General features: G+C 49.1%; 1 long non-coding RNA gene across 1 annotated transcript; it reads right to left on the bottom strand.

Moving 5' to 3' along the window:
* Positions 1 to 23,717: 23,717 nt before the first annotated feature.
* LOC121045401 (uncharacterized) lies at positions 23,718 to 41,616 on the bottom strand. Its single transcript, XR_005797740.1, has 3 exons — positions 41,277 to 41,616; positions 34,720 to 34,933; positions 23,718 to 25,810 (listed from the first exon to the last, which is right to left on the bottom strand). It is a non-coding gene; the product is annotated as an uncharacterized LOC121045401 (long non-coding RNA).
* Between the last annotated feature and the right edge of the window lie 29,759 nt (positions 41,617 to 71,375).

The raw sequence follows: 71,375 nt of genomic DNA, 5'->3' as shown, positions 1-71,375 counted from the left end.
GACACAGAGAGAGAGCTTTTGAGCAGCGATGAATTGATGGAGGCAGAAAGAATCAAAATGCAACACAGATTCTGAGCTCTGCTTCCTTAGGAACCAGAGATGGGCCAGCTCTCTGGGGTGAAGGATTTATCCTGCAATCTACCAGAGTCAGAAAAACTGGCCAGCCTCTCCATTGGTTCCACACCTGCAGCTCCAGTTCTGGCCTCTAGAGGGTGTGGGACCCAAACTCCAGGGCCCCTGGACCAGAATCCTGCAGATTTGTGGGGAGTTCTGGAATTCTTGAAAGTACCTGTAGAAGAGGGCCCCAGGAGGCATCATTAGGTCTCTTGCCCTGAGGTCACAGCTGGGGAAATTGAGGCTTAGAGAAGGGAACTGACTAAGGTCACATGGAGACTTAGAAAGCAGGGATGCCAGGGATGGAGCCCAAGTCAGAAGGCCCCCAGTTCAGGCCTTTTGCAAACCCTGGGTGATGGGGAGACGCGGCTCGGGGGAGGAGGTCTCCCCCACCTGTCTACCCTTTTGGCTCATCCACCTTGTTTATCATGAAGTGTTCTAGCCTTTTGAGTCATTCTAAGTAACTAAGTAAATTCCCTCGGAATGCAAGCTCCCAAGACGGAGACACAGGCTCTTAGGCCTGCAGGAAACATAGGAGGTCTTTCAGCCCAAGCTCTCTTGATTTTGAAAAGCTTGGGGAGCCTGGGGGAGACAAGGCCTTCTACTGCAGATGGGTTCTGCCTGGAAGGGGACTGGTTCGAGGAGGGCTCCCCAGACAGTGCGTGAGCCTGAATCAAGAGATGAGAACAGGGGGGTGCCTGGGTGGCTCAGTCAGTTAAGCGTCCGACTTAGGCTCAGGTTATGATCTCATAGCTCATGAGTTCGAGCCCCGCGTCAGGCTCTGTGCTGACAGGTCAGAGCCTGGAGCCTGCTTTGGATTCTGTGTCTCCTTCTCTCTCTGCCCCTCCCCTGCTCGCTCTCTCTCTCTCTCTCTCTCTCTCTCTCTCTCAAAAATAAACATACATTAAAAGAGAGAGAGAGAGAGATAAAGAGATGAGAACAGAAGAGCATTTGGGGCAGAGGGAGGGCTTGAGGGAGGGGCGGTTTTGTGCAACTGGTGACAGAGTGCTGGGGGGTGGTGAGGGAACAGTTATGAGAAGGTGGCCCTGCCATTGTGGGTACGGTGCCCCATACCAAAGATGGGGTGTTTTTCCTTATGGCCACCAGGAGCCACAGAACAGCAGGGCTTAGACAGATGAACTCCCTCTGTGCCTGCCCCCGCGGGAATGTCCCCACTGGCATTTGGAAAGCAACTGGTTAACAGCATGAGCACTGCCTCCCCACCCTCACAAACTTCTTCACGACACGTTGGGCCATAATTCTCCCTAATAAAATAATATGAAGCTCAATTATGCTCCTGTTCCCATGTTCCTGGACTTCATTAAGCACAGAGGGATTAAAAACTTGTATAAATTAATCAATGTACCATAATCCTAAAAATTAGAGGATGAGCCCTTGAGGAAGTAATGTAATACGGGCTTTTTAATTAGCAGGGCCCCCGAGATTCATTGCCCTCCCCTGCAAGTCTTGTGTTTATGAATTGCTTTATCATTTCACGGGAAGGCCGGGAAGACTCCCGCCTGTCGCAACGAAGGGCCAAGCGCTGCCCTCACTCCCCGGGCTCATACCCTCCTCAGCGCCAGAGCAAAATGACAAAGCCAGCCTTGCTCTCTTTTCTTCTTCTTCTCCCCCAGCAAGAGGTAACTTTTAGAAGGAAACGCAGAAAAGGGACCCAGAGGGGAAATTAAGCTACTCTTATCCTCTCACTGGGCCTGTGGGATTAAGAGTGTAGATTTTGGAGACACCTGGATCTGAGTTTGAGTCCTGACTCTGTGGCTCACTAGCTCTGCGAATGTGGGCAGGTCACCTGCCCTCCTAAAGACCTTTCCTTCCAGTTGCTCCTCTGTCCTAGGTCTTCTGATAAATGCTTCCTGACCACAGGCGAGATCTGCCTGCACATCTGGAAGCTTTCCCAGCGGTCCCTCCCTTCCTCCTTTCCCGTATGGGCCAAACAGCATCTTTTCCTGCCATGGGCCAGCCTCCCTGGGCTCAACTTCGTGTTCCTGCCTGCCTGGGCTTCGTAATCATTTTCTTGCTAGACCCTCTTGCTTCTTAACTTGCTCTCTCCTTCTCAACAGCCTTGAACCGTGCTAAGTCCTTCCATCCTAACAGAACCAAATCATAAACCTTGCTTGACCCCACTTTCCCCTCCAGCCACTCTCTGTTGCCTCTCCTCACTGTTGTAGCTTACACGGTCTCCCCTACTCACAGCTCAGTCCACCAGAACATGGCCATGTCCCTGGCCTGACACTCACATTCTTCTCATTAGGATTTCCAGTGAATCTATCGTATTTGACCTCTTGGTACTGATGGACTCAGATGCCCCTTTCCTCCCCCTCTGAACCCTCTCTCGTTTCCTCTTGGCCTTTGGACGCTCCTTCTCAGACTCTTTTCTTCCCCTTTTATCCCGTGAGTGTTGGTGTTTACCTCTGTTCCCCCCAGGGATGTTCACCCACCTCAGAGACTCGCTCATGACTTCCATAGGCCTTGCTGGCTCAGTCCTTCCCACCCTGCTCCAGACCACAAATCCTAACGGTTTACTAGTCTTGACATCGTACAAGCCCTTCGAACTCAGTGTGTCCATGATGAGACCCAACCTCTCCCCTCCCAAGATGGCTTCTTCTTTAGAAGAATAATGGTACCAATATCCACCAAGGATCTAGACTCCTGCCCCTTCTCCCTAGGGGCAAGGACCCAGGCCTGGCACAGAACCTGGGGTAGAGCAGACCTTCAGTAAATGTATTTCATAGGTGGATGGATGACTCCCTTTACTTCCTTTCCCAAGAGGACCTGTTGTCTCACTTAATGAATGAGAGCGGGTTTGCTGGAGACCATTTTTCCTAATGATCTCAGCGAGGATTGAGGCTGACGCTGACCCACTGACCTCGATTCAGGTAGTAGCTCTTCAGGACTCCTGTTTGGGGAAGAGTCCACATTTCCAAGCAGGAACACTCCATTCCATGACTATTTCCATAGTCTCGGATTTAGCAAAGGGCTTCTGCTCTAGACTAGGAACCAAAAAGGCCACTTCACCAGTTCATGGAGGAAAAGGAGATGCCAGCCTGCACTGGGGAATTGCAGAATCCAGCCTATGCTGCCTGGTGTCAGGCCCCAGGTGGGGACAGATTTCTTGGTGACCAAGGGCATGGCCACTCTTGTCTTGCATCCACCCTGGCCCCGTTCCTCCACCTAGAGGGGCTTCCCTAGAGTCAGAGGCTGGGTGTGGCAGTGCTGTTCCCTCCTGGGAAGTGTTGTGTTCTGTTTTCTGAGAAGGAACCTGCACGATAGTCACTTGCACCTGTAAGCGAGGCTGCATCATTTCTGTTTCTTTGCTGCCATCTATTTTTATCCTGGCTCATTTACCCTGTGTGTTCTGGAAAACAACAGATATATATACACACACAACAACAGTGTTGCCAAAATTCACACCTCCTGTCTTTTGCAGGATTTTCCCTTGAAGGCTGATGCTCTTGGAGAGCCAGCGCCTGCCTCTGGATTGGACTTTGGGGCAGGGAGCCTGGGCCAAGGGATCTGTGCTGAGCAGTCTCATCAACACTGGGTTCAAGACAGCATGGGGGGAAGCTCTATCTGCTTGCATTCCCTTTGTTTCTTGGGGGAGGCTAGCCCCAGCTCTCTTGTCTGCAGGAGCCTGAGCTGGAGAGTCAGACCTCCCTATGCTCTGAAAAAGACACGAGTCCCCTCAAACCCATCCCTTCACTAAACTGTCAGCAGTGTGCCCTAAGCCCGGTCTCTGCCTCCAGCCAGGCACAGAGGATGGAGTAGAGCCCTGGGTCAACAGCAGAGAGTAATCGAGTCCTCTGACCTCTGCAAATGAACCTTGCTTGCCTTTGTTTCCCTAACAACTCCTGTCGTCACAGGGTCTTGCTTCCATTGACACTCAGTGGATCCCTTCATAAGCTTCTAGGTGGCCCTAGTTCTGTCTTGTGGGCCCTCAAGGACGGTGGACAGGGGACCCTCACCATACTTTCCCAAACCAGGACTGGCTCCGTGAATTGTGAAGGCAGATTTCCTGAAATGCAGAGAGCGGGAGCTCAGGAACAGCCCAGAGACGTGCAGGGGAGACATCCAAGTCGATGCCCCCACAGTACTGACTCCCTGCCTCCGCTGTGCACGTATGTGTGCCTGCATGCATGCACACACAGGTACACACACACACGTGGTTAGAGATGTCTCCCAGTCTGCACAGCCCTGGCATCTGGAGAGCTGAGCCACTACAGCTCAGTGCTGGTGTTCTGTTACAAGTAACCACGAGACCATAAATCAGCCTGTGGAGTCTAGTCCTGCGTTTGGAACAGTTTGCAGAGCCTGGCCCGATGGCCCAGCTTTCATAAAATCTTGTTTCATACTTAGAAAAATGACAGTGCGATTATAAAATGCGAATGCGCAAGGAACAGACAGAGCCAGCTCATTGTTTTGCTTTGAAAATCGAAGAGTGGTCTCCAAACTTTCTTTAAGGCAGTAGAACCCAGTTTTGAAACAAAAACCTTCTGTAGACACATTCATGTTTGTAATTGTGTAAAATGCAGAAAAGTGAGAAGACCAGTGGAAGGGGGATGGGGGCTGTCAGTTCTGCTCACCCAGCCCTTCTCCCCCCTTCAGCGTGTCTGGGTGAGGGGCACTTTAGGAAATCTTGGGAGCACAATCTGAAAACCGTTGACCTGAGAATAAAGCCAGCCTGCTTTCCCCAGGAGCCCACCTTGAGGCCCTGAATCCTCAACCCGGGCAACTTTTCAGTAGCACAGCAGTTGAAGTGACCCTAGGTCCCGTCTTGGATGGAAAGAGAAGAGATGACCTGGCCCCTGATCCCTGAGTAGTCCTCTGTGATGTTCTCTGTCACTGGTGCCTGAGGGAGCAGTGGCCTGCTGAGGCTCACTCTAGCAGAAACGCAGAGGCCGCACCGGGCACCTGCTCAAGAGTGGGGTCTGACCCCCCGGCCGATCTCATGACCCCCTGCCCTACCACCGGCCTTTGTTCTCCAGGTCAGGCACGGACCTGCTTCCTTGCTGCTGACAGCCACCATGGCCTGCCACAATCGCCTAAAGCCCAGTTTGTCTTAGAAATTTTGCAGCCATAGAACAGGCTTCCTGCAGTTTTTTCTAAATCTTCGAGGATACTTCCAGAATCTTGGTATTTGTCTTATCTACGGATGCCTGTCAAAGGACCCACTGTGGATCTTGCACATGTGCCAGGGCCCCTTTTATAGTGAGACAATGTCTTCTGTAGGCTTTGAGTGAAATGCAGAAGAAAGAGCCCTGGGAGGGGTGGTCTCACAGCGCCAGGAGAAAGGCTGTCTCAGGTTATAAAAGATCAGCTGTGGATGTCTTGCTTAAGTTTATCCCAGAAACCTCTTGAGCCACTGCAGTATATCCTGGACCTGGTCCTGTGTGGGTCCTTCACATCACCAGGGCAGCCCAGGGCAAACCCAGGTCGGTTTATCACTGGGACAGACTTGTCATCTTCTGATGCCGAGCCTCGGAACTTGCCTCCTGGTGTGAATTTGTCATTTGAGGGGCCCCTTGAAAGCATCCGGGTTTTTCCTAAAATCTCAGCAGAGGATTACTTGTAGGGAATTTCTCCGTGTCCAGGGTCAATAAGTCAGAGATATATATACTGGAACTATGCGGACGCTCCACGCCAACCAGGGAATGTGTGCTAAGATACCGTGGGAGAGTTGGTTATCATCTGGTCTCACTGCTTGATGAATCAGGGAGTACATTTGGCAGAGAAGTGAAGCCTTGATTTATGGGACAGGAGAGATGGAGGAGAAGTATTAATTAGAGAAAGTTTAATTCCAGATTTCTAGTACGTCTTTATGCAGGGGATCCTGAACAGCATACTATGGTCCAGTAAAATCACACTCAACAGATGATTTGCGGATAAGGAGTGGGGATGTTTTCTCAGTTCCTGGGGTGGCTGCTATGTGGTCCAAGGTGCCAAGAACTCACAGGGGATGTCCAGATCCCCAGGGGGGTCCTCTGAATGGACACGAGCGCTGCTTGTGGAGGCTACATGTTCTCCCCATCCCATCACCCCTACTTACACCCTTGAACCTTGTCAGGGAGGTGGGTTGCTCTGCTGATGGAAAGGGGCCCAATCTGGGAGAAAACCTAGGGAGTAAAGTTACAACAGGGATATAGAATTTTGACATAATGCAGCCATTGCCCCAGTTTCTCTTAGAGCTGGGCTTTAGGCAACACCCTGGTGATCCTGGTTTGACAGGTGGTCAGTGTGGGACTAAGAAAGGCTTCCCAGTGCTGGGAGCCTGACATGTCTTTGTTTCATTACATTACCCTGGTGACCTCAGGGACCACAGATGAAGGAGGGGATCCCCTATCATAGTGATATTGGGCCCTGGCTTCAAAGTCTTGGAGGTGGGACCTGCGTGAGTGTGGCGGACTTGTTTTGCTGAGAACAGAGGCAGCTGGGGGTGGCCTGTTCTGTCCAATGCCCCCCCCCCCCGCCTCCCCCTTGCTTTCTAAGGGGCAAGGGGAGCCTCCTCCAAGGGCTTAACTTCTCTCCTTGTACTCAGACAACCTCTCTGCCAACACTACAGAGATCTTGCCCTTCACCAGGGCCCATGCTCTTGGGAAGCAGCTGTCAGGGGAACCCTTGGGTGTCTATTAGATGCTGAAGAGTCAGGTCAGCAGTGATGGGGATATTACTTCCTATGAAATATTAACAAGGGGTCAAAGCTGCAGAACTCCTATTCTTCCTCATCCGCAAGCTCATGTGCCTTTCCTTTCCAAGTACAGATATTCATCATTTGAATGCATCTATCATCCCTCCCTCCCTGCTCCTGCCCCTCTCCACCTACCTACCTGCCTTTGTTTCCCTTCCTTTTCCTTCCTTCCTTCCTTCCTTCCTTCCTTCCTTCCTTCCTTCCTTCCCCCTTTCCCCAGATTTGCTGAGCACCTACTAAGAGCAAGATTCCCTGACAAATCTTCGGGATGCAACAGTGAGTGAGTCGAGTAAGTCTTAGGCCCTGTAGGAAGGAGTCTACAGCCTTGAGCACAGGGGGTGAAAGTCAGATACATGAATGATGTTGTCTCCTATAGAGGAGGCTGTGTGTGGGGTGTGAATGCAGAGGAGGGGACAGATAACTGGGTCTGGGGGAGTAAAGACAGCTTCTTAGAGGACCCATGAAGCTGCAACTTGATGGGAGAGGTTTTCAAGTAGAGAGCGTATAGAGTGCTGGGCAGAGGGTCTGGAATGTGCAAAGGGAGAGGACAGACTGGATGAATAAGACCATTTTCTGTGTTCCTCACCAAGGTTGGTCGTGGTGACAGAATTGGGGCATCCCCGTCATCCTTTTTTTCCTGTTCTGGTGCAACTTTAACCTTCCTCTAGGAGCCCTGCCTCTTCTGTGGCTCCCCCTCCATCCAGAAGACCCCCAAGCCCCGCAGTTCAGGCCCGGTGAGTGACTGACTTGTACATCAATAGTTCAAGCTTGTGTTCAAGGTCTGGAGCTGAACTGAATCCTGGAGCTTGGAGCGAATGATGCCAAGTAGGAGCAAACCTCAGACAAGGATCAGGCAGCTGGGGTATGGCGTGATTAATCTCAAGCAAGCATAGCGTTAAAAAGAACCTGGGCAGAAAGCTTCCAGATTTTTCTTCACTTTCCTTTTATCTCTCCAGGCGCTGCTGTTTTCTTAGGGTAGGTGGGATCTTCCTCTCCTAGCTAATTTTACAGCCTCCAAGAAAACAGGCCTCAGGCCTTGGAGATGTAAGTCTGGGAGCAGAAGTCAAGGTGGGGAAAGCAGGCAGAGAAGCCTGTTGGACTTCAGGTGTGGGAATTCAGTGCAGAATTCAGAATTCTTGAGGTTTGTGTCACGCACCAAATGTCTGGTGATGGTCAAGACGTGAAATAAGAATGGGCAGAATCAGAGATGAGGCTTCCAGCAACTTCTCTCCTCGTCCTCTCTGCCTTCCGTCCTGGAAGTGGGTGCTCACAGTGTTGGGTTGGGAGACACACGGACCCAGCGAGAAGCCCTTGAGAAGCCATGTCGGTGCTTCTGTTTTCTGAAGTTGTCTTTCTCAGGCTCAGGTTTGAACCAAGGAATCAGTTACCTGGCTCTTACATGGTGTGCCACACCACTTAGTGTCATCTCCTTACAGCCTCTAGCTGAGTCCACATCCCGCTAGGACTTAGGACTCCAGGGGCAGGGCTGAACAAGGCATGCATGGGTCTTGGTTACTGTCACTCTCCACCACCTATTTCCCCGGGCATCCAGTCTGTGATGATGCTTCTACCAAGCTTCCCGCCCACTATGGTCTCTTGCTCTGCTCCTGAGCGTTCACACCCTCTGCTGTGAGAACACGCTGTTCTGGGACACCGGGTTCGTCTGCCCTGCCGTGTCTGAGCACAAGCTGTTCCTTCTGCCAGGACTGCCCTGTCCTTGCTGCCCGCCACGTATACTCCCAGACCTGTCCACCCCAGCTCAGGTGCCGGCTCCGCGAGAAGCCTTACTCTCCCTCCTGGGCTGCCCTCCGCCGACCCCTATGCTCAGTGGTCCCGTGTGTCTCTGCTGCTGGGGACCTTAGGTCCCGGGAGGGCAGGAACCACGTCCCAGCGCCAGCCCACGCACACACGATGGGGGCTGAGTGGAAGGATAGATACGTGTGCGCGTGGCCGAGGGCCTGTGCGTACCATGGAGGCGCTGGGGCGCGCCTCCCCTGGAGAGCAGGCAGGTTTTTCCTGTGGCTCCTCCAGCTGGTCCACTAGACCATTCTTGGATTTGGGGACCCCAGGCCCTGTTGTAAGCTTTCATCTTGGTTTCCATTTTCCTTAGAAATGAGAGAGCTAATAGGTAAGCCTCCATTTCTTTTTCTTTTTTTCTTTTTTTTAATTTATGTCCAAGTTAGTTAACATATAATGTAACAGTGATTTCAGGAATAGAATTTAGTGATTCATCACTTACATACAACACCTGGTTGTAAACCTCCATTTCTGCCCTTTGCAAGCCTGGGTGGAGAGGCCTGGCTTGGACCCCCACCTTCTCAAGTAAAATGGGCAGGAGGGAAAACCTGGGGTGGGATTGCATCCCTAGTACCTCAGGCTTGTGTTGGCTGAAGACAAAACCTGGAGCCTGGAGCACACCTCAGGAGCGGACACAGGCCGCTGCTCCAGGAACAATGAGGGGCCTGTTGTAGGCGGAAGGAACAGCATTCCCCCAAATTCGTGTCCACCCAGAACCTCCAAATGTGACCTTATTTGGAAATAGGATCTTTGCAATTACAATTAGTTAAGGATCTTAAGATGAAGTCATCCTGGGTTTAGGGTGGGTGCCAACCCCAATGACTGGTGCCCTTCTAAGACCAAGAGCGGACCCACGGAAGCACAGGAGGAAGACCATGTGAAGACAGAGGTGGAGTGATGCGATTATAAGCCAAAGAGCGCCGAGGATTGCCAGGTGCCTCCAGAAGCTAGGAAGAGGCATGGAAGAGGTCCTCCTGCAAAGTCTCTAGAAGGAACCGCTCCCATAGACACCTTGATTTCGATGTCTGGCCTCAGAAGTGTGAGAGTGCATATTTATGTTTTAAGCCAGCAATCTTGTGGTAATTTGTTACAGTGGCTGCAGGATACACGTGCGGGGTGTTTGGGGTCACTGACCTTCCTTGTCCTCCTCCCTGTGCTCCCAAAGCTTCCTCACACAGCGTCTTCTCTCATACGCATATGCTACAAAAAGCCAATGTTTCACACATGAAAAAAACTGTTACACACAATGTGACATGTGTGGGTGTTACAGGGGTTGGGACACTCAACTCACTGAATCCGCTGATAGATCTTTGCCTCTGCTCTCTGCCTCCCAGTCTGCGATATTTTCTTTCCTTCACATTATATCCAGTAAGGGAGGAGGCAGCAAAGAAACAAACAACAGGCAAAGGGCAAACCTGGTTGTCCAGAAATATCCTTGCTTTAGCAGCCTGGATGGATTCTGGCAGGTCCTGGGGCACCAGGGCTGTTCCAGGCCATGACCACACTTCACGTGGCTTCTCAGCTAACACACGAGCAACATATCAGTTAGCATTTGCTGCATAACAAGCCACCCCCAGACCTGGTCCCTTAAACAGCAACATTTACGAACCTCATGATTCTGCAGTCAGCACTTTGGGGCCCGTCAGGCAGTTCCGGTGTTGTCTGGGCTCACTCACCCGTGTGTGGCCGTGTGCCAGCTTGCCTGGAGGTGGACTGATCTACCGTGGCCTCCTTGGGTGGTGGTTGGCTGGCTGTGGCTTAGGATCATTGGGCTGACTGAGAGACGTGATTAGATGTCTCTAATCCTATAGTAGGCCAGTGAAGGGGGGCTGTCACATGACGATGGTAGGGCTCCAAAGCCGAAGCCACAGGCCTTTTGAGGCCATCACTTCCTTTGCATTCTTTTGACCAGAGCAAGGCCCTAGAGTAGCCCGGAATCGAGGGATGGGCCAGTAGACAGTGTCAGGATGGGGAGCTGCAAGGTCACATTGCATGGGGCGTGGTCACAGGAGAGGCAGAGAACTGGGGCCACTTGTGCTGACAGCCTATCCACAGCTCACCAGTCTCTTGGCCTGGGCGGAGAAGTTCCCCACTGTTCTTTGCTGTCCTCTCTGTCCGGGGGTAGTCTTGCTGTGAGAGGTGAAGGCAGAACCCAGCTTTTAGTACTTATACGTTCAGGGTAGACCTGTAATCTGTCATTCCAGAAACATTACTTGCATCAAACATTTATTCTAGCACCCAGCCCAGGAGCCTGGATACGGTACCAGTTAACAGCTTGGACTTTGAAATCAATCGGGCCTGGCTTTGAATCTCTGCTCTTACAGGCTACGGGCTTTGGGGCGAGTCACTGTCCTTTCCTGAGCCCGCTTTATTATTGACAAAATGGGGACGATAATGTCTGTCTTACGGGGAAGCTGTGAGGCCTGAATCAGATACCAAAGGTAAAGTGCTTAGTGCAGCACCTGGCCCACAGTGGATGTCACTGAATGGTAGCTATTATTATTAATAATAAATGTAGGCTGAGGGGTTGCTTAGATGAGTGAGTGTCTGGGCAACTTTCAGCCAAACGTGCGTAATGAATGCTCACTCCCTCCGCATCCTGGCCCCAATAAAATATACAAAGGATCTAAGAAAACCCATTAACTGTGGCTAACTTTCATAACAAGAAACCTCCCAGCTACAGCCCCCTTGTGACTGGGGCATGTGGATGCATTAGTAACACCCCACCCTGCTTCTGGGCTCCGGGAAGCCGCACCCCTCACTGCGCCCACAAACAACTCCTCGGATTGATTGCTTCTTGCGCACCAGTGGCAGCCCAGAGGCATTTTCCCCCAGGTTGCCCGGACAATTTTGTCTCTACACCTGCACACAGTCTTCTTTTTTCCCTCCTTGCCAAATCAAAGCATGCCTTCGCTCTCTGCCGCCTGCCTCAGAGCAGAGTTGGCGGGGAGGGCAAGGAGAAAGCTGAGCGATTAGACAACTCACCGTCCCCTCCTGGAGGCTGTAGCTGTTTTTAGCTCTGCCTCTCCTGCAGGCAGGCCTGGCCTTGGGGTCTGGGCCCAGCCTGGTCAATTAGTAACAGCAGAAGACTGTCAGGGCCCCTCCAGCTCCAGGAGAGGGGAGGAGCCGCTGCCTCTGAGCGCTGAGCAGTTGGAGGTGCTGTCTTACTTTTTCCCTTTATTCTGTTGTAAATGACAGAGTTTCCCCCTTTAAGTGTGCACGCATTGCCTTTGTCCAGATGCTCTTTGTCAAATAGCCCAGTGTAATTACGAACAACAATAAACTCCCCCTTCTATATATTTTTAGTGGAAAATAAAAACACATTTTCTCATCCGGAACTGCACGCCGCAGGAGAATTCAGAGGACGCGGCTGATGCAGGGTTTTGGGGGCAGTGGAGGAATCCTGGAGCTTCCAGGAGGAGAGAAAAAGCTTCCAGGTTTTCTTAAATGACATTCAGAAGTTGAGGCCACTCCCAGGGGCCAGGGACGGGCAGGAATTGGGGTACCTGGGAGTGTAGGGGGGAAGCTGTAAGAGGGTCAGTTCCTGGAGGCATATGGGCCCCATCCAGGCTGATACAATCTGCTGGCGAGACTAACTCTGGACTTGGATCTAACAAAGACTATAAAAGAGAGGTTCAGAGACTTTTTTTTCGGCCTTTCAGGAGTCGGGTAGTTTTAAATGAAGGCAGATGTAGCCTGAGGCCTCAATTTGCCTCCCCCCAGTCCTGCTGTAACCTTATTAAAGGATAAAAAGAAAGGCAGGACTTTTATGGTAAGAAAGGACCGGCAAGGCGAGGTGCCTTCCTGGAGCCAAGAGGGGTTCTAGGAACATGCGCAGAAGGTGGGATCCCCCGCTTCCCACAAAAGGCCCCTGGGGGAGGGGGATGGGGAGGGGAGGCCAGGCCCTGGGCAGGGGCAGGGGGAGGGGCAGTAGGGAGAGCAGGAGGGGACTCCCAGCTGGTGCGGCACGTTAGGTCTTTGCTAGGTCAGCCCCCTGCGAGGGCAGCCCCTCACCCCACAACTCTGGGCGTCCACGCGAGATGCGTTGTGACTCCATGTAACAGGGCACGGAAGTGGGAGCCCTGACTTCCCAAGGTAGCACAGCACCTGGCTTCCTGGGAGGGGCGGTGCAGGGAGAGAGGGGCCGGGGAGGCCTTCCTTCAGGTTTGGAGGGTGGTCAGTAGGGGACACGTGCTGTCCCCTCTGGCTTCAAGTCTTCCAGTTCTCTCTTCTCTGCCCTACCTGGTCTCGTGTCTCTAGTCTTTTTGGCCGCAGTCTCTTTTCCAGAAGGCAGCCAGAGTGGCCCATGTAATCACAGATCGGATCGTGCCACTGACTCTCCCCTGAATCTCTCCCATGGTTCCCAGTTACTTCTGGGAAAGAGTTCTGTAAACTCTGTAAGGTGTTCTATAGACCTTCTGCAGCCCCTCTTGTACTCTCTGTTCCCTCAGCCCTTCCACCCTGGGGTGCGGGGTACGCAGCTTGCGGGCACACACTACCACACACTGCCTGTCTGCATGTTGTTGCAGCCACTGTCAATGCCCCGCCCTGATTGCCTCCATTTACCCCCACGATACCCCCATCTGTGATGGATGGTTCTGTGTCTCAGATGGCTTCAGACCTCAAGAACTTGCAAGTCTCTGCCTGAAGACTTGGTCTGGTCTCGGGAAGATGCCCTGCCTGCTTACCAAGTAGGATAGCCGTGGGAGGGTGCGGGGGGGGGGGGGGAGTGATTGGGATGACTCAGGAGCCACCCGCAATCAGTGAATGAGGAGCAGGAATTGGAGGCGAAATATCCAGCTTTCGAGGGCCTCGATGGGACGACTACGAGGCACGTCCTTCACAGCCTCTCAGAGCGTTCCCGGGGCGATTGGGCCCCAGTTGCCTTTACAGTGTCCCACTTGTTCATAAACGCATGCTTTCCTCTTCTCCCTGTTGGTTTGGGCTGAATGTTTGTGTCTCCCAGAATTCATATGGTGAACCTCTAACCTGCCACGCGATGGGACTGGGAGGCAGCGCGTTTAGGAGGTGATCGAGTGAGCAGGGTGGCCCCCTCATGATGAGATTGGTGCCCTTTTAAGGTTTCTGAAGGAGCTTGCTTCCCCTTTCTGTTCTCTGCAGCAGTGGGCCACCTGGAGGAGGCTCCCACCACCACCAGCTCTGTTGACCCCCATCTCGGGCCTCCAGCCCCCAGAGCTGTGAGGACTCCATTTCTGTTGTTTTTAAGTCACTCAGCCTATGCTATTTTGTTATAGCAGCCTGAGCTCACATCTGTAGAACATCCGTCTTACTGCCCCAACCGCCCACCAGCTTCCTGGGATCACCCCCTAAGTGCTCCTTCGCACCCACATTCTAATCTCGGGTCTGCTCTGGGGGGATCCCAAACCGTGCCACATCTGCTCCTTCCTTCTGTCTGGAGCGCTAACTTCTCCCACCTGGTTCTCAGCTCAGACTTTCCTGCCCAGCCTTCCCCGACAGAGGCTGCCTTGCTCTGTGCTCCCATGGTGTCTGGCTCTGTCCTCTGGCGGACTTGCTGCTTGGTATAATCTCTCAGCTTGTCAGTGTGGTTCCGGGGAGTGGGTCCCCTCGGCATCCGGGGACGGTTCGTTCACGTCTGCGTATCCAGTGGCTGGCACAGTGCCGGCCCATAGTAGGGGTTCAACAGACACTCGTTTAGGGTGCCGACACGATGGACCCTTGCAAACATTAGCGTTTGGGGCTTAGAAACGGCAGCAAATAGTGTTTTCTGTGTTTTACAGATTTTTCCTTCCTTGGCCAAACAAAATATATAAAAGAATTTCTCGAATAATATCTTGCCTTCGCATAGAGTGAGCACCTCCCAAAGCGCTTTTTTGTGGATCTGGGTCTCACCTAAACTCTGCAATGAGCAGATAGCACGGCCCCATTTTACAGACAAGATCACTGAGGCAAGTTGGCTGGCCTGAGACAATAACCATGAAGGTGGAGATTGTAGTACAGAGAAGTTAGGTAAATGGCCCAGAGGCCCATGGCACAGAGCCAGCAGGAGAGAGTCAGCCAGACCCCAGGCTTATCTTTCTGTTGAATCCATGTTCTCTCCCCTGGCCAACTACCTGGAGTGGGTGCCTGCTGTTGTCAGGCTCTGTGTGCAGTGGTGGTGGTGGTGGTAGTGGCAGTGGGGCATCCCTCCCCTCCCCTCCCCTCCCCTCCCCTCCCCTCTGCATTTTGTTCTCACAAAGATCCTCTAAGCTGGAGAATGCAGTTTCCCTTTTCAGATGAGGAGATTGAGGTTCTGAGAGGTTCCAGGGACAGATCCAAGCTCTGGCCCTAGGTCGCTGTGACTCTGTATCCAGTCTATCTGGATAGCCGGCGTATTCCCTTTTCCTAAACTTTCCTCTTTTATGTCCCAAAGCAGACAGCACAGGGAGAGGAGTATTTCAGGAATGTATTTTTAATGGCAGGCACTGATCGTAAACCTTGGGCGTTTGTGTCTGAGACTCAGGGTTTCCAGTGGAGACGCAAATGGTGGGGGTGGACCACAAGAGCTAAGGCAGCTGCGATATTTATCCTTCAGATGAGAGGGCTTTGTTAGCGGAGTAGGAGTAGGGAGGAAGTGGAGGAGGAGGGAGGAAAAGAGGAGATAGAGGGGGATTGCTTCCTTTTTCTTGCTAGCCCGCACGGGACCAGCCCCTCTGGGTTTTCTAGAACCCATTCTACATGTCTCCTTTCTTCTTTGGGTAGACGGGAGATCAGATAGAGGAGGTCAGACGTTTGCCAAGTTGAGAAAGGCTTTTTATCCTTTAAAAGCTCAAATAGCCTTTGCTCTTCCCTTTTCCCCTCCCCCACGCCCCTCCAGTCTCCAAGGCATCAATCCTCCTCCTTCAATAGAATCTATCCCTTGGCTCCTTTCCGCATCACTCGCCTGGATAACGGGAGGCGACTTCTGGCTGTTTCTCTGCTTCTCCTCCTGTCCCCAACTGTCCCTCCCACGCTGGCCCCGGAGTGACCCTTCCACAAATGCAAACCTGACCCGAGTCATCCTCCCACTTAAACCCTCTTGTGCTTCCCCATAATAATAGCGTACATCTGTCTATAAACTGTCATGTGCTGGCAAACCAGCGGAAAAAGAAAAGTCCCGATTTTATTGTATTTGCTGATTGCCGTGGTGTAAAGATTCCCACTGTTTCAGGCTGCAGCCTTCTGCTGGCGGCACTCAGAATACTCAGCAATGGCTGTCGATGAGTGGCAGCAGTGACTCTGGCCCATCGCTGCGTAGCTCTCACAGGGCGCCTGGCACCGCTTGAAGACTTCTGTCTTTGTCTGAGTCCTCCCCTGCCTGGCGTGCTCTCTCCTCTGGTCTGTGTTTATTCAAATCTTCCCTCTTCCCCAGTCTCACCTCCGGTCTCACTTGTTCCAGGATGCCTCCCCAGACTGCTCCAACAGTGGGAAGTTCTCCCATCAACCCCCGATTTGCTCTCTCTGTCTAGCAGCATCCCATGTCCCTTCCTTGGGGAGAGTGGTCCATTTCAGGGGCCCAGCCGCCATTTGTGAATTTGAGGTGTTAGTAACGCTTGCCAGGAACCGGGCTGTTCCAACGAATATTGATTGAGCGCCAACAGTGTGGTCCATCTCAGGGTAATGGCTCGTGGGGGCAACACACATGCCAGCCTTGAGCCTTGCCCTCAGGGACCCAGGAGCTGGCTTTGGGTGTCACGAGCCTCAGGAGGTGGGGCCCCCAGGTCAGCAGCTCCAGCACTTTGTGGTGAGGAGCCCCTGTCGTTTGTCTTGCACCTCAGCCTGATTCTCCTTCGTTATGCTTTCCTCATCATTGCGATGGATGGAGGCCATTAATCCTGATTAGCAGATGATGTGTCCCTTAATGGGAAAGCAGAAAGGGGGATTTGCAAGGTCAATGTTGCCCTTTCTATTAAGAGTTCAGTTCTGTAGGGAAGGAAAGAGAGAACCACAGCTGCTTTTCCTGCCTAGTACACAGAGGGGTAGGGTGTCCTCCAAATCCTGCCTGGAACCTGTCATCCTCACCACAAACCTTCACCACATCCTGCTTCTATGAAAGGACTGAGTTTGGTATTAAGGAACCCTTCACATTAAAACAAAAATGAGATTTGTTTTTTCCCCTAAATGATTGGCAAAATCCAAAAAATTAATAAAACCCAGTGCTGTCAAGGCTGCTACAAAATGACATTCTTGTCTACTATCTGTGGGAGAGTGCATTGGGCCACACTTCTTTTTGGAAAGGAGGTTGGCATTGTCTGGATAAAATAAAAATTTACATCTGAGGAATCTGTGAAATTTATGTAAATACTAGCACGTGTGCGTGAAAGATGCACTCTTTTTTGGTAAGAGCAAAAAATCAGAAATAACCATTCATCAGTAGGGGATTGGTCGAATCAAAGGCGATATACTTACAAAATGCAACAAAATTTTCCATTTTAGAAAAGCGTAGTGGATTTATCGGTGATGATTTGGGTGATAGTCCGTGATGTGTTCGTAGGTGGGGGGTGAAGTGAGTGGCACAGTGTTGCTGATGTCCCAGCAGAGCAGGGCCCATGCCCCTTGTTCACAGCTGTCCCCAGCACCTGGGATGGAACCTGGCCCCAGGAAGTGCTCTATAAATGTGGCTACTCTTACTGTTGTCAGCAGGCCATAAAGAAATGATGAGTGAATCCTAATTTGTAAGATATCACATAGAAGCATAGAGAATATTTGGAAGGAACTTCATGAAAATGTTAACAGAGTGACTGCCTGTTTGGGGCAGAAGTGGCTGAGAAGGGATGAGACACCCAGTGGTATCTTGTACGTTTCTGTATTGTTTGAATTTGTCATGGGTTTAAATTATTTTTGTGATCAGACTAAAAACCAAAATAATTGGAAAAAAATATCCCTTCATACTCTTCCCCTACAATCACACTTTTTTTTTTTAAGTGTATTTGTTTATTTTGAGAGAGACAGAGACAGCATGAGTGGTGGAGCATTAAAGAGAGAGGAGACAGAGAATTCCAAGCAGGCTTCTTTCTGCCAGCGCAGAGCTCGACACGGGGCTCAAACCCACAAAACCGTGAGATTATGACCTGAGCTGAAACCAAAAGCCAGACATTCAAACAACTGAGCCACCCAGGCGCCCCTGCAATCACACTCTCACACGCGCTGTTAATACCCCCAACACACACACTCTGGCCTTTGCAGGTCTGGGGACTCGTCCTGCTTTTAGTGATTCCTGCCTGGCACGCTGGATCACAAGAGCTCTTCTCACAGGGTGGTAGAGAGAGTCGTAGGTGCTAATGAGGGGACTGCGCTCAGGGCCACCCCTTGCACGCTGAAGTGGCTCATAAGCGTTAGCTACCTCCCACCATCCCGTGGAGTTCCATTCACTGATTCTCCCACTTACCTTTTGTTGCCCCAGGGCCTTTGCTTGAGTTCATCAGAGAATAGTTAGTTCCTGAAACAAGACCAAGGATGAAACCCTCAGGACGATCCTGCCCCACTCTGTTGTTTTGTGGAAACCAGGGCTCAGAGAGGTTAAGTGACTTGCCCGGAGTCACACAGCTTTCAAGCGGTAGAGATGGTATCTGCCCTGGACTCCAAAGCCATCTGCTTTCATTGCACTGAACTGCCTGTCAGGGACTTCCTGTTTGCCTTCCCAGGAGGACTCCCAGAGGCACAGGTGCCTTTCACTAAGAGGAAGGTGTCTCCAGTGGGGGCTTACCAATCACTCAGAGGCTGCCCTGTCCAGGGCCACCTTCTTCCTCAGGCCTTCCTCCGAGCCTGAGAAAGGAAGGGGCTGGCTTGGAGAAGCATACCCACATTTGTACGGACTCAGGGACTCCTTCCCTGAGCTGGTCCTCTCCAGCCACACACACCCCTGGGCTGGCCTCCCCACAAAAAGATCTTTCTTGGTCATCACAAGCCTTAGAGCCAGCAGATCTGGGTTCACGGCCCTGTTCTGATTAGCTGTGGGCCTTGGATTTCTCAGTTGCAAAATGGGGCCAGTGAGACTTACCTGTCAGAGGCACGAGAATTCGATGAGCGAGGAGTCACGTAGCTGCCGGGTGTGGGTCCTGGCACACCATGGCAAGCTGATTGGATGATCAGCAAATCTGAACCGCTTTGATTCAAGAAAGGTGCTTTCCTCCTGGGCCTTGAAGCCACCTGCTACATGTGACTGGGCTCCGTGGCTTGAGAGTAAGATGAAAAAGCAGTGTTTCTGACTATTCCCTCAAAGTCATCGTGGTTGTCTTTTGCCCATTCCAAGTGTCCCTAAATATGTGTGGGCGCAGGGGTGGAGGAGAGATTAACATTATGGTCTTAGCGCCTTAGGGTCCTGGGTTTAAGTCCCAGGCCATCACGTACCAGCTGACCTTGGGCAAGTCCCTTGGAGTCACGAGCCTCCATTTCTTCACCTATAAATTCAGGCTTTATATTAACATCCACCTTGTTGTAAATATTAAATGAAATAAAGGATACAAAGCACTTAGCCCAATGCCTGGTGTATGGTAAATACCAATAAATGTCAGCTTCTTTTAATATTTTATCATTGTTATTGTTTCTGCTATCATGGTGTGGTAGTCCTTCATGCTGTTCACCCAATATTTGCCGTTCGCCTCTGGGCAAGTGGTAGAACCATACTTCTGATCCATTAAAATTAGGCAATGCCTCCGACTTGCTTGGGGCCAATGAAACATAAGGAAAAATGTGTGTATCACCCTGGACAGAAGTTCTCAGGGCTGGAGTATGATTTGCTACGTTTGCTTCTCCTGCCACGGGAGGGGTGAGGACAAACTCTGCCGTGCGCATACGTGCAAGTGACAAACCGTGCCTGGGGAGAAGCCACTGAGTGGGAGTCAGTTGTCGCAGTGACACAACCTGGCTTCTCCTGACTGCTACGCGTGGGCCGGCCCCGGCGTGGCGACACCATGGGTGGTAAATGGCCTTCTGCCTTGTCACCTGGAGAGGGAGAAGAGAGGGCAAAGGAGGAAGATTTTGTCCAGTGGAGTGATGAGAGCAGGCAGACCCAGCACCCTCCTCCCTCCGACTGGAAGGATTGGGATGTGTGGGAGGCTGCACAGACCAGGGCCCAGATTGCAGCTGTGCACCGCCTCTTTGGAACCAGTTGGTCCTCTGCCTGAACTGCCCCCACCTAGTTCTCTGCAAAAAGTGGGCTGTTCATGCATCTTGCAGTGTGAACTTCCAAGTGACTCCCAAGGATCAGTGTTCATGAGGAATTTGAAACTGCACTCCCTCGAGGTGGCCTGGCAGAAACTCCTCTGCACCTGCTCCCTGCCAAATCCATAGGTGTGCTTCCGGGGCAGGGCCGCCAGAGAAGGGCCCTGACTCGAACACCCCTCCCTGGCGACTCTCTGGTTCCTTATGCAAGGGATCACCGGAGAAGACGGTAGAAAACCCTGGTCCTCCTGAAGGAGCTGATGTGTGACCCACAGTCGTTTCTCTTAAGGTATAGGTGACAAATATAGAGTCATTCAACACCCCACTATGTCAGTGGAGGTGAGCCACAAGATACAAATGCCAAAAATCTGAGAGATGGAGCCTCAGGAGTCAAAAGAGACACCGAAAGAGGAGATTGGTGGCTGGGATGGGCAACAAGTCAAGCCTCCTCTGGGAGGTGATGCAGGGACTTTGTGGTCGGGCAGCTCGGGTTCAAAACTTGCTCTTGCCCCCTGGCAGCCGTGTGATCCCCAGGGGGAGGGTGGATCGTTCTGGGCCATGAGAGTGCATTGACTCGGTTCATGAGATGTGTGAATGTCTCTGCTGGGTCGTGAGTGGGGCACTCAGGATGCACCCCCACCATTTGGACACCTTATCCTGTGCTCCCTAAAATAGATCCACACCAACACCAAGAGCCGTCTTTTCATTGTTTCAGTGCAGAAATACAATTAAACTGAAAACACTTACTGATCTCTTACTCTGTGCTGCAGAGATGGTGAAGGCACCATAAGGAGACCTTGGAGTTAGAAAACAGGAAACAGTCTGGGAAAGTCTCTTCCCTTCTCTGGGACTTGGGCTCTGTATGTGCAACAGGGAGAGACCAATGGCATCTTCTCTGAACATTCTGGGGCTGCTGAATGAAAGGGGGTGTGCACAAGCCATTTGCAAATAACAAAGGTCTGTACAAGCATGGGGGGTTTGAAATATTATTGAGTCCGATGCTGTCTGCTAGAAGGTCACCCCTGGTTGTGCCCATGTGTTCCCATGAGAGCTTACTGGGGTATTCCATGGGATGACTTGGTCAGAGACATTGAATTGGAATTGGCTGATGTCAGGGCCCTGGGTGGCTCTCCACGCACATTTCCTTGGAAGAGAGGGAACTGTTGCTTCTGTCCGTCATTGGGTTCCACCAAGAGCCAGCCCCCACATTCCCGTCGTGAGGAAGGAATGGAACTGTATCCTGCCTGAAGAAGTGCTAACCATCTGGCCCATACGGCCATGTGCCAGAGGATTGTCTTCAGTGTTGAAACAGCAGAGATGCAGAGGGAGGCTGGGGAGATGTGTCTTAATCTCCATGAGGGAGGAGGTGCAAATGGTTGGACACCGACGAACCTTGGTGTGTCCCTTGAGAATCGGGAAAGCCTTCTTATTTGTAAAATATCACTGACTTTTATGATTTCTGAGCCCAGATGTCCCTAATTGAGCTCCTTGATTATTTCTTCCCTGAGCTTTTTAATTTTTTTAAATAAAATTGTTGTGGTCTCAGCTTCAAAGATGACCTGATTAGCTACCCAGCCGCAGGCTTCCCGGCAGAGCAGGGCCGGCTTTCACTCTGAGTTCAGAGCTTTCAGGAGCAGCGCTGTGGGCGTGCTGGCTTTTCTCTCCAGGAAGACAGGAAGGCAGCAAGCCTGGCTTAGGGGTGCAAACCATAAGCCAGTTACTGTCACGCAAAAACATTAATAGGGGCCGACTTAGAGTTAGGCGTGGTGGTAGGTAATGGGAGCAAAGTTACTGCTGTTGGATGACCACCAGAGAGGTGGGGAAGGAGGCAAATAGGAAGTTGATTGCACGGGAGCGTAGACATCGTGTCCCCAGACCTGCTTGCGGTGTGGCTGGCCAAGGAGCGGTGTTTGAGCAGATCCATAAAAACTGTGGAGTCTGGAGGAGTCGGAAGGGCTCATGGATGTTTCAGCAGAGGGGCAGTGTGGTTGAGGGCTGAGAGGCCTGAACTTGGTAAGAGGTTCCAGCGTGTAGAGAATAGGCTGGTGGCAAAGAGATGTGTGTGAGACTGGGAAGAGCCTGTAACACCGAGGATGAGGCAGATAGTGTCAAGTCTGTGTTTTGGAAAGGTTTTCTTTAAAAAAAAAGATTTTTTTTAAATGTTTATTTTTGGGAGAGAGAGAGAGAGACAGAGAGGGAGAGAGAGAGAGAGAGAGCAAGCTGGGGAGGGGCAGAGAGAGAGGCAGACATAGAATTTGAAGGAGGCTCCAGGCTCTGAGCTTTCAGCACAGAGACCGATGCGGGGCTGGAACTCATGACCTGAGCCGAAGTCGGACGCTTAACCGACTGAGCCACCCGGACACCCCGGAAAGGTTTTCTGTGAACATCCCTTGTGATGGGAAGCTCACTACCTCTGGGGGCCCATTCCACCTTCAGCTCTGACCCATAGTAAAGTCCTTTCTGAGAGCAAGCCAGTGCCCGCTGTTGGCCTCGGGGGTTCCTGAGGGACAATCCCATACCATGCTCAGTCCTTTCGTCCTTGTTTGTGTTCTTGATAGAGTGATGGACATTTGTTTGTTGGACAAGCGTGATCACTTCCTTTTACCATGACCACTCCAAAGCTTAGGCATGTGCTGTAACCTCCAGAACTTTCTGTTAGTGACCCGGGATGGTCTACTATGGGAAACATTGTCTTACTTCATCTCTGTAGTTTGTCTAGTGGCTAAAAGCTTTGGGGTTTGGGGTTCAACAGCCGTGGTGTTGAATCCTAATTCAGCCACTTTGTAGCCTTCTGACCTTGAGCAGGTGCTTTTCCTCTCCAAGTTCAGCTCCCTAACCGGCCACAGGGGATTACCATAAATGCAAATAACACACCAGCTCACTCCGTGCTGGTTAAGAGGCCTCTCTCTTCCCAGGCAGTTGAGAGGGAGTCTTGGAAGATTCTTGGTCAGTGCTGTCACTGAGAAGACCCCAGAGCCCTGGGCCCCTTTTCAGCCACCTTTCTCTCCTAGGAACCGGTTCATGTGTTTTCTGCCCACAGTGGGCCGCTCCCGTTTTCTGTACATTTATCTGGCATGCTCCGTTCAGTCTCTGTTGGTTTAGGATCCATGTACAATAGGCATTTTGCAGGCTGCGTCGGCCCGTTTTTAGACAAAACATTTTGACGGTGCATTCCTGGCATTGCCTCTTTCACCTGGCTTTTGCAGGTCCTGGGATGTGCTCTCCCCGAGCCTTTGACTCTGTGAACCTCCAAGTGCTGAGTGTCCACTGGGGTCAGCCTGGCTGGAGTCTGGGGCTACCCAGCATCAGAGCGGGCTGGCTCCTTGGGCATCACCCAGCTCACACGCTGCCCACAGACTGGGAGATGGGGGCCCAACAAGCAGGGTCGGGGGAGACTTGTCTGAAGTCACAGGGCACATCGGTGGCAGAGGTGGGTGGACAGTTCCCCTCCTTCAGCTCTGGCTCCGTGTCCTGCTCTCAGCTGGGTCTCTGAGGGCCCTGAGGGAGCCTGAGTGTTGCTGGCCTTGTTCATCGGGGCTGCGCTCACTCATTCTGCAGGCCTGCACGCCTTTCTGTAGGTGCACAACTCCTGCTGCTGGTCCAGCTCGAACCTGGCCTTATTCGTGCCCAGGCCGCCTGAGCTGCAAACACCCAGAACTCAGTCAGTCAGCAGACGTGCCCTAAAGTCCTTCTCCTGCCCGGCTCCTGGCTGAGGGGAGGCTGTGCAGTGGGAACACCCAGGGAGCCCCCAAGCGAGGCAGGGGAGTCCAGCAGCTGTGGATCAGGGGAACTGGATCTACAACCCCTTTCCCTGTCTCCCCCTGGCCCTGCTCCAGGCCTTGAGAGCACTAGTCTGTGAGCCAGGTGCATGATTTTCCTAAGAGTGAACTGACATCCAGTGTATTTGTTTTCTTCTTGCTGCTGTTACAGATGATCACAGACTCAGTGGCTTGGAATAATTCAGATTTATTCTCAATTCTGGAAGTCAGAAGTTCAAAGAGAGTCTTACGGGGCTAAAATAAAAGTATTGGCTAGTTCCTTCTGGAGGCTCCAGGAGAGTCCCATTTCCTTACGTTTGTTGCTTCTAGAATATTCCTTGGCTCGTGGGCCCCTTCTTCATCTTCAAAGCCAGAGGCTTGGCATCTTCTTTCTCTGAATCTGCTTCTGTTGTCACATGGCCTTCTTCTTTTCTGTTGCCAGTCTCTCTCTGCTTCTCTCTCTAAGGACATTTGTGACTACATTTAGAATTCACCAGATAATCCAGGATAATTTCCACCTCAAGACCCTTACTTTAATCACATCTGTAAAATCCCCTGTGCCATGTAAGGTAACATTCACAGGTTCCCAAAAGTAGGCTGTAGGAATCTTTGGAGACGATTACTCAGCCTACCACAGTCCATTAATGCCATGCCCATTTGATAGACTTGGAACTTGGGGCCTGGAAAATTTAAGCAGTATAGGAAATCGATGTCTGAAGCCTTCTCCCTAATCCTAGAATTGAGGTTTTGAGGTCCTTCTGGGCTGGTCTTTAAAAGTGAATAATTTGACACTTTCTCACATTGGTTGGTTGTTTTCTGGGGGTGGGGGGGTCACTTCATTGTTCCTTCGAAATTTTGGACAAACGCTCCCTTTTTCCTCATCAATAAGCTGGAATTAGTAATGCCTACCCACTGACCTTGTTGGGTTTTTAGGAAGATGGCAGTCATGAGAATGAAGCCTCTAGGGCACTTCTCCGATGATCGGTGAATACAGCGGTCCTCGCTTCTGCCCTCCCTGTCTCCGTGGTGGGCATAATGGGGTCTCTACCCAGATCCCCTTTCTGGGGAGCAGGTGCACCCACCTTCTCGCTGCTGTGAGTGTTGGGGGCTAATTCACAGCTGCCCCCTTCTTGCAGAATTGCCCTCAGTGAGACAGGGGCTGCCTGTGAACAACCCACCCTGGAATGCGCCCTCGCTGCCCTGACTGCCCATTCCATTGACTGACCAATGCGAGCACGCGCAGCTGCTCTCCTTCCGCCAGGTGGGACCCACTTCTGGTGCAGTTCCTGCTCTGGAGCTGCCCGGGAGACGAGGCTCGTCTCCACTTGAGGTCACATCCTTCTTGGTACCCGCCCTGCCCCGTGCTGCTTCCTTCACTGACTCAGGACCCTACAATCCTGTCATGGGCTCTGCTTCCAGGGGATGCAACCCCAGTCACTTTCCCTTTTGCCTTTTAATGTTTCCTCTTTCCCTCTCTTTCTCTTCAGGAAATCGAGAGAGAATCATTTCATGGAAACCAAATTAGGAGACTGGCCAGCAGCATTGGATGAAGAAGGAGTCACAAAATCAGGACTAAAGAGTGCTCTTTGGCGTTGGCATTTCCAAGGTTTATTGGTACCCTTCTGTCTAATTGAATATCAAGGTACGGTTAAACTTCACCTTCCTCCTTTATGGCTGGGTCTGTAAATCTTAAAAAAAACAATCGTTAATGGTAGAAAAATGCCAGGCAAGTCAATAATCTTGGCTTAGCTTAGTCTCCCTAGCTACAAATTAAGGTTTTTGAGCTAGAGAATCTATCCAAAATTCTGTGATTCCAAGAGCATATCCTTGTGTGATCTTCTGCAGGTTAACAGTCCCATTTACCAAGCTTTCATACGTGCCCTACCACAGTGCTAAGCAGGCCATGTGAAGTATCTATTTCAGTCCTCACAGCCACCTGTGAGGTAGGAAGTATATTACCCCCCTTTTGTTGTACTAACTTGTCCGCGTGCTGAGGCCTCCTGGGTTTGTATCTCCAGCCTGGACCTCGCCCTTGAATCAGCCGGCTTCGGTGTCTGTCAGTTCTAATCATATAACGCCTGTATGAGTCCAGGCTCCCATAATAAAATGCCACAGATGGCAGGGGCGGGGAGGGGGAAGCTTGCTCATCAGTCATTTATTTCTCGTAGTTCTGGGGGCTGGACACCTGAGATCAAGGGGCCAGCATGAGCAGGTTATGGTGGAGCTCCTCTTCCTGTGTTGCAGATGACTATCTCCTTGCTGTGGCCTCACCTAGTGGGGGCTGGGGAGAGTGAAAGAGAGTGAGAGAGGATTAGGGCTTTGGCATAGGAATTTTGGGAGGGCACAATTCAGTCCATAGCAACCTCTGACGAATAATCAATCACACTGTGGCTCAACCTAGCCTGGGAATTCTAGTAGATACTGTAAAATATGCCTCAAGGTTATCCCCCACAAAAGGTGAGGGAGCTGGGCTATTTATCCCCTGGATCCTGGCAGTCATGGGTGAAGGGCTGCTTCGAGGAAGTGCTAACTCCCCGGGGCTTCTGGTCTCCTGTGTGAGCTGAGCATGCTCCAGTGACCAGAAAAGGCCACCATGCAGCATAGCAGGTGCTTGTAGTTGAAGCCATTGGGTCTGCTTGCTCAGGTGTGGTACGTGCTGAGGGAATAGGGAGAGAAGGTGGGACCCCAGGGCATGCCAGCTCTCAGATCTGAGTGGAGGGGAGGAGGTCCGGGTGACTTCAGAGGGGGCAGTTTCCGTGGAGGGGTGGGCGCAGAAGCCCCAGTGGAGGGAGTTGCTGACAGACAAGCAATAGGAGTGGAACTGACATGAGGACATCTCCTGAGTGAAGCAGGTGGGAGCCTGGGGTCAGGAGACAGCGTTCTTGTCCCCAGATGGGAGACTTAGGAGCGTGCTTTTGCCCTGATGGGAACGCTCAGGGGGTGAGGCGGTGGTGGGTGGTGCAGAATGGATGATCCAGGGAGCGAAGATTGGACGTGTGAAAATTTGAAGACAGATTAGAGGCTAGAGTCCAGACACACATGGAGTGACTGGTCTGTGGGAAGTTGAGAGCCTCTTTTGAGCTGTGAAATGAGGGAGGGAGGGGAGGTGGGACCAGCTCAAGGGGATGGTAAGGGATGATTCATGAGCTTGGTTAATGCCTTTAGTTTTTCAGGGAGATATAGGCAAGGTCAGGACAAAGGAGTGAATGGAGAGAGGTGGGGGGGGCATTGGCATTGTCACCCCATTTATTCTATGTTTTTGAGTTATGTGAGCAAGAATAGTTTATTTCCATTTATACAGAAATACCTCTCTTAGCTATCAAGATGACTATTTTCTTTGATCGAAAATAAATACACCTCAGAAGCTTCTACACACTTAGTAACTTTCTCATGGTCTTGAAATTACTTATTGGTTTCTCTTGTCAGCATCGTGTGAATGCCAAATGCAAAATATGCTAGTGTTTTTGAAGGGGCAATTTGGAACCGTTAGTGAAATCAACAAGGCATATAGATTTCGACCCAACAATTTCATGAAATTCGGGTACTTTCATGCTTGGAAGGCAAAAGGAGAAGGTATTAAAGAGAGATTAAGAGACATAAGAAAAGAATTTCTCAGGTGTTAGCAAGAGATGAACAGCTAACATTTATTGAGCACTTACTATGATCCCGGCTGTCGATGAAGGTTTTCCAGTCATTTACTTCTGCACTGCTATGAAGGAGGTGATATGATTATCCTGGGTTTACAAATGAGGAATAAGAGGCTCAGGAAGGTGTTAGGTAAGCTACCACAAGTTATAGGACTGTGGTGGAACTAGTAGAAGTAAGTTCTCTAAGGTCAGTGCCTATCTCGACCTCATTTCTTCACTTAGCCTTGTCATGTGACTCTCACCTCTGTATATTCTTAAAAAAACAAGCTACCCCCCCCAGCTTTACCGAGATATAATTGGCATGCAACGTGGTGTAAATTTAAGGTGTACATAATGATTTGATACATGTTTATGTTGTGAAATCATCACCACAATAGGGTTAGTTAACACCTCCATCACCTCACATAATTACCATTTCTTTTTGTGATGAAAGCATTTAAAAGCTACTCTCTTAGAAGCTTTCAAGTGTACAATACAGTATTGCGAACTCTAATCATTATGCTGTATGATAGATCCCCAGAACCGACTCATCTTATAACTGAAGTTTGTACCTTTGGACTGACATCTCCCCACTTCCCCCAACTCTGCAGCCCCTGGAAACCACCATTCTAGTCTCTGTTTCTATGAGTTCGGCTTTTTAAGATTCCACATGTGGGTGACAACATACAGTATTTGTCTTTCTCTGTCTTATTTCCTCATTACCTCATTTCTCTGGTCCTGATGCACCACCAAAGCCCAAATCCAGAAGACGCGCAGGGCACCAGGAACTTGGGTGGGGCTGGTATATTTCTTTGCAAATTCCATGACAGAAAAAAAAAAGTCTCACCTCCCACTAACAGATAATTACATGTTAATGAAGCTGATCACCAAATGACAGTGATGAAAAGGAGATTTCTACACTTTAGGAAGTGACTTATAATGATACACACTCCCTTTTCCTCTCCTTCTGTCTTATCTAAAAAAAATGGCAGAAGGAGTTGCATGTGTCATGTAATGTTCTTCATTTACTGCTGTGCTATGGTTTTCAAAACTAGCATTCTGCACAAGTGTATTAATTTGAGTATAAAGTCCTTTTGTGCTAAAATGATGGGTACAGGAACATATAAAATTACATATTTTTGTTGTCTTTGATATAAAATGGATACTCAGGCGGTCCAACATGACAAATGATAACTTCCCCGACAAGAAATAAAGATGTCTAAAGAGTCTGAGAGTTAACATTATGAGTTGTAGTTAGATGCTGTGACACTCAATTTGGAGCATGATAATAACTTTTCAGAGTTCCTGACTTATCCCCTCTGCCTGCCATCATATGTACTTCTATATAGTTTATGGTTTTAATATTATTCCACGGGTTTGTCCAATCGTATTACAATGAAATTCCTCTCAAAGAAGAGCCAGCTGAGTAATGACGAACAACGTTTGCATTTAACTTAAGGATAGATTCTGTGCTGAAACTGAGCGCTTGGACCCCTTGCATTTCCTTAGGTGAGGATGTAGAGAAGCTAATCAATTTGGCCATGAAAAGCAGTTTGTGACTTTGCACATTCTGTACTTAAGCCCAGGGAGAAATTGAAATTCCATGTACTCTCCTCTGGAACACCAGAGATTTTAGTCCAGAGGGGGCTTAGAAACTGCTATACATAATCAAACGTGCAAACGCCTTGTTCACAATTGCTAGTGTTTTCCATCACACACATGGGACTGGATTCTTAATGAGCTGCTGGGAATTTCATGTAGTTTATTTAGGGTGTCAAATCCCAGGAAGATGAATTGGGGCGAGGAGGTGGACACGGCTGAATGGGGAGTAGCAGTGTGCTTTGGTCAGAGTGATCTAGTAATGGCCAAGAGCGGTGTTCCTGCCCCAGGCCTGACATTCTTGTGTGTGTGACATTCCTCTGTGGATGGAGGCACTGTCCTTCTCTGGACAAGGGAAAAAAAAAAATCAAGGGTTAGGATGGGAATAGCCCCAAGGTTCCTCTCCGTTCAGATAGGCTAGGAGTCTACAACCCTAGGTCTGATCTCTGTTCCTTCTTGCAGAGTCCACTGTATCATCTGGGACTCATCAAGCAGGCAAGGGATCCTTAATGGAAAATTCATTCCCATACTTTAGTGAGGGCCCCAGACAAGACAAGGAGAGTCAGGGGACGGAGCCAAATGGTAGCTCTGCTGGGTTTTTAATTACCACTGGTGGTTCAGGTTGGAGAAAGGCCTTTTCCTTTAAAGACAGGGTGCTTGTAATGGAAAAAAGCATGCAGGTCAGTCTCTGGGCAGATCTGATCATTGGCTAAATAGGCGGGGCATTGAGGGGATGACTGAAGGGGGGGGTGTCCTGCTACACTGCTTTCTTGAACTGCAACGTGGTATTGTGATGTTAATACGGAGCAAGCAGTTGTCAAGAAATTATTAAAAATTAGCAATGGACCGAGGAAACGCAGGATGACAGATTGGTGCCCAGGGTGCTGGGGGAAAGAATAATTTACAGCCTTCAAGTGAAATCTCAGGTTGTTTGTTCTGCACTTCTGGAAGCCCAACACAACATTTGCAGCACGTGTTGGATAAATTAACCTTTTGTTAATGTTGGAAGCTGCTGTCAGCCCCTCCCCCTCCCTTTCTCAGCTTCAGCCATGAGAGGGCTGTGCAAGGGGGTGCGGAACGACCCTGTCCCCGCCTGCCTCAGAGCTTTCTCACGGGATCCCCGGGATATTGCAATACTGCTGTCTCACTGCCTTCTGGACTGGAAGCCCCATGAGAGCAGGGACTGTGTCTGTTTTGAGTTTCTGGTGCCTGGCACATCGTGGGTGCTCAGTAAATACTTGTAGCACGCCCAGCTCCTGTGAGCAAGCTCTTCGTGAAGAGCAGACCAGACCAGACTAGGAGGAGATGAGTGGGTGAGACAGCTTGTGACCCCCATTTACCCCACTGCAGACTCCCTCCCGGAGGCAGAGAAGAGCAGAGCTCATCTCTGGAGCTTCTCTTTGTTCTCGCTCATCTGCCTGCGGTGCTGGGGGTCAGTGGCTGAGCAGTGTGATTTTTCTGCAGCTCCTGCGTGGAGGAAATTCAGCGGCACGGGTGCCCCTCCCTTGTGCATCCCAGAATGAGCTCTCGGACTGGGCGTCATCAAGGCCAACCCAAGGGCACTGGGGGGGGGGGGGGAGGGGCCACCGTGCCCTGCAGGGCTACTGCCTCCCAGAGGAAGGCAGGGAATGTCTGTGGCTCCGCATTTGGAAGCCAAGTAACCGGTGTTTCTGTGCTCACATTCTCATATGGACGTTATTCAGCTTTTACTAATTGGCTTTACAATTTTCTCAGTAGTTAATATTCATCTGTCAAAGATGGAAGCATAAATAAATAACTTTGGTTCAAGCACACCTTCTTATTAGACCATACATCATGTGAGAAAGTTCGCATTCTTTAACCAGGAAGATGAAATTAGAAACATCTTGAAAAAGCCTTCTTGTTATCAATCATGTCATCTTGAACATGTTTCGAAGCCTGCTGCTGGCATCAAGAATAGATGTTTTATTCAAAAGAATGTATTTAAGGAAAATGACAGCACTTTTCGATTTGAGTTTTTTAAAAACAGGAAATCTTTCAAGTCCTCCTGACTTGAGCATTCTAACGCCTCAGAGGATGTGTGGAATGGTTCTAGCCTTTTCTGGATGTACCCATAAGGGTGGAGAATTTTCTGACCCTTTAGCAAGGGTGTGGGGCAGAAAGACAAACGTGTGGTTTGGCTGAATGTCCTGGGTCTTGTGTGGCTTTGAAAAAGTCACTTGCCCTGTCTGGCTTCAGTCTATTCATTTATAAAATGAAGAGGTTGTATGAGATTAGTGTTTCAGCTCAGGCTTCCATAACAAGTTACCATATCCTGGGTGGCTTAAATAGCAAATATTGACTGCTCACAGTTCTGGCAGCTGGAAGTCCAAAATCAGGGCCCTAGCAGATCAAGGACCTGGAGAGAGCACTTTTCTTGGCCTGCAGATGGCCGTCTTCCTGTTGTGTCCTCATGTGGTAGAGAGCATTGAGCAACATTCCATGTCTCCTCCTCTTTTTATCCAGGCGTGGCTCTCATCCTGAGGATCCTACCTTGTGACCTCGTCTGACCCTAATTACTTCCCAAAGGCCCTTCCCCCAAAATGTCATTAGCACCTTCAACATTATTGGGCTTGGGATTTTCTTGCTCCTGGCTCACTGCCTCCTCCTTCCAGCCTGGGAACACACACACAGGGCTAGACATTCTCCAATGCCCCTCCAGCTCTGACCTGCTTGACCCAGGAGAGATGGGACAAAGGGTTCATGTGGCTCTGGATCCAAACCGCTCCTCCCAAGATGGCTCAGGGTCTTTCCCAACCCCAGCCATGCCTACATTCAGTTACACAGCACAGTGTGTGCAGGGAGGTGGTCCCTGAACTAAAAGAAGAGGATCCTTGCCCCAGCTCTACCCACCTTGGGTAGTGACCTTGGGTAAGTCACTGCCCTTCCTGGGCTCACTCTCCCAATCCATAGAACAAGGCAGTTGTTGGATAGGCTGATCTCCAAAAGCCAAGATTTAATAATCCCTCTTGGAGTTACAAGGTAGCTGAGGTCTGGATGTATTTCTGTAAAACAAATGGAATCTAATCTTTTCCCCCCAAAGCCCAGATCCTATGGGGCAATGTGTTCCTTATTGGCAAGAGTTTAGAACCTGTCTGTCAAATGAATCCAGAAAATATAGGAACTCAGTCAATCAGGTAGGCCCCTTATCAGCACCAGAGGTCATTCTAGGGCAAGAACGTTCAAAGCTTTTCCCCTCCATGATGGTCCCAGAGAGCGATCCTGTCTGTATCCCTAAACTTGCTTCTCATTTAAAAGCATGAACACAACTCCTCAAAATGCACAACTTAATTTTGAATTCTTTCCCTTCTTTACGCTTAAATATAAAGTCATAGTTTGTAAAAATGCATAAACACCGAACCTACACTCAGCCATATGCTGCCAACCACACCCATCTGCCGCCCCGAATTCCCAGCATGACTGGCTGTCAAATACTCATCATGGACAGTTTGCCAAACGCCTCACAGCCAAACCTCACGGAAAATTAATAGTGTTAAGTATGTCTGTGACATCTCTTGTGAATCAGATGGGTCAATTTATGACAACATGTTTCCCTCAACCCCCATTTGAAAACCGAAGGCATTAGGTTGGATTACTGGAGGCAGTGGCCAGAACAGAAATAAGGACAAGTTCCAGTCCTGAGAGCCCACAGTCCAGCAGGACAGATATGCCTGTAAGTGACATGCAGTGTATCCGAAACACTAAAATAATTGACAGGGGACCTCAGCAGAGGGAGAAGCACATGCTAGCAGGCAGATCACTGGGGGGCAGGCGTCTGGACCAGGCTCTGGAAGAAGCATGCACAGAAGTAGGACTTGAAGCCCCGGGGCGACGGTGCGCAGTGCACATTCCAGGAACAGCGGATGTGAGTGCAGGTAGGATTGGGAAGGCTGGTTGGAGCCCAACCTCAAAGGCCTCGAATGCCAGCCTGAGGGCTGAAGCTCTTGTGCAAGAAGCGACCAACCCACTGTAAGAGCGGAGATTGACAAGGAGGGGAAATGTGGACTTTGGAGAAAAGACAGTCTGAGGTTCAAATCTTGGGTGTTCTGTTTCTCAGTTGGTGACCTTTGGCCAGTCCCTCAACCCAGCGTCTCCATAATGGGGCACTTCCAGGTGGTACATCACCTTTTGCAACAGTGAGAGCCAACGTGTGTTGGTGTGCACTGGGCCGTGCGTGTCTTAAACTTTCCATAACTCGTGTCACCTAATCTTCGGAATGACTTTCTGGGGGTCATTACCCCATTTCACAGGTGAGGACACTGGGACTCAGGCATGGGCTCCCGCTTTACACTACTGAGCTCTAGAGAGCTTCCCACCTATGCGATGATGTCAAGGTGTTGCACACAGCCCAGTATTAGCACTCATCCCCCTCACGGTCTTGGGAAGAGCTGGGCGCATGCTATTAAGCATTTCCCACGAGCTGACTTATTTAACCTTTGCAATGGCCCTATGAGATTGGCACATTGCTTCCCCCATTATATGGGTGGGGAAGGCTGTTCCTGTCACCTGATATCAGGAGAGCCGGGTTTGGTTGATTTATCTGCCCTCCATCACATGCCCAGAGATTCCAATTTCATTGCCTGGCATGGAGTCAGGCATTGGTATTTCTTAAGACTGCCCAGGTGATTCTGACGTGATCCTGGTGCTGTGAGCCCCCTGGCCTGGTAGCAAAGCTCCCAAGACTTTAAAAAACCAAAAACTCCAGGGGCACCTGGGTGACTCATTCAGTTAAGTGTCTGATTCTTGATTTTGGCTCAGCTCATGATCTCACGGTTCATGAGTTCACGCCCTGAGTCAGGCTCTGTGCTGATATCTCGGAGCCTGCTTGGGGTTCTCTCTCTCCCTCTCTTTCAGCCCCTCCCCTTTTGAGCTCTCTCTCTCTCTCTCTCTCTCTCTCTCTCTCTCTCTGTCTAAACAAGTAAATAAAAAAAAGCCCACAGAACTCCACATCCTTCTTTATCCACAGTGCCCAGGTATTCCCAAACCTAGACCTTTGTTCAGTAAACAGACTGACCTCCAACAAAACAAAGTTTGGATTGTGCTGTTACTGTTATTGTCTTTAAGAAAAGGGCAGAGGGAGAGAAGCTCTTCCAAACATGGAGATACCCGGTTGGGTCACAAAGTGCCCGGGTGAAGTAGCCTTGACCTCACCTGCCAGGTGTCTGTCATTGCCTGCTGGCACGGCCGACTTGATTTTCTAAGGGTATTTGGGGGAATATGGTCAGCGGGGCTCCTGAATGGAAGAAAATATGGGCTTTGGCAGGAGAAGGCAAGGTTTTAATTTTATTTCTCCCCTTTGAGGAAAGAACCCCTGTCCGAGGGCTCTCAGAGACACTGGAAAAGGAGATTTGAGTTTCAATCCTTCCGAATTAAGGAGATGAGTTTCGAAGATAATGTGTAACGTGGAAATTCACCTTGCTACTGCGTTCTGTCTCTTGGGGCAAGTGCTCTTCTGAGTTCGTACAGGGCCCCGGTCTCCGTGTGGTGGCCCAGCCTCTGTGGCACCCAGTGCGGCACAGCTAATACCTGCCCTGCTTTCCCACACCCACCGGGCTTTTCTGCCTCAGTAGCTCAGGACACAGCCTGGCCACCATGGGTGGAGACCTTTCCCTGTTTTTCAGAGAGGGTCGTGTTGTCTCCGTGTGGACACCTTCAAGGAGGGAAGGCCATCGACGGCCCCCAGGATCAGGCGATTCCTTCAAGTTGTGGTTCTGAAAAGTGGGTGAGCGCCTTGGGTGACTTACTTGACTTAAGCCTCAAGGTGGGTCTGGCCTTTGGTGTTAAGGTCTGCCCATGCTGGCAGATACCTTTCGTGGTCTGTGCGGAGGTGGTTTCATCACCCAAGAGGCTTTGCGTGGGCAGGGGCACCCTCCCACTGACCCCTGACCTTGTCGTTCTGCTAAAAGTGACAGTGACAATGATAATGGTAATAACTGCAGCTACTTACACAGGCCAGTGCTGCTCCAAGCACTTTACAAACACCATGTGCTTCATTTCTCACCGCAGTCCTCTGCGGTTGTTTACTTTATCTCCATTTTCCAGGGGGAGCCTGAGGCCCAGAAAACTCAAGAAGGTGGTCATCATAGGTGGCAGAGCCAGTTTTCAACCTGGGTCTTCTTATTTCTAAGGCCTGTGCCCTTTCATCGCTCAGGAGTGCAGACCTAGGAAATTATTTTGTAAATTCAGTTGCAACACGCCCCTCGAAGAGGTTCTGTGTTTAGTTCAAATCTGCTTTCTGAAGGCCCTGTTGGCATGCATCATGGAGTCCATTTGATCAATGTTCCCCTTAAAACGTTCACAGTTCCAAATATAAAACTGAAAACACCAGCCCACTACAGGGATTTCTTTTTTTAAGGAAGAAACTGAAGTATCCAGTTTTAGACCTATAAGCAGTCTTAAAGACAGTGTCATGTAAGCTCCCCATTTATACATGAGAAAACTGAGGCCAAGGAGGGAGGGAGCAAACTGCCCAAGGTCGCGGAACAAGTTAGTGGTGGATCCGCACACTCGCAGTTTGCCCGTATCTCGGGTGGGTGCCACAGGGCTGCTGAGGGATGAAGTGTTTGTGACATACCTGGTCCAGTACTTGGTACTTAGAGGCAGGCCGTGTTGGGGGACAGGTGCTGAGGCCTGTCGGCATTGCAGTGAGGGTGGAAGGGGAGGGGAGCGATCCCCAAGGTAGAGGCAGTGGGAGCTGGGAGTAGGCTCAGAAGGAGAGCTGTCAGAAACGGATGACTCCCAGGTTTCTCGGTTTCAACGCCTTTGAAAAGGGTTTCAAAAGATGAATAGGAGTTTACACAATGGACAGGACAGAGACAGGTCTTCTGCCCAGAAGGAATGGCCGTGCAAAGGCACATTGTACTGGGATGTGCTGGATGTACTGGATGTACTGGGGCGTGCAGCACAAGGCCTCTCTTGGACTCTAGTTACCCTGGTGAGGCACGGACCGTAACGAAACAGGCATCTTAGCAGCAGTGATGACTATAAATGCAGCAGGGAGAGAAAATGATCATCAGTGCTTGAAACAATGAAAGGTATTTCAACGCTTCATTCACAGACATCTTACGAGCTCCATCCAGAGGCTCTGAGTTAATGAAATTTAGGCAGCTCTCCACCCTCCAAGTGACTTGCTCGTCCCCTTGTCACCCGAGCTGTGGGCCTGGGGGCTTCCTGGAGAACAGGGAAGCCCCAGGCCCTCGGTTCTCCCTCTAAGCTGCCTCTTGTACAGCTCTTAGGTGCCGCTGGATCAGAACTGGGGATGATGGGAGCAGTAGGTCTCCTCATCAGAGCTGCAGAGTAATTCCAGCCATTCTTTCATTCCCTTCCCCAAATCTTATTGTAACCAGCCTGCAAACATCTTCATTTCTGACCAGATCACAGCAGCATACAGAATGCCATGTACTTCGGAAGGCTAAACCAAGACCTGTCTTCTTTATTTTCTTTTGTTTTTGGGCTTTTATTTGTTCCATTTCCAGAGCTGATCCCAGGTCTTGAGGTCCTGGATCTGGGAGTTGCCTGCTGAAAAGGGTGTGTGTGTGTGTGTGTGTGTGTGTGTGTGTGTGTGTGTGTGTCTGGTCAGCATCTCAGCAGCAGAGCTGAGCAGGTGACCTGAAACCAGCCATGCCTGAAGCCTTCCTACTTACTGGGCATGTCTGACTTACAGCCCCTGTGTCCCTGTCAGGGATGCTCCAGATAAACAGGTCCAAGCACACCGGTACTGTCTGGTGAGCTCCTCATCACGCTCCTCCCCACCATATGGCAACCTGTGGGCACACTCGAAACCCTGGGTGCTTCGTCCCACTGGGACCAGAGAGTTTGTTCCTGTAGGATCTAAGGGGGGCATTAAATGGCATGTGTCTTCTGTGTCGTCTCGCAGTTGCCAGGTGGAGAATTCGCTGCTGGAATCCGACCACCGGGGTGGTCTACGCAGCACCTAGGGCAGACCTTGTGCTGCCCCCTGTGAGTTCTGCACGTGTGTCATCTCACCTCATTCCTCCTACAACATAGGTGGCCCAGAGAAATTCAGGAACGTGCCCAAAGTCACACAGCCACTGAGGGCTGGAGCAGGGCCAAGGACCAGGACGGTCGGGCTGCAAAGGTGGTAGGTGAGCTCAACCCTGATGCTACAGCTGTCCCCAGGGTGTAGCTGTGGTACATCTACACCTTATCAGTTAGAGTGCATTCAAGACTTATTCTCCTAAATACATATGAATTGCAGAATGCCTGCAAAGGCTAGGAGGGATGAAGGCACCAGGGGGGAGCCAGAGGAAAGAGCCCATGATGGGGAGGGGTTCCCCCCCCCTTCTTCAGAAGAAGAAAACTCTTAAATTCTTTGTCTTGTTTTCTGAGAAAGGGAGAATGGGGGAGGGCCAGAGGGAGAGGGAGAATCCCACGCAGGCTCCATGTCCAGCGCAGAGCCCAACATGGGGCTTGATCTCACGACTGTGAGATCATGACCCGAGTCAAGGTCAAGAGTCAGATGCTCAAAAAACTGAGCCACCCAGGTGCCCCCAGAAGGAAACTCTAATGACTCAAGTTTATTAGAATGGAGGAGGAAGGGGTAGAGACATGTCTGACTATGTGAAGAACCCATGGGAAAGAACTAACTAGTTCTCCATGTCCCTGATTTGTAGCACTAAATTCTGTTTTGATCGATGGAAGGACCTTGTTTGTGATGCTCAAATGTGAGCAGTTGGTAGTGAGTGCTCTGTCACTGGAAGCATCCTATCAAAACAGAAACCCCTTGTCACTTCAGTGAGAATTTCAGTATTCACTAAGTGGGCTGGGGGCGGGCAGCAGTGACAGCCTTTTAGCCTAACATAGAACTGAGCCAAAGTTTTAATTAATTTCCCAAAGATTCCAGAAAACATTAGAGACGAACATAAAGTTTCATGGGACAAGATGTTCTTTCCGGCACTATTTATCATATTAGACATTAGAAACAACCCAGTGTCCCCGAATTGGGTGTTGGAAAGGCAAAATATGGTACCACCGTATAATGTAATATTCGTTTGTCATTCAGGTGAGGTTTAAAAACAGAATTTAAGAGGTGCCTGGGTGGCTCAGTTGGTTAAGCGTCTGGCTCTTGGTTTTGGCTCAGGCCATAATCTCACAGATTGTGAGTTCTAGCCCTGCATGGGGCTCTGCACTGATGGTGTGGAGCCTGCGTGGGATTCTCTCTCTCTCTCTCTCTCTCTCTCTCTCTCCCTCCCTCCCTCCCTCCCTCCCTCCCTCCCTCTCTCTCTCTGTCCCTCCCCCACTCGTACGCACTCTCTCTTAAAAGAAATAAACTAAAAAAAAAAAAAGAAAAAACTCACCACATGAGTAATGTGGGGAAATGGGAGTATGAAAAGTTGTATAAATGCACAGAAGTAAAAATGCAGAAATATGCACACACACGTGGAAATTGACTCAGGAACAGGAAAAAGTGAAGTGGAGACACAAGGACAAGATGTAAGCCATGATTAGGGTCTAGTGGTGAGCTAACCAGGGCCACATACCGTGATGTATGCCGCAGAGGTCCTCACCAAGGGCTTGCGTCACGTTTAAAACCAAAGCACATGTTATCACAATGTTATTTAAACTTTTTAAATGTTTATTTATTTATTCTGAGAGAGAGAGAGAGAGAGAGAGAGCAAGCACAAGTGGGGAAGGGGCAGAGAGAGAGAGAGAGAGAGAGAGAGAGAGAGGGAGAGAGAGAAACCCAAGCAGGCTCTGCACTGTCAGCACAGAGCCAGATGCAGGGCTTGAACTCACGAACTGTGAGATTATGAGCGAAAACCAAGAGTCAGATGCTTAACAGACTGAGCCACCCAGGCGCCCCAAAATGTTATTTTTGAAGACTAGAACGGCACAGGGAAAACACAATATCCAGTTAAGTGAAAAATGCAGGATGTGAAAATAGGCATATATTATGACCCTAATTATCCACATATGTTTAGTTATTTATTCCCTATTTGTTTCCTGGAAAGCACTGACAACAGTATAGGTGAACACACATGAGCATGCCCTCCCCCGTGTCCTCAGGGGAAGCCTAAAGCCAGGGTCTGAAAATGCTATTGGTGGTCCTGGGCTGTAAGGTTGTGGGTAATTTCATTTTTTGCATTTGCTTCAGTATTCTTCAGTATTTTCTTCAGTATTTTCCTAATTTTTGTTTTGTTGTTTTCTAGTAATGTTTATATAATCAAGAGGGAAGTCCCAGAAAAACCAAAAACAATTCCTGGAGCCTGTTGGGACCCTAAGGACTGATAATTCCCCTTCCTGCTGCTCTGAACTTTCTAATCCTCACTGAAGGGACAGATGGCCGGAGACCTTCCAGACAAGGGAGGCCTTCAGCAGTGTGTGCTCTGCAAAGGGTCAGCTGCGTGCCCGGACCAGCTAGGCAGGAGGACAGGCACCGTCCCCAAGTTCAGCTGCGGTTCCTGCTAGGTGTGACCCTAACAAGTCTTTGGGTGTCACTTTGGAAACTGGCTTGGGCTCTCCCAGGTCTCTCAAGATGCTTTGTTAAACACATCCTACCGAATTTATCAGCTCAAACCAAGCCTTGTCATAATCCCCAGAATCACAGCAAATGTAGACAGGGGGTGATGACACCCCCGGGGTGCACATCAGGTTTACTCATACTTTTATAAAGAGGTAATTTGCAAAAGTGCAGTTAATCCCACCGCGCTTTATAATTTAAATGTCGCTGGAAATGATTGCTGACATATAACTGATTAACAGCAGCCCTTAGTGCCAAATAAATCAGCATCTGATCCAGAGTATGTATTAAGATGGAAGGAGATAAAAAGAACCTTCTCCTCCACCCCCTCCGCTGTTATTTTGATAGAGTGCCCAACTTTTCTCACTGGTTTGGGAGTTTGACTAAAAGCTATTTTCTCACAAGAAAAAGACACATAAACGATAAATTGTCAAAACCGAAGTGTGATTTTTCCCATGGGGGAATTGAATTACACCCTCTTCCTTTGATATGGTTGGGAGAACCTGTCAATCACTCTGCCCAAAGCTGGGGCAGGGGAAGGTGAGGGAGGACACCTCCATCTCCCCACATTCTAGAAAGATAAGCCACCAGTTAGCATTTCCAGGAGCCACCTAGTTCCGTCCTTCCCAAGGCATAATACATTTTGGTTTTTGCCTTTGATTCAGTGAGCGACCCTGTATCCTTCCAACAAATTCCTTTAAAAAAAAATTTTTTTTTTACATTTATTCATTTTTGAGAGACAGAGAGAGACAGAGCACAAGCAGGGGAGGGGCAGAGAGCGAAGGAGACACAGAATCCAAAGCAGGCTCCAGGCTCTCACCTGTCAGCACAGAGCCTGACGCAGGGCTCGAACTCATGAGCTATGAGATCATGACCTGAGCCGGAGTCGGATGCACGACTGACTGAGCCACCCGGGTGCCCCAATAAGTTCCTTAAAAAAAAAAAAAAGTTAGCCCTCTGGCTGGATGGCAAGCCTAGCCCCTACGTGGAGATTGTAATTTTCTTAAGGAAGGTTTCTTCTTAAGCTTCTTACCGACTGGCCTCTCCAACCCCTCCTCACTCCCTCCCCCGAGGAGGGGGCTGCTTAGTCCTGCAAGTAAGTTGTCACCTGTCAGGGCTCCAGGGTGCCAGGGCCAGGGCGGAGGAGGGCAGAGGGTGACCCTTGCCTCTTACCTGCGACAGACTGCCGGCTGACCTGAGTGAACCTTGTCTCGGGAAGGCCCTCTGGCAGGGTCACCTTTCCTACACCTCGCTGGGTCTCTGGCTATTCACATCTAAAAAAAACTTTACTCTCTTTTAAATGCATTTTCAAAGGTTGTAGTCCTTGAAGTGGAAGAGGCCCTTTTCTCTCCATGAACTCAATTTTGGCTTTGTTAAATTGACAGCAATGCCTCAGTGGTAGGAAAGGAGTGTCTCTTAAAACAAAAGAAATAGTTACATCGTACGGTCAGTGTTTACCGCCAACACGTATCCGAAGCGGGGCTTGGGTTTCTTTAGCGATAATTCCCTGGGTTTGGTCTCAACCCACTGGACGCTCAGGACTCTCAAAGAGGCATCTCCTCCGGAGACAAATGACTTGAAGTAGGTCTCAGAGGTGCAGACCTGTATCTGGAGGTGCTCTTATTTAGGATAGTGGATTTCAAACTTTTTTCTTTTTTAAAGCAGCAGAACCTTTTTCTTTTTCTTTTTCTTTTTTTTTTCAAATGATATATATAACGCAGGCACAGATCCCCTTTACAGAAGACGCAAGCCCGAGGAAAAACTAGGACAAATTTAACACTGATTTCCAATGGTTTAAGGTTAGCCAACGTAGATATCTGCATATCTTTAAGTAATATTCTAATTATTTATCACTTTGGCAATAGCAGGTGAAATGTTAATGCTGCACTTTTGTCTGCCTTTCTAGAGCTCTGGATTTCATAGGTCAAGGTAGAGGGGTCATCTGTGACTCAGGTAAGCCTGCCTATTCAAAACCCATCTGTTGAGATCAGCAGAAAGACCAGAACCCAGGCTTTGCCACCTACCTGTAACCAAATTTCACAGAAGTTCTGGCAGAATGATAATCGTGTCCGGATTGGATGGAGTGTTTGCTGTGTACCAGGTGCTGGGGTAAGGGTCGCTTGTCATCTCATTCAGTGCCCCTGACAGTCCCAGGAAGTAGGTACTGTTTTGCTGAGAGGCAAACTCAAGTTCAGAGAGTTTGCCCATTCACACATGGTCACACAGTAAGTAGAGGGCACAACTGAGGTTTGTACCCTGGCGGTGACACTCAGGAGCCCACCACCTGGAGCTAGCTTTGCACGCTGTAATTTGGTAGAGCAGTAGCAAATCCCAGTTCCCCTTCCCGCTTCCCTCCCTTGCTGTTCATTCCATACCATCCGGATTCTGCCCTTCTCTCCTCCTTTGCCTGGAGACAGCCTGCTCCATTTCTTCATCTTCCTCGGCGCCCCTGGGGCAGCTGACACCCAATCTCACTGTTGTTCAAATGCAAACATCACTAGGGCCAGCTCCTGGCATCCACCCTAGGAAAGATAAGATGGAAAGTTAATGCCCCCAAACTTCCAAGGAATGTGCAGAGGAAATGATTTGTGATGTGTGGTTTGAAACACTAAACTCCTCCTGGGCTGGAAGCTATGTCCTGCTTGTTGGTAGCTGCTGGCTGGTTCTCCACCCCTACGGCTGTGTCCTGTGTGCCTGTTTGAGGAGGAGCTCTCCTTTTAAGGAGAACAGGGTTGGTAGATGTTCTTCCCCAGCGTCTTGCAGGCCGAGACCCTGGGCTTCTGCCAACATCAGCCTGAGATGCAAGCCGCGTTGGCAAATAGCTTGCCCAGACCCGCATGCGTCCACAATAATCTGTTTGGTGGCCAGTCCTGCTTCCCCCACTGCGCCCATGGCTGCCACCACACGCCTTCCATCTCATCTCGTCTCAGTCTGGTCCGATGGAAGCGACAGCAGGAAATCTGCTCTCATGTCCCTTCCCTAACCTCTAATCCTGATGCAGAGAAGGCAGGGTGGGGTCTGCTCAGTTTAGTGACGGCTCAGGGCCGCTGCAGCTGGGCTCATAGCAAGACTAGATCTGGAGATGAGGCTGTGGGCATTGGGCATCCTGGCAGGATCCTGAGCTGGCAGGAGCTTGCCAGAGGAAGGAAGACCGGCGTCCATTGGATCCGGGCAGACAGGAGAAGAGACCATGATGTTTTGGAATGTGGGATCTGGGACTGGCAGAGGTCTTGAGTTTACTGGTCATGACAGAATGAAGCCTGGAGCCTTGCCTCCTGGTTCTTAGTCCCTTCTACCTCATTGTCCTTTCTGTGGCATTTCTGATCTCTCGGAAGGAGTCACACCACGCCCCTGTTCAGACAGCATTCAGCTTCTTCCACCATTCCAGCACAGTCTACCCTGCCCTGTTAGCTGAGACACATGTTCCTTCCTGAACTCTCCTGTTCTTTCTAGCTTAACTCAGCTTGGCCACCCAGCCCCCGGGTGATGGGGGCTGGGCACTGAGATTTGGGGAGGCTCTACCCAGCAGCTCTGGAGAGCCTGGTAGAGATGGGTGTTGGAGGAGGGGACATTGGCCCCTATAGCATGGGAGAAAGCCTGGTGCCTTGGGCAGGCAAGAGAGAGGACAGTTGAGTCACAAAGCAGAGGCAGATGTGGGGGGATGGGCACAGCAAGGTCTCATAATTCAAACTCTCTGGTGGCAAGTGACAGAAACTCGGCTGCCTCTGGTTTAAGTGTTAGAGGGGACATATTGGAAAGCATTGACGTGGCCACGGATTTGATCTCTCCTGGCGTTCTGTGCCAGGCGTCTCCCTCACTGTGTGGTGGTCCCAGCCTGGCTGGAAAGCCCCAGCTACACAGCCTTTTCCTCCAGCTCCAGCTTGAGAAGTCTCAGGAAAGGCCCCTGTTGGCTTGAATCATATGAACATCTCAGGTCAATCCGTCATCTCTGGGTCTCCGTTTTCTCCTATCTTGAATGAATAAGAGGGACTGAATGATCTCTAAAGACTCACTGGGTCATGAGAGAGACGTGTCTTTTCCTTTCTGTATCCCCAGAACCTAGCACAGGGTGGGCGCCTACCACCCAGTGGCTTTCCTTCACTGTATGCAAATGAGTCTGCTTCTTCCCCAATATCTCTTTTTGCTGGGACCCTCCAAGAACCAAATTCTGGGGCATTTCTCAGAATCCTTAAGTCCTGGGCCAAGCCCTGGGTTGGGAAAGGCATGTTTATGATGCAGACCAGGTCGGGGAGATTTGTCTCCAACGGAGCAGTAGCTTGGGAACGGCTGACTATGTTGGATGGCCTGGTGAGAGCATTTCCAGCCTGGCTCTGCTTTCTGGGGTGGGTGGAGGGAGGGGTGCCCAGAGAGCTGGATGAGCGAGGTGAGCCCCCGCGGAGACTAGCAGCTGGAGCCCGAGGGCCTCTGCCTGGGTTGGGGCCGAGGGCCCCCGGGGAGGTTCTGTGTGCCTAGTATGCCAGCCTCCTGTGGGTTCCAGTCTCCAGTGCTGAAGGAGACCAGGTGGTGGCGTCAGTTGGAGGCGAAGGGGTCGGGGAGCCTGGAAGAAGGGCCACTCTGTTGTCTCAGCTCCGCTTTGTCTTCAGGCTAAGGACGGCTAATAAGGAATTTTGCCATCAGAGAGAATAAATAGTAGATTCACAGTGCGGGCATCTGAGGCCGAATCCCGGTCCTGTCACCCATCACGTGTGTGTCCTTGGATGAGCTGATTAGCTGCTTTGAGCCTCAGTCTTGCCGTCTGTAAGATGGACCTGACAGTATAACCTACCTGACAATGTTGTGTCTGAAAAGTAACCACACACGTTATTGAAGTCGTGGTCATTTTTGGTGGAGCCATTCCTTTGTGAAAAATTATATCTTAAATTCATAGTTCCCAAGCTGGGCATGTGGAGCCCTGGACTCTCTGAGTGCCTGCCCCGCCTGGGGTCGGAATGTGGGATGGGGAGGGCTTCAGTGAGAGGCTGAGCTCAGTCTTCTGATTTCAGCCAGTGGAGCTCTGCTCACAGGGGTTTTCTCATCGGGGTTCCATATCATGTTTTAAAACACTTTATTTTAACATTTATTTTTGAGAGAGAGAGAGAGAGAGAGAGCAGGGGAGGGGCAGAGAGAGAGGGAGACACAGAATCAGAGGAAGCAGGCTCCAGACTCTGAGCTGTCAGCACAGAGCCTGACGCAGAGCTCAAACCCACAAACCACGAGATCATGACCTGAGCAGAAGTCAGACGCTTAACCGCCTGAGCCACCCAGGTGTCCCGAGGGTTCCATACCATATTTAACCTGACAAAAGGGGTTGCTGCTCTAGAGCATATCAGCAGCTGGTGGCAAAGCGGAAGGAATGTGAGCGCCGTGGAGCCAGGTCAGGCGCTTCCCCAGCAACTCCACTGTGCAGGGTCATGGTGAGGATCAGGGATGCCTGTCGTGTCTCAGGACCCACGCATGGCGGGTGCTTTCCTGTGTGAGCCCACGATATGCACAGGGACTCTGGGAGATGGATGAGGTGTCTGGAGCTCAGCCAGGGTCCCACGGATAGGAAGTGAGGGGATCTGGGATCAAGGGTGGGAAATTCCCATCCCTGGGATGCATGTCACCGAGCAGCCCTGCGTGCCCTACCTGACCTTATGCCCATGATGTCTTTCCCTTTAGTTGACAAGGCCATGCTGCACCATGTTGGTTTTGGGAAGGGGTCTTCCCTGCTCTGGTGCTTCCAGTCTCCTCCCGCACACTCTACCTCTTGCTTCCGTTCTCTCTGATCAGTCTTCTTTCTGATTCACCCGTGACCTCCCAGGAGACTCCCAGTCTGTTACCTTAGAATTGCCAAGGGAGAAGATGTCTGCTTGATAAAATGCTAGGGTTTCCATTAGCTTTGAGCTTGAGTCTTGTGTATTGTCTTTGGTGGGTTTTCTTGCCTCCATGCAAATCTCCTTGAGACCCTGGTCATGTGCTCCTGTTCGTGTCTGAGTCCCACTCAGTGCATAGGATGCCGCTGCTTTGGTGACCCGCCCACACCAGCACGGGGGCCTGGCCTGTGTCCTTAAGGCTGCTGCGTGTTCAGTCACCACATTAATCTTTCTAACTTAGCCGACTCATTTTGTGGCATACACGTGACTAATTTTATCTAGAAAATTCTCACATTGTCAGTTTTTGTATGTTTAGAAGAAGATGACGTTTCCCCCCCTCTCCTCCCCGTGGTGCCTTCCCTGACGTGGTGCCTATGGTCCTGCATACGGGTGGCGGTGACATGGAAGGGAAATACGTGCAAACGGAGGGAGGGACGTGTGAGCGCAGCATTTGGAACTTCACCAAAATACAAGCAACAGTGCCTCACTTTATCAGAGCTGGACAAAGGGGAGGGGAATCTTTACACATAGGAGAAACTCAATGGCCACGGGAAAGGGAGAAAGGAAAACACCCACGCTCTTGGCTCTTCTCCAGGACACACGTGCTCAGAGTCTGTTCCCGAGTTCCTGACCTGGGGGTAACGGATTTTTGGTGGTCTGTGAGTTTTATGGTCTGTGACTGGGTCTTTCCCCAACGTGTCCCGAAATGGAGCGAAAGACCGTATTCAGAGTTCGAAACCCTGAATTCCAGTCCTGGACCATCTAGAGGTTTTTCTAACCGCGGATGGGTCAATTAAGCCCACCGAGACTTGGATGTTCTATCTGAAGAAGGGACTAGACAGTAGTAGACTTTCTGAACTTGGACATTTCCTATGAGACCAAACAGAAGTGGTGAGAAGGTCCACTGCCTGCGTCTCAGGGGCCTTACGGGCTTACCAGGTATGGTGAGCGTGACCACATCCTAAAGTCATGAAGAAGTCCGTGCACACCTGTGTATCTTCACGGCGGTTCTGTGTGTGATGCGCTGTGGCCCCTCCAGCTGGCTGGCCAGTGATGGGGTTGCCGCCGCTTCCTGGGACTTGGACTCTGGCTGGACAGAGGCTGACCTCATTTCCACACTGATGGGCACCGTCCAGGGCAAGTCCATCCCGGGAGATCTGTTTTGGGCCATCCGATCATGTGCTGAGTAAGTCTGGCCTCGGCCGCTGGCTCTCTTTGCCTGGCTGGGCCTGAGCAAGGATACTTCTAAATTCTGCTTCCTCAGGTTTTATCCCATAAGCATATCTTGATCCAAAAGAGAGAAAGGAACCCTCTCTCTTGCCTCCACCCGATGCCTTTGTCCCAGGTTCCTGCCCCCAACCCCAGGAGGGTTCTCTAGCTCCTCTCTAACTTCCAGGGAGCCGAGCTAAAACAAATACTGGATTTTTTTTTCTTTTTAATAACCAGAAGGAAGAAATCTCATACGAAGGGAGTGATAGTTGTCAAAATCCATGCCAAGGGTCAAAATGTGGCTGAGCGTTTTGTTCACAGAACTGTATAATTTGTAGATTTTTTGTGTGTGTTTGGGGTGGAAGCTGGACCATCCACACACAAACAGTTCATCTAAATGAGCCTTTCCAGGAAAATGAGACATGTTAAGCTTTCTCCTTTAATATCCGAAATGGAAAAAAACAATTCTTCCAGCAACCACAAGAATGTTTTATTGCAACAGGGCTACGGCTTCCGATGGTCACGTGCTGACTCGGAGGCTTAGCATGAGAACCTCTGTAACGGCCAGGAGGGCCTGCCATCCTGGGCAGGAAGGAAGGCATCCCTGTCAGGGTCGGATCTCTAAGCCAGACTGCTCAGCAGTCCAGAGTAGAAGCTGTGTTCAAACGCAGCTGCAGTGGAGAATTCTGTCTGAGAAGTGGTGCTCAAGAAAGCACTGAGGAGAGGCCCCAGGTGTCGGGTTTCTGTCCTTGTTCTGGCTAGGTGGAATAGGTAAACTGAGGCTCGGGTTATGTGCGTGACTTCCCCCATTTCCTCCGGCTGCTCAGCGGTGGGGCCTTGTGCTCAGGCACTCTGCCTGCTGTCTGTAAGTGCAGGGCCCCCTAAGGGACCTCGGAGAAGTCAGCTAATGTCTGCTGCTCCTTGCTTCCTGGATGTTTCGTCAAGACAAGACCTGCTGGGCCCTTTGAGGACTCAAGGAGACCCCAACTTGGAGTTCAGCCGGGCCTGCACTCCCCAGCCATCCTGGGGGACTGCCTTCAGCTCCCCCAGCCCACCTGAGGCCTCTTGGCCGGACACTTTCTTCTTCTGTTTACAGACACGAACAATTTCCCATGCAACTGAGCAACTTAGCTGTGAAAATTTGATAAGACTACTCAGTTGTCGGGTTTTACATGTCTGCTCGATAGAGCTGGGTTTCTGGAAGGTGAGCTGAAGTGTGAGCAGAGCCACTTGATCAGAGAGCTAGAAGAATGGAGCTAGATTAGAGAGGTCCAGCAGAGGCCCCCGGACCTACTTCTCTGCAACCCCCTTTCAGATGGCGCCCTCTCTCAAACTTTGCCAGGGCTGTCCTCTGGATGGTAACAGAGACGCAGGTCCCCGATGCTTGATGTGCAGTGGGGTAGTTGGCTTTGCTTGGGGACAGCTCCCGACTCTTTCCAAGGAGCTTGTTTTCAGGGCAGAAGTGGGTGGGTTTGTGGCCGGCTCTGTGGTCACAGCCCAAGGGCTTGGTACCAAACATCCTCTTCATTGGCAGAGGAGGATGGGGGCTGGTCCTCAGGAGAGCATTTGCAGGGCTTTGTGAGTTACTCATGACTCTTCAGTGGATTTCTGTCTCTTCCTGTGTTTTTGTGGTAATTTTATTTCAATTGGTGTGACGCTGCATCCCAGAGCAGCCATGCTGATTTTAGACCGGGCGCGCTCATTGTATTGAATCGAATCCCCATGGTAACTCTGTGAGAGAGGAAATAGAATCTTTATTCCTATTTCACGGATGTAGATCTGGGACTCAGAGAGGTCAAGCAACTTTCCTGAAGCAGCACAGTTAGAAGCCTCAAGATTCAGATAGATTGTAGTGGATGGGGCTTGCCCAGAGCCCCTCAGATCCCCCTTACGGGGGGGGTGGGGGGTGGGGGGGGGATTTGCATGTCTGGTACCCAGCTCCACGTGTTGTGTCTCTAACTGTTGTATCAGTGACTGTCCCAGGAGGTCTTCCCCTGGACTACAGTGGCCTGGAAATCCCACTGCCTCCTGGGCAGCCTGCAGTCGATGGGCAACCAGGGCTGGAGTCTGAAGGGCCAGCTCCCTGCCTGGAGGCAGAACAGACCCTGAGGTGTGGTTTGTGCTCCAGAGAACCCTGAACTCATACCTTTGCTTGGCTTCTTCCCTTTCTCTGTTCTTCTTTCTCCTCCGGCTCAGCCATTTCTTTTCCTTTTCCCTTAATAAATCTCTTGCACATAAATTCCCATCTCCGGGTCTGCTTGTGGGCACCCTGACCTAAGATATGGAGGTGTGTTTGACCCCTGCCTGCCCTTTTCTGGAGCCCGAGAGCCTCGTCCCTCATCTCACGCGACTAGCTCAGCTCCCTGCGTGGACTGCCGGCGTGTGAAACGTCCGCTTGGGATTTCTGCGTGGCCCCAGATTCACAGCACAGTAGAACATGTGCCGGAAAGATCTCCTAGGGGTGGGTTCCTTAGCCTCTGCAGGGCACAGTTTCATTGTCTGTAAAATGGGAGCGATAATCATGTTGATAGTAAAGGACTGGTTGAGCAGCCAGTGAATTTGCATATGCAGAAAAGCACTGGGCGCCTGGTGAGCGCCATCAGCGTTAGTGACTATTATTGGCATTCAAATATTTATCATCTCATCAGACCTCGGGTTCCTAGTTGAGGTTCAGACACGAGGTCATGGTGCTGGGCGTCCTTGGAACCGAGCTGGGTGTTCAGTGAACCTTTTCAACTTTTTTGGTAGGGCGTGTGAAAAAGTCTGCTGTTGAAAAGACCACTTGCCTGACCCTGGCGGAAGACGATGTTAGGATTCTGCCGTCCTGTGTCCTGTCAACGGTTCCCTTCTCCCTCAGTCTCCCTTTCATTTGAGAGACAAGTTTGCCAAGCATTTCACAGACACCCTGGGGGGAAGGGAGAGGAGGGAAAGACAGGGGCCCAGTGTGGCAAACAGGAGGAGGAACAGGTCTGCCGCGTTCCCCAGGGGCCCGCATTAAGGGCCTGATTAACTTAAAATATTTCCCAGCTTCTGAAGCTCTTGATTAAAGTCAATTGGGGGGAAAGAAGATAAGCTCTTACAAGGGCTAATTGAGGCTTACAAAACTTGAATATGCCTAAATCTCCAGTTGTCGGGTCTGTGGTGGTGGTGGTGGGGGCGAACATTTAACATTCTGGTGGCGGTCCTTGGGGTCCCCTGACCCACATCCCCGGTCCCACGCTTCCTCTTTGCGGCTGCCTGGCTGCGCAGACTTTCATTCCATCTGTCTTCTCTTTTCTTCCCCTTGTGAGGGCTCAGATGATTTTCCCTTTTGAAGGCATAGAAATAGATGGCTTTGGATTCAGAACACAGCCTCTGTTGCCGGCTTCCACCCCCTCATGCCTGGAAAAATCAAAGTGGGGCTTTAGTGATGCTGTCCCCTGGCATCCTCTTGATGTGTTAATGGGTCACGCTTGCTGCCCTGCCGTCCCTGCTGCCAGGGACACTATTATATGGGCAGATCTTTCTCCCTTTCCCCTCAGATCGGGGAGGGGGGGCACAGAGCCAGGCAGGGAGCAATTGGTTTTCCTTTCATGAACCCTGCTGAGCCAACTTTTGATCTCTGACAGGGAATTTCCTGCAAAGATGCATACAGGGTGGGGCTCTAATCCTGGCTGCCCAGCTTAGCACAGCGAGGGCTGGGGTGGGAGGTGCATTTTATTGCCACTGGATGCTGTATTAGTTTTCTGTGGCTTCACAGTGGCTTGAAATGACACCCATTTATTAGCTCATGGTGTGGAGGTTAAAAGTTTGGCCCAGTGTGGCTGGCTCTCTGCTCAGGGTTCTACAAGGCTTATTTCAAGGTGATGGCTGGGTGGAGCCCAGGATCTCTGGGGAGAAAGCTGCTGGCAAGTGCAAATAGGGTATTGGCAGAACTCGGTTCCTTGTGGGTGGGGATTGGGGTCCTGTTTCCATGCCGGCCATCATTCGAGGGCCCTCTCAGAACAACTTCAGGCTGTTGGCATTTCTTCTCATGTGCCCACCTCCTCCTTCGAACCAGCAAAGGCACATCAAATCCCGCTTTGTGCTTTGAACCGATTTGACTTCTTCTTGTGTCACCAGCCAGAGAAAACTCCCTGCCTTTAAATGCTCAGCTATTTGGGTCAGGCTCACTTGGATAATCTCTGTTTTGTAAGGTCAATTGACTTGAGACTTTAATTACAGCTGCCAAATGCTTCACAGAAAGAAGTTTCTAGGTTAGTGTTTAAATAACTAAGGGAAAGGGATTTTGGGGGGGCTGGGCTGGAGATCCTGCCTATGATTGTCATGTGGTTATGGCCAGAGGACCCCAGATAGTCATGAAGAGCCTCCCTCATCCCTGTAAGGTCCCCACGGGACGGAGGAAGGCTCCCAGGGAAGCCTGGCGAATGGGAACAAAACTACCAGCTTCTTATTCTCAGCAGGGCCTCTGTGGTCACCCCCCAGGGAGACCTCTGGGGACCAGGTGATGTGGCTTTGAGATCATGGGCTACAGAATCTATCCTAAGCCTCGTAGCCACTGCCATCCCCTCTTTCTCTCTTCCGTGGGTTTTGTAGCACCAAGCAAGAGCTTTCAACAGCACACAGAGAAAATTGTGGCTATTTCTTTTTTTTTTTTTTAACATTTATTTATTTTTGAGACAGAGAGAGACAGAGCATGAATGGGGGAGGGGCAGAGAGAGAGGGAGACACAGAATCGGAAGCAGGCTCCAGGCTCTGAGCCATCAGCCCAGAGCCCGACGCGGGGCTCAAACTCACGGACCGCGAGATCATGACCTGAGCTGAAGTCGGATGCTTAACCGACTGAGCCACCCAGGCGCCCCAAATTGTGGCTATTTCTAATAAAACTCAGTGTCAAAAGATAGTATTTTATATTTATTACATTTACCTATTAAATGAATACTTGGTGACTTCTCATCCCAAGTGGATCTTGCAAGCAATTCTCGCTCGTGTCTTCCAAGGTCCTACAGAAATACGTCTGAAGTAGTAGAGGGAGCAAAGTGGTGCATCTGGACCGGGAGCCCCAGCTGGCGGCCACTGTCTGAGGCATCTGGGGGTGGTCCCCACAGGGGCAGCGTGCAGCTTGCTGTGGGAGGCCCAAGTGTGTCCTGCCTTTCTAATCTGAATATATTCATCAGTTTAAAGGAAGGGAGGTAGATCTGGGGTCTCTCCTCTGCAGGATTCTTGAGGCAGAGGGCCAGGGTCCCAGCGACCCCAAGAACTGGACATCCAACTCACTACACAGGGCTTCTGCATTTGAGGCCTCAGAGCACCTTTCTGCTCACTCCGTTCTCTCGGCCATGCCCCCAGCACTTCCCCCGGCTGCTGTCTGGGGCCTGATGGAGGGGCTCCTGTCCTGGTAAACGTGGCCCCCAATCACAGATCACAGTGTAGTAGGAGGCGGGGGATCCAGCAGAGGCCTGGAGTAGCGCATTGCGGGAACTGTAGTTTTCACCGAGCTCCTGTGGTTCGGGGAGGTGAGCAGTCAGGATACAGGCGTTCCTTCTCAGCTCTTCCATTTCCGCCCAGGTAGCGTGCCCTCAGCATGGAATTAATTCTCGTGTGAGCATATCAGCCAACATGTACGGGCTTCTTGCTTTTCATCTGAGGCTGCTTCTTATTCTGGTTCAGAAGTAGAGCATTTTAAAAAAGGGAGAACAACAAGGGGATTCTTACCTTGGGGTGGTGGGAATACATTATGAAACTAGTGATTGAAGAGTTGGGCCCTGGTGTAAGAATCAGCTGGCAGATCACTGCAGTAGAATAGATAGTCCTATGTAAACCAGAACCGGGTACAGACTGAGGCCATAGAATGAAGACGGTAAGAGCACACAGTTCAACACATTCAGTTGGCTATTTGGAAGGAAAATCAAGTTAGATAGCTCCTTGTCTTTTACCAAGTCCCCCAAATATTAAAGAAATTCAACCCTCCCCCCATTCAATATATTCTATACAATTAAAAAGCCAACGACAAACTAAGTAAACTTACCATACCTTTGGCAGACAAAATCTTTTATTATAAAAAAATGTCTTCCATGTCAGAGGAAAAGCTAGCAAAGGATGTGACCCCACAGGTCAAGTCAGAGAAACCATCTTTAAGAAATAACCAGGAGAGGGGCGCCTGGGACACTTAGTCTAAGTGTCCGACTTTGGCACAGGTTCATGATCTTGTGGCTCATCAGTTCGAACCCCGTGTCGGGCTCTGTGCTGACAGCTCGGACCCTGGAGCCTGCTTCGGATTCTGTGTCTCCCCCTCTCTCTGCCCCTCCCCCGCTCACACTCTGTTTCTCTCTCAAAAATGAACATTAAAAAAGAAAAGAAACAACAAGAACAAATACCTCTTTAAAAGTGTGTTTGTTCATTGTAGTGTGTTTGTTCATTTAGTGCCACTTAGAAGAAAATGTTACCAAAAAAAAAAAAAAAAAAGAAAGAAAGAAAGAAAGAAAGAAAGAAAGAAAGAAAAAGAAAAATTCCTGAAATGTTTAACATTTGAAGACTGGTTGAATGAATTGTAGTACGTTTATGTGATATAATGTTGGCAGTTATCATTGTACTTTAGAGAATTCCTACTATCATGGGATGACATGTGAAGCTTCATTTGTAAACAATGTAACACTAAATATGCTGCAGAGTAATGGCCAGCACACGTGTCAACGTGTGCCCGGCACACACGACAGACTGTTACAGTGGATTCTATGTGAGATGCAGTTATATGAGATTTTTATTTGCCTCTGTATTTTCTTTCGTGTTTCTGTTTTCCAAATTTCTTTAATGAGTTTTTTGGCAAGCAAATTATAGAAGTTATTTTAATTAATCAATAGCTGTTAAATTGGTATATAAAAAGCTGAAAACACTATGGGAACAAGTAGATATACATTATGTTTATTAGAAAATTGCAATATTGGAAAGATGTAACTTCTCTTTGATATAATTAATAAGTTAATCCACAAGCCTAATGAATCTCAATTAAGACACTAAGAGGGTTGCGTTTTCACAATTTGACAAAAGGATTCAAAAGTCACCTAGGAAAAAAGAAGTGTGCAAAAATAGGGAAATTCTGTAAAAAAAATACAGGGAATATTCAATAAAAAGTAATACAGGGAGACTGATACCAGCAGATCTTAAAATGTATCATGAAGCTACAAAATTCAAAATGTTTGGTTTCAGGAAACAAATGAACAGAATGAAGTGCCCTCCACCCCAAATACCTAAGGGAGTTTTAGTATATGTTAAAAGAAGCATTTTAATTTAAATTTTAGGGAAGGGAGAGTGGATCATTTAATAAATGAGACAACTGACTGGTCATTTTGAAAAAAAAAAAAGTTACAAAGCGATGTTCCTGTTTCTTTGTTTCCTTCACCAAAAAAGCTTCTAGATGGATCAGAGGGTAGTCTTTCAGACACTGAAGTGAGATGGTGCCGCTCCCTGGTTTAGAGCCAGACAGTGGCTGCCCTTCTCAGGAAGAGCGCCCCATGCTGTACCGCGGATGCCCTGCAGGGGGGGCCCGCTCACTTCTAGGACGCGCCCCACCGACAAGGCCCTGCCCACTTCTCTCAGGAGGCCCTGATCGAATCTCCGAATCTCCGTGCTGGGGGCTCAGAAGCTCCTTCCTGCTCAAAGACCGCACCTGCTGTCCTCCTGCCTGCACACTCTTCTCCGGCTTCCACCTTTCTCACGAGACACCCCTCCCCCCACCTCCATCCTCTTTACATAATCCTGCTTTTTTTTTCCTGCTTAGCTCTTGCCATCTTCTAACATCATTTATTCATCTGAGTTTTGGGATGGGCCCATCAGTCCCACACTGGGATTTGAGCTCTTGGAAGAGTTGCTGTCTTGTCGTCTTGTTCTCTTTTTGTTCACTGTACCTACAGACAGGGCCCGGAACAGAGGAGGTCCTGGATATATATGAGTCTCAATGAACGACTTTAACCTTGAAAATGAAACAATGGTTAAGTACCTTTCCAAGCTGCCCAGAAAAATGAAAACCTGTTCAAGAAGGGAATGATAAATCTGAGTACACATTAATTCATGCATTAAATAAATATCTGGTGAGGACCCACAGTGTTTCAGGCACTGATGGAGACGTTGGGCATGCAATGGTGAATAAGACAGACAGGGTCCTGCCTTCAGGGAGCTTGTATTCTGGATGGGGAGAACAGACGGAAGCTGATAAATACGTACCGATACATTGTGCTAGATACGACCGCAGAGGCAGACAAGAAGCTGAGATCTAGAATAGCAGAGGAAGGGCCCCCCCTTCAGTCAGGGCTCACAGAAGTCTTTCTGAGCATGTGACGTTTAAACTGTGGCCTTGGAGAATGGGAATGACTTCCTCAGCTAGCTAGCTGGAGACAGGAGGAAAGAACATCCCAGACGGCAAGAAAGCTTATGGGAAGGAGCTCAGGTGTGCGTGGAGTGAGGGGGAGGGTGTGGTGTGAGGCAGGAGCAGCAGGCAGCTTCCAGATGGGCAATGGTGCCTTAGGTCACCACAAACTGTGGATATGTTCTAAGGACGATGGAAAACACCAAGAGGGTTTCAAGCAAGGAAGCGACGTGCTCACCTCAGTTTTTTAAAAGGTCACAGCTGCGGCAAGAGTAGAAATGGGAGGATCAGTTAGAAGGTTATTTTATAGATTAAAAAAAATCCATAGCAAAACACAACCAAGGAATAAAATGAAAAGTGAATCAGAACAACAACAAAAAAAGTTTGCGGCATTCCACCCAAGATGGCTTTTCTGAATTTATAATAGGGTTGTGAGATTGATATGGAATTTTAAAAAGTTTAAAATATGGGTAGGGGCTCTAAACAGTCAGTTAATGAGGGAACTTCTGGTTCATCTCAGTCTGTATCTCTATCCAGCAAGTGTGCACGATCTCATCTTCTTCTTCGTTTTAAGGTTTATTAATTTATTTTGAGAGAGAGACAGAGACAGAGACAGAGAACGAGAGGGGTGGAGGTGGGGGAGACAGAGGATCTGAAGCCGGCTCTGTGCTGACAGCAGAGAGCCCGATGTGGGGTTCGAATGCATGAACCACGAGATCATGACCTGAGCCAAAGTCGGACACTTAACCCACTGAGCCACCTGGGCGTCCCTCCCCCCATCTTCTTCTAAAGAAAACAATCACGCAATAAATTGCCAATGAGCATGTGAGAAGACATCAACCATCAGTCATAATAAATGAGATACAAGTCAAAATAGTAACAAGATCCCATTTTTCCCTTTTCTGATTGGCAAATACTAAAAAAGTTTTCTCTTTTCCAGGGTTGACTAGAGCCTGGGACAAAGGGCCACTGGGATATAAGTGAATGAGAGGAAGGCATGTGGGGGGCTCCCAGGGGGACCTCCAGCCACATCGTTAAAGCCTTCCGATGCACGTGGCATCTGATCCAGCAATTTCAGGTCTAAGAGCACGTCCTGGGGCGGTTTTCCCGGCCATGCTGTTAACGGCTTGAATGAGGTACTCCTGGCCATTCTGTTGTAACAGGAGAGAATCCCCAACAGGACCACAAATGACCATCAACAGAGATCTGGTTAAATAATTTCTGGTGTATCCGTTAATGGAACTCTTTCCACCTAAAAAAAGAATGAATTGAATCTACACATACTGCTGTGTGACCCTGTCTGAGGTGTATGTTACATGAAGATGAAAAAGCAAGGTGCGGGACAATGGAAAACACATATACACACACACCTCGCGCCCCCCCCCCCCCCAACTTAGATGCAGAAATAGACATCTGCAAGGGTCTATAAGAAACTGTTATATTAACAGAGGTTGCTTTGGGGGATCTTTTAGTTTTCATTTTATACTCTCTGTGGTGTTTGAATTTTTAAAATATACTTTATTAAGTAGAACAAAATTTGTTAAATGTTACTAAATTTAACAAAAATGTTACAAACAGGAAACAAGTTAGCTGTCACCGGTCCAGGCACAATAAACAAGGATATCCCCGAATAATGAGTAGTAAACATGATTAATCACCCTGCATCTGTAGGACTGTGTACCACTTACTAAGCTGACGTCTTCAGACAGGAGCTCATGTAATTGTCAGGGGGTGGTCACAATGACCCAGTGTCGGGGGGAACTCAAGAGTGTAGGTCAGGTTCTCTGATTCCCTGTCCAGGGCTTTTCTGTACTCTGTTCTGATAGAGATGGAAGGCATCCATTGGAAAGGCGGTGTTCTGTTTCCCAACAATGCCAGTATGGGCAAAAGTTATGGCTTGCTGATCTATCTCAGTGGACCCTAGCGTCTGCAGTATGACCTTGGGCAAGTCGCTTCCAATCTGTGGATAATCTCTAATGCCTCACCAAGCTCTATATATCTTTGATTTATGCCAAATGCCTTGCTGAGGTAATTGAATTTTCAGGGTGGTATGTCATAACTCATTCCTAAAAGTTTGAAACATAAGTTTATGGACAACATTTAAAGAATTGGGGTCTTGAGCAACTCTGTAAATCACCTGTTCTACAAAGCACATTTGTTGTACCCTTGGAATGGCTGTTCAGAGGGAGGTGCACGGGCATGAGCCCGGCTTTGCGGTTTCTAGCTCAGGCTGTGCACGCTAATGCGGGAGGTCTCCCACTTCCCAGCCCCCAAAGGCCACGTGGTCCCCCGGCCTCCAGCACCCTCTTAGCACTGCTCTCATGTACTGGGATTACTCCATCTTCTCTGTGCATTGTTCCTCAGCATGTATCCTTTGAGCCCAGTGAGGAATCTGGAACATCGTGTGCGCTTGACCAGTGCCCGTGGAACTTCCATGGCCAACTGGCTCGTCTTTTCCTGCTGTTGAAGACGTTTTTTTCTTTGAGTTGTAGCTTTTGGAGTTGAAGACTTCTGGAATTTTAGAAGCATAGGACTGTGTAATTCAGGGAAATGCTGAAGCCTTAGAAATTGAGTGGAGGCAGTGTGTGGGTTAGATACAGGAGCTGGAGAGACAGACTGCCTGGCTTTGAATCCTGTTTGTATCCTGGTTCTCCAGGTCAGTACGGCATGGGCTATCGGACCCACTCAGGGGCCAACAGTGTTCAGTGTGTTCCCTCCCCACTTCCAGTAACTGCATCTCTCGGCCCAACAGATTCCCCCCAGAGGTTGGGAAAGCTGCTGTGGGGTGTAGGGAAGGACGGAAGTGCCATGAGACGAATACTTCCCTTCCCCTGTGTGGCAGCCTTCAACCAACAACTCTTGGAATTAATGTTATGTTGAACCAATGACATTGCCATTTCTACAGGTCAAAAATGATTGAATGGTGTCAATTTCATACAGTTCAATCGAATCTAGTCTCTCAAGTGGGCTCATTTGCCAGGGACGGTCTGCCCACTTCCCAGAGTTTTCCTGTCAGATTGATCCAGTCACCACTGTGGAGCCGGCTTAACCGCACACCCTTTATCGCCGCCGGCCCATTGCCTGTGTCACTTCCCCACTGTCTGACTAATACTTCCTAGGATCACCTCCCAAGCCAACTATGTGCCCTTCAACTTTTGTCTCAGGATCTGCCCCTGGGGCAACCGCAACCTGGTCCACTCAGGGGTTCCCATTTTGTAGGACGGCCTTGTTGTCGTGGTCAAGTGAGATAATACGCATGAAGCACCGAGCACACAGCAAGTGCAAATCGATATCAGCCGTTATTGCTTTCAAGTCCAACATACTCCTTTTAGAGACATGGTAACCGGAGCCCAGAGTGGAGAGGGGGCTTTCTCAGTGCCACTTCATGGCTTAGCGTGGGCTTCTCATTTTTGGCGAAGTCCGGGGAAGGTGATGCCAAAGGCAGGCAGAGCACGATCTGGCTCCTTCCTCACTTACCTCAAGTGGTTTCATGATAGGATGTGGTGGGAAAAATAGTCGGGACTTGCCTTTGTACACACATGCGGGAATGCATCCAGGTGTTCATGTGCTTGTGCACAGATCTTGACTATCCTATGGGGGCATTGCATACACAAGAGTGGGGGTACTGGCCAGAGAGAAGACTGGGCAGGGAGTCAGGGGTATGGGCTCCGATGCCACATTTCCTGCCAAGATTCTGTCCAGACTGGGCAGCTTTGTCCAAATGGCAGGATTCTTGGGTGGAATCCTCATCAAAATGTCAGCTCCAAACAGACCCAGGGATGAGACAGATGAGCATTTTGGACCAATCTCTGATTGAGCTGAACGTTGGATTCAAGTCTGTAATGGAAAGACATCTCATTGTTCAACAGTCTGGGGTTCTGGATCTAGATGTGAGGTTCTCCCGAGGGTCCAAACTGGTGCCTTCTGTCTCTACCCTCCCACCCGGTTATGGTGTAGGTGGGCCAGGTGGGAGAAAGGACATGGTGACAAAGGGTGACCTCCTGAGAAAGTCCTCGTAAAGGAGTCTACCTTGCTCTATTGGACAGCATACGGGACCAATGCCGAGAGACTTGGATTCTGGCCCTGGCTGTGCCACTAAGTTGATGGCAAATCCTAAATACATGAATCCAACTTTCTCCTCTGTCAGGTGGGAATTCTAATTCCTTAATAATTGCCCCTGAGACAGTCCTGCAACCATCTTTCAGGAAAGATGGCTCAGGAGGATAGGAACCAAATTTATCCTATCAGTCCCTCTCCCACCTCCTCCTCATTGCTAGGCAAGAGCCAGAGCCAGAATTCATATTCGAGGGAGTTTTACAAGCTTGGATCTGATCTGGGCCAGAAGAGGCAATGTTTCCCAAAGTTTGTTCTGGAGAGCAGTATTTTTTTGTGAGCTATTATTAAGTATTTAATCATTAAACGGGTTTTGTGGTGATTAGGTTAGCCTGCCAGTTAACAAAAGAAATGTTGACTCACTTTCAGCTCAATTAGATTGAAACGAATGTCGTTTATCACACGAAAGCCCAGTGCTAGGCGCGTGCATGCAGAAGGGAGTGCTGCTCAGCCCAGAGGGGCTCAGCATCGGTTGCAGAGACAGACTGGCAAGCTCATTATTACCGTCCGTGTGCTAAGGGTAAGAGCAAAGGTGGGTACAGGGCATGGGGCTGGCCTGGGGAAGAAGTGATTAAATCGGAATGGGAGTGGGGGCAGAAGGTCTCACCCATGTCAGTTGTTTTCAGGTTAGATAAATTTGCCTGGTGGCAAGATGACCCACAAGAGTCTTGTAGCAAGCACAGTACCATATATAAGACACAAAGACTTGGAGCAGCATGGGGCATTTGGGGAGTTCTGAGACATTTGACAAGTTTAAATGGATAGTTCCTGAGAGCAGAGGTATATCACCTGCTATGGCTCCACAGCCACATCCTCTCCATATATTATTATGAAAAATAGAAACTCAGTGTGTAGTTCCACTGACCCTTTGGAAACACCATAATCAAACCCAGACAGCTGCTCAGGTTGTCTGAATCACCAAGGAGAAGAAGCTACAGAAATGTGGCAGCTGGGAGACAGCCGGGCTGATAGAGGTGACAGGCACAGGAGACGCTGACAGCGATGGGAACCCTCCACCTTGGTTCTGTGATGCTGGCGGGGCTGGATTCACAAAGTGTCACCTCCGGAGTGGTGCCTCACAAACTTGAACGTGCATCCACATCACCAGAGGGATCTTGTTGAGGCCTGGGCTTTTGCATTTCTTCTTCTTTTTTTAATATTTATTTATGTTTGAGAGAGAGAGATAGAGCACAATCAGGGGAGGGGCAGAGAGAGAGGGAGACACAGAATCTGAAGCAGGCTCCAGGCTCTGAACTGTCAGCACAGAGCCCGACTTGGGGCTCGAACCCATGAACTGTGAGATCATGACCTGAGCCGAGGTCAGATGCTTAACCGACCGAGCCACTCAGGTGTCCTGCTTCTGCATTTCTAATAAGTTCCCAGGTACTGTCCGTGCTTCCGGTCCTCAAACCTCACTTTATGCAACAAATCTCCAGAATAAGAGTTGGCAAACTATGGTCTGCTACTTATTTTCTAAGTAAAGTTTTTTTGGAACACAGCCATGCCCATTTGTTTATATATTGTCTCTGGTGCTTTCAAGCTAAAAGAGCGCAGTTGAGTAGTTGTGACACAGACCACCATATGACCTGAAAAGCCTTAAAAATTTACTATCTGGTTCTTTACAGAAGAATTTTGCTTATGTCTGCTCTAGAGTGGTGGTTCTTGAACCTGACTATAAACATTCCGATGGCCAAGAGACACCAAACTGATTACATAGTGATCTCTGGAGGTGGATTTAAGGCATCCATAATTTTTAAGATTTGCAGGTGATCCCAGCATGCAGCTAAGATTAAGAAGCACTGCTCGTGAGGCTGCCATGGCTGATTCACGTTATGCCTGCAATTCAGGAACATGTCACTAGGAAGCGCTAGTGAGGAGATGCACAAGAGGCAGAACAATTGGGGATGGCTCTCTGGAGAGCTCCCACTGGCTCTAGCTACAGAGATCTCCTAGCATAATTAGAACTTGCATTAAAACTGAGAAATCACTCTTAGTTGGTCAGCTCATGTAAATCACTTGCCCTATTCAGCTAAGGCAAACTTATGGGTAGGCTTGTAGGCTTAAGAATTGAAAACAAGACTAACCGCTTTAGGCCTTTTACAAATGGCTCTTTAATGGAAATTGCTTTTTGACTGGACCTTATCTTTTCTAGTCTTGGCTGTTCTGATCTGAATTTTGCCCTTGGACTCTTTGTTAGGATTTCCCTTTCATGTGTGGTATACTCTGGCTCAGATTAAATCAATGTTAAGTATGGGGCGCCTGGGTGGCTTAGATGGTTAAGCGTCCGGCTCTTGATTTTGGCTCAGGTCATGATCTCACGGTCTGTGAGTTCAAGCCCCTCATTGGGCTCCGTGCTGACAGTGCAGAGCCTGTTTGGGATTCTCTGTCTCTCCCTTTCTCTCTGTCCCTCACCTGCTTGTGCTCTCTCTCTCTCTCTCTCAAAATAAATAAATAAACTTAAAAAAAATTAAACCATTTGTAAGTACAACAAGCATCTGTGTGGCTTTCAACAGCTTATAAAGGACTTCCACATCTATTATAGCATTAGAGTCCTTACAAAACCCTGTATATGGAATTTATTTCCGTTTCATAGGTAAGAAAACTGAGGTTCACAGAGTAGAAGTGACATTTTCTAGAACTAGCTAGTGGTGGACGTGGGATTCTCACCCAAATCTTCTGTCCAGGACATGAACGATGGCAATGGGAACTTCCTCCCAATTTTAGGAAAAGCTTTTTTGCCAACATCACAAAGTTGTCTCTGCTGGCTCCCCATTCTGCCACGCTGCTGCTTGGCCTCTCCTGCCTACTTCCTGTGTCTCTTTCCAACTCCTTTCAAATGAATAAAAGATTTTACAGCTTCTTTATAAATACTCTGCAGGTTTCAGTCCAGCCTTTTTGTAGATTCAAACAAAATCCCTAAAGGGGCTTGGTTCCCTCTTCTTTTTCTTTCTGTTCGATACATTTGAGCCGTTTTAAACTTAACACATCAGAACAGTTTTTAAACGCAAGTACCCAGTAATTGACTCACACATGTGAGTTTGAGCATTGCCACTTGGGCTATCACTTGAGACCACTGCAGGTCACAGGGAAGACAAATAACCTCCAACTTGAATTCAATTTCATTTCCTCTGCCCCTGGTGCAAATTTTTTTTTTTTTTTTTTTTACCCGTCAGCCTCACGCTCATTGGGAACAAAGAGAATTAGCCTCCTTGAATCTGACCTGGGTGGGCTGTAGCATTTGGGAGGTACTGAGAGATGGATGGTGGCCACTTTGGACTGGTCCTTTGCCCTGGGACATGGCCGTTGATTGGATTCCAGCAACCCAATTGGTTTTCTGTCTTAAAGCCCTTACCTTTCACTTTGGGGAATGAAGTGTCCAAACCACAAAGGCGACAGGACAGGAGAAGTCCAAATGCTTGTAGTTGAATTTGTGCTTCATCCCCTACCTCGTTCTATCAGGGAATCAATTTCTGATGTGCTCCTCTGAACAGGGAAAATGCTTAACAAAGCAATCTGTGATTAAATGTGCAATGGGAAATGTCAATTTTAGAATGGACAATAAATACAAGTGTAGAATATTCGATGTTTATCAACCTCTGGAGATTTACTGCACTCAAGTGGGTTGATCAACAGGGAGGATGGGGTTTCTGACAATGTGTCCTGAGTTTCCTGGGACAGAGTTAATTTTGTGTCATGTTAGTGTTTTTAATAAAGGTGGTTCACTAAATGTACAATGAAACTTGACTTTTTAAAATATGTTTTTGTCTTTATAGATTAATGTACCCCAAATCATGAAGAAACAAAATATTTGTTGGAGATGGGTTGGGGAAAAATTTGGGTAATTCCAGAGCTCTAAGACAATGTGCTGAAACCAAGATCAGTCAATGGTCACATTAAATCAGGGGGCTTGGTAACACATCATGGATGCCATACTTGAACTGGCTTAGGCCAAAAATACTGTTTTTTGGAAGGTGTTTGTTGGAAGGCAAATTAAGATAGCTCATAGAATCAAGAACAAGATGAAGAATCAGACTACACAAAGCCAGGACAAGTCCATGGAGCCCAGGAATGGGCAATAGGTCTTCAGACGCCCCAAGGACTATCCCTCTATATCTCATCTTTGTTTTTAGCCTAGTTCTCTCCCTGTAAATTCCCTCCATACCTGCAGGGTCACCTGTAGATTCCAGACGCATATCTCAACAGTTTCAGTAGTGAGAAGAAAAGGGGATCTTCTGTCAGCATCAGTTTACTTTTCCTGGGGACAGGACTCTGATTGGTCAGACTTGGATCACATGCTCAAGCTCTGGACCAATCACTGCCTAGAGAAGTAGGGTTGGGAAGACAACAGTTTCCACTCAGAACACAGAGCTAAGCTGTAGGCAGGGGAGTGGCTTCCAAAAGAAGTGTGACTAACACAGTTTTGGCCTTGGGGACAGTGGTTGAGAGGCAGCCTCTCCCAGTTTCTGTTTCTACATGTATGACTTAGAAGAAAACACAGAAAATTATAGGGGCCATTTATTAAAGACACACACACACACACACACACACACACACACACACACATTACAGGTCTTTAAACAGATTGTCCCACTTAGTTCAAGCCACTGAGACAGGTATAGTGTTGATATGCTCATTTCACTTATGAGACTCAAAGGTCTAGAGAGGTTAAATAACTTGCCCAGAGTCATGGCACTGATGCATGCTGGGTCTGACCTTAAAGCCAGTGTTCTTAACCATTGGGTTATTTTGTCCCTGTATACACTACACATTGCAATCCTTCCAAAACACGTTTGCCCATGACATTGCCTTGGTTAAAGAGTCATCTCCTGCCTTTGCTTTCAGGGTGAAGTTCAAATTCCTTGTCCTCCTGGCCAAAAGCCCTCCCTCCATCTGTCTCTGATCCTGTATTTCTCCCCAAGAAGACTAGCACTGATGTAGCACTCAGCGATTGAATCCTTGACGCTAGATCCTTCCTCTCACCTATCGTGTGTACAGCTCACCATCCAATGCTGCCCCATTGTGGAGAGCCATTGAAATTCAGTCTTTCCACCCCCTATGGGCCCCATTGCAACAAGTCTAGGGGAAAGTAACCCCAGAACTCTTCAAAGTCTCCAATCCCCTGGTTAGTGTCAAAGAAAAAAAGTTAATTGGTGCATAGCATTTAGATTCCACAAATATCCTTAAAACCTTTTTGTCATTAAGATTTTAAAAATCAACAGGTCTTGAGCAAAACTCCCTTCTGTTCTCTTCCCACCCTTCCTTGCCCTGCCCTTCCTTTCCCGCTAACTACCACCATCAACTGAGTGTTGAAGGTTTGTTCTTATTTTAAGAGAACCTCTGGTGAGCTTGGATGGTCTCTCATTCCAGAGGACAGGCGAGCCCACCACAGATCTGCCTTTTATCAAATGGCCCAAGTGTATTCCAGAGTTGTCACAGCAGAGTCCTAGAAAGTGACACGTCTCCCAAGTGGCTTCTTATGCATACATTGCCCCCCGTCAGTCTGTCTCATAGGTGTGAGACTTGTTTGGCCCATGAAGTGAGATTGTTGGCCAGGCCACTGAGAGGGTCTGGACACCATGTATGCTTGATGGGCATTAGTTTTCCTGGTTGTCACTGAACAGGATGAGACCCACTGATGAGCCAAATCAAGGGATAGGCTGCGGAAGGGGCTGCCTGGGAGGCCTGGAGAAGAGAGGGTATCTGTGGGTCAGACAGAGAGAGGGGAAGCAAGTCTGAAGGATGGGTCAGAGCAGCACATTTGGAAGTAGACATGACGAGGCAGCTGTCAAGAGCTACCTGAGGTGGCCCAGATCCTGGTTTCAGAAAGAGCACTGTAGTGGGAGTCAGTGGGCCTGAGTACCTTCTGGGCTCTGTCATTGACTCAGTGTGAGGCTGTAGGCAGATCATATCCACTTGGTGACCTACAGTTTTCTCCTCTCTCAAATAAGAGAATTGATTGACCTCAATATTTCCCAAATTTAAAATACTTTCATATGATTGTCACCCGGAGTGAGAAAGACAGACACTTGAACAGTAATGGCAGCCCTGTGTGATGTCTACTTTAAGGCTCGGTGATCACCTGGACCTAACTAAGTCCAGTTCTGGTTCCATAGGAACTCTACATGAGTTTTACAGCTTATTTATAATTTGCCCACTGGTAACCTCTTCAAAGGATGTGCCTTTTGGAGGCCAGCACAAAGGAGATGCCTTGTACATATTTCTAGCATGAAGAAGGCAGTTAGGGCTAACACCAGAACAGCTCCTTATAAATGAGGAATAATGTGTATGGTTGAGAGCGGGTACTTTGGATGGACTCCCATGGGTCTCGGCTCACATCACAACTCCACAGCTAGCTGATGAGTCTCTTTGTTTTTCAAATACAGACAGCATTTTCTTCTTTCCAGGGCTTTCATCACGGCTGAGCAGCATAACACTTGAAGTGCCCAGCACATGCTAGGTGTGCAGTGACGGGTGGAAGAGGCTGTGAGGAACCAGGTGGGTTGTGGGCTTGACTTCCAGATGGATCCCAAGCCATCCCAGGAACACTATACTCTGTCAAGAACTGGACTGAGTGGTCCTCCCTCTCTTCCGATCTCCGCGACATTGAGGTGCTTGGTACTGTGACATTTGTCATTAGTGTAGGTTTGTGGACCTCGCAACAGAGAGGTTGTTTCTTCTCCACGTGTGATTCGTTGTTTTTGTTGTTGGTAGTGGTGGTGGTGACTGTGGTGTGTGTGTTATACAGGAAGAATCCCCCCGTGGGAAATGTGTTTCATAGCATCCCATCCAACTGAGTTTTTCTATAAGAAACAGGAGTATTAGCTCTTATATTGGGTATGACCTTTGTGGAGTCATTTACCTGCTCCAGGTTTCCATGTGCACATGTATCACGTGGTACATAAATGACACCTCTTGAACTTGAGACTTTTCCTCAAGATCTGCTTCTGGAGGAACCCAAACTAAGGCCCTTTGGGAAGAGGACAAGACACATTCTGGCCACCTTGGCCTTTTGATTAACAGAGGGAGACACTGGGGAGCCATGCAAGTGACATTTCATCTTCTGTGGTGAGTGACAAATGTCATCAGAAGAGGTAACAAGAAAGGGAAACTACTTCCAGTAATTCTGTTGGGTTAGAGATTGATGATTTTGAAAATTAGTCCCAAGCACCAGTCACCTGAGGAAGACGGGGGAGCCCCTGGATTTGTTCCAGGCCTCGTTTGGTGCAGCCCAGAGACTTTGCTCCTCTCTGTGGGATGAACAGAAAGCCGCTTGTTTGTTTCCCCAGGACAAGAGCCATATCTTCCCCTTCTTTTTTATCCCCTCGTTGGAAAAACATAGATTTTCATGTGTTTGTAATTGTTCTGAAGATTCTGAAGAAAAAGGTGACCTGACTCTTTTAAGAACAAAGCAGGCCCATCAATGAGGAACATTTTCTGTGGTTGGAAAAGTACGCAGGAAAATCAGAAGGTGTGCGACGAAAGGTCGTTCGTTTGTCTTCAGCTTGTGACCTGGGAGGAAAGGAAGCAGGGAGCTTGCCGGGATGCAGGGGAAGGATTCTACACTTTCCTTGAGGTTCCCAGGAAGTCAGTGCCCAGAGCTCTGCAGGGAACTGGAAATCCATCACGGAATGGGTTGGAGGATTCCTCTGCTCCCAATGCTTCCCGGAAGCTCCCTGGAGCAGGGCTCTTCCTCTCCAGCTGCAGAGCCCTCACCTCCTGCCTCTCACCCTCCCGCCCACACCTCCCACCGATGCCAGGGCTGACCTCTCCCTTCTCCCCATCCCTCCTGCCCCTTCAGCCCCACTGCCCTCCTACTCCAGCCTTTCCCCCACAGCTCTGCAGGGGACTCCGCAGTCGCTGTGCCCTTGCGTATGTGGTTCCCTGTACCTGGAATGTGGTTCCCTGTTCCTTACTTTGCCTCCCTGGCTAAGTCCTACTTATTCTACAGGGCGGAACGTGAATGTTTCCTGCACATAGCCACACCTAAATTAGAGCTCACGTCTCCATGCTTCTGCAGGCTCTCGATACACCTCTCTTATTCCCCGTTACTTTGCGTTGTGCCTTGTTTAATCATCCACGTCCTCTTTTGGGATGTGGCTCCCTGCAGGTGTCCCTATGTCAGACTCATTCTGATTCTCCGGAGGGTCCTCCGTGCCTGGTCCATGATGGACACCTAGTGTAGGCTTGTGGAAAATAATTAGATGGCCTTGAACTTTACTTTGTCATGTTCACATTTTCCTTCTTTTCACCTAGGCCTTAAACACCTAGAGAATAGGTGTGATTTATTTCAGATTCTTTTTTATAATCATTATTACTTTCTGATTCTCCCAGCTGTCTGCCAGCCTGGGCATGTGATTGTGCATGATAAGTGGCCATTGGGTAAGAGAATGGATGGCATTCATTCTTCCAGCTCCACAGCTCACCTCAGAGTCTTCTCTCTCACATGGCTACGCTGTCAGAGCTTATTTTTATCATTCTGTCCTGCTTAGAAACCTGGGTCCTTGATCCAGGTCATTTCTAAGTCAAAAGTGATACAGTTTCCGGATCCTCGTGCTTAGAGAAAATCCCCGGCAGAGCCACCTGCCTCGGGAGATGTGACAGGTGCTTTTGCAGCACATCTCCCACACCTGTGGGGTGACAAAAGGTAATTTAACACCTGTCCGGACCTCCCTTGAGGCTCTCCAAGTGGGTTAATGGGATGTCGGGCACAGCTTAAGAGCAGAGTCAGAACCCACCAGCTTTACAAAGTATAAGCACTTCCGGCACCAGGCCCTGCCCCCTACTCGCTTCTTATTCATAGGGCAGCCTGCGCTGGAGGCACTCCAGAGCCAGATTTCTCTGGTAATCACGCTCCTTCTCTCTAGTTCCCTTTGGGCTCCGTCGTGTAGGGCAGTGCTCAAGGGCGTGGTGGTGGGCAGCTGTTCACCGGGTCTGTCTGCTGCGAGCGCTGGAATCCGAGATGCATTTGTCAGCGTGGTTGCTCAGATTTAGGCATCTATTATTATAAAGGGGTATCCGAGACTTTGTAAAGCTTGTAAGATGATTTATTATTATACTCTTATACTTGCAAGTAACATAATACACAGGTGGTTATGATGTTAACTTCCTGTCTCTTCCCATTTGGGGACGGGTGAGACCCCTTGAGCCAGACAGAACATTCAGTGCTTCAGTATTATGGAGATACAGTACAGTGAAGTTGCATTTATGCTTGCTTAGCTAATGCAAATTCAGGGAGTGAGAGAAAGAGACATAGAGAGAGAGACACACACACAGACAGACAGAGAGACAGAGGACAAAGAAGAGTGATTAACAGTTTGCTTGGTCTGGTGATTACACCTGCCATTCTCGATGAGCCCATTTCTAGGCACGAGCAAGAGGTGGTGATGATGCTGCCATTGGTCTTGGTACCTGTGTGTCTCTTACAGGTCGGGCCCCTGGTTGTGATCCTGCTGTCTACAGAGGTGCGCTTCTTATACCCAGCCCTCTTTGTTGCCGCCCTCCCATTACCGAATCCATTATACACAGTAACATCTTTGACCGAGCAGGGCTGTTTGTACCAAATGAGGCAAGCTGTAGTTTATGGACAATTTACAGGATTCTCAGGGGACAATTTTAATAGATTTTTTTTGCCTTATGTGCTGAACTTTAGACCCCAATTTCTGGGTCAGATGTAACTTCGCCAAAATGCTAACACTAATGATGAGAACAACATAAACGGTAGCCGTCATTCGTTACTTAACTCAGCCACGGCGGTGGCTACATTTCATGGACTCTCTGTGTTTTCCCTTCCCCCAAATTCTGTACATCCCATATTATGATAGTTTTGGTGCAGTCTTTTACATGAGGTATACATTTCATGGAGTATATTTTGTTTACTCTTTTCACATGTACCTTCTCGTGTAACCAGTGCCCTGATCAAGACACAGGGCATTGCCGTATCCCCTCAGCAGTTTCTCCCACACCCCTTGCTGGCCAACACTGTTGTCCTGATGAGGTTGCCATTATTCTGACTTCTTAGACTGTAGTTTTTGACCTTCTATTCTAGGACTTCATATAAGTAGAATACTACAGTATATACTTTTCAGTGTCTGGCTTCTTTCTCACAACATAATGTTTTTTAAAAGTTTATTTATTTTTGAGAGAGAGCAAGAGAGAGAGAGCAAGCACACGAGCAGGGGAGGGACAGAGAGAGGGGGAGAGAGAGAGAGGATCCCAAGCAGCCTCTTTGCCTGACACAGGGCTCGATCTCGTGAACTGCGGATGCGGAGATCATGACCTGAGCCGAAATCAAGAGTCGGACACTCAACCGACTGAGCCACCCAGGCGCCCCACAACATAATGTTTTTGACATTCATTTCCTTTGTTGTATTTAGCAATATTTCATTTCTTGTTGCTGTGAATTATCCCACTGTATGAACATATCATAATGCGCATATATGTGTGTGTGTGTGTGTGTGTATATATATATATATATATATATATATATATACTGTGCATCAGATATTTTTTTCATTTTATAGATGAGAAAATGTGAAGAAATGGTGGTCTGGGCAGGGGGGCAAGTATAGATTTGCACGAAGCTTTGTCCTACTCCAAAGGCTCTCAGCTGCTACCTCTGTTTTCTAGTCCCAGAAGAGAAGCGTACGCAGGAGCAGATGAAGGCATACCCACTGATACATGCATGCTGACTACAGGAGGCAATAAATGTACCTGTACCACCAAGTGCTCTCTTTCAGCCAGTTTTTGGCAGAGGGAGTAAGCCTTGGAAATTCAGGCACTTCCCAGCATAGTAGGCTAGGTGATCATAAAGCCCGAGTCTCCATTCCTTTATTCAGAGTCTCGATTCCTGAATTTAACAGAAGAGGTATTACTTTGATGTTCGCATCATGCCTTTGATCAAAAGCTTGCTGGCTCCCTCGTGTCTCTTAGAACAAGACAGTAGTTCTATTGTGCTGGCGTGTGTTGTAACATTTTGGACAGCAGAAATGACATTTACATGAAACAGCCATCCTTGGAATGCATGAGATAAGACAATTTCAACAGCTCCTCGAAGAAGAGTCCCCAGCGTTGACTTTAAATCAAACAGAAGTAATAACATGTCATCTGGCTTCCCCTTCTCAACCTGGTGTTAATTAAAATCCTGATAACAGAACTCAGTCAACATCCATATGAGGAAGACCAAAGCACAGCTTAAAAATGTTCAGATGAAAGTACAGTTAATCAGAATTAAAACAAAGACACCCCCACACAGTCTTCTTCTTTCTCATTTGGCTTCTACCGGACGAGATGATTAATAAGCAAAAGTAATTTCTAAGGACCACCCCCCCACCCCCGCTGTAGTTTCCGAACTGAACCATTTGAAATAATTGAACAATTACTTTGTGCAATGTTATCAAAGTTTATTAAATTGCTCCCGTCAGCTTTGTCCAATTACCAAATTCAGCTGATTTGCATATTGCGAAACCAAGCGGTGAAAGGGGTTCCCAAGGTAGAACCTGGTGATTTCTGAGCAGAGAGAAGTTGTAAAGTTCATCTGGTTTGAATTCTTTCCCCTTACAGATTAGGAAGCCGGGGCTCAGAGAGGAGAACTGACCTGGCCAAGGTTCAACCAGACTACAGATAGGGCAGGGCTGTGCCCCCTGCTCCCCAGGACCCTCCATCTGTCTGCAGGACTCTAAATGGGCAAGCCCCACGTCAGCCCCAGTGAGGCCAGAGTGCACTTCCATGTTCCTGCCTGTCTCAATTAGCTCCAATTTAGACATAACATTGAGCATGCACTTAAAATGCAAATCCATTCTGACAGCACAGGAAATAATACAGGCAGATTATTCCAGTGCAATTTAGTAGCTCAAGGACCTTGGAATTTTGAAGTGACAGACTGAATGGTCCTGAATGAAACACTATTCTTTCTGGTGTGTGTGGAGGGCGGGGCGGGGGGGGGGCGGCGGTGAAAAACTAACTTCCAGCACTTTCTATCCCGGTCTCAGAATCCTTTTTATTATGGGAAGTTACCAACAAACAGAAATGTTAGAGTCCTATAATGCACCCCACATACAGCCGGTGCGAGTTCAACAGGGACCACCACAGGGATTGTCCTGCTCTGTCTGCTGGCTCACACTTCCTCATTCACTAAACCATTTTAAAGCAGATGTAACGTTTTGTTCATAAATTCTACAGTAGGGACCTCGATTTTTTTTAAGATCACTATATTTTATATGTCAGTGACATGCGTACTCTGTGAAGCTTTTAAATATTGAAACATTAAACAACCATTAAAAGGATATTTTTGACATGGGAAAACATTCTTCATAATTTAAGAAAATGAAGATACCAACAGAACATGGAGTATGTTTTTATTCTGTGACACGCACACAGAGTCTGAAGGGTTGTGTATCATATTGTGGTTTCTTGCTCTTTTTGCTGACCTTTTACCCCTATTTTTTTCGATGAACATGCATAATTTGTGTAATAAAAAGAAAAGACCCTGAGGGTTGAAAGCCACTCAGAGATGGTGTGAGAGAGGATAGGGAAGCTGAATTCTACTTCTAGGTTGTGGGCAGTTGTACTGAGGGGGAAGATCTGGTCCCTGCCAGGTGTATACAGGT

Source organism: Herpailurus yagouaroundi, unplaced genomic scaffold (assembly GCF_014898765.1).
Source record: "Herpailurus yagouaroundi ecotype Mexico unplaced genomic scaffold, PumYag 190, whole genome shotgun sequence".
Taxonomy (NCBI): domain Eukaryota; kingdom Metazoa; phylum Chordata; class Mammalia; order Carnivora; family Felidae; genus Herpailurus; species Herpailurus yagouaroundi.
The sequence above is the reverse complement of the archived record's forward strand: the minus strand, read 5'-3'. Positions and strand labels throughout refer to the sequence as shown.